At 50.7% G+C, this 69399-nt stretch overlaps 3 protein-coding genes across 3 annotated transcripts; 1 reads left to right on the top strand and 2 right to left on the bottom strand.

Moving 5' to 3' along the window:
* Positions 1 to 11757: 11757 nt before the first annotated feature.
* Positions 11758 to 15649, bottom strand: LOC148042328 (uncharacterized). Its single transcript, XM_087702982.1, has one exon. The coding sequence runs from the start codon at positions 15491 to 15493 to the stop codon at positions 14081 to 14083; it is 1413 nt and encodes a 470-aa protein (XP_087559108.1). The 5' UTR covers positions 15494 to 15649; the 3' UTR covers positions 11758 to 14080.
* A 14686-nt stretch (positions 15650 to 30335) lies between these two features.
* On the top strand, positions 30336 to 51194 carry LOC148042327 (prelamin-A/C-like). The gene is made up of 11 exons (XM_087702983.1): positions 30336 to 30683; positions 32539 to 32664; positions 36035 to 36205; positions 36459 to 36584; positions 37071 to 37291; positions 37696 to 37906; positions 39177 to 39284; positions 39585 to 39704; positions 40499 to 40591; positions 44945 to 45193; positions 46544 to 51194. The coding sequence occupies exons 2-11, from the start codon at positions 32584 to 32586 to the stop codon at positions 46568 to 46570; spliced, it is 1407 nt and encodes a 468-aa protein (XP_087559109.1). The 5' UTR covers positions 30336 to 30683; positions 32539 to 32583; the 3' UTR covers positions 46571 to 51194.
* A 9631-nt stretch (positions 51195 to 60825) lies between these two features.
* On the bottom strand, positions 60826 to 64158 carry LOC148042326 (uncharacterized). The gene is made up of 2 exons (XM_087702978.1): positions 63878 to 64158; positions 60826 to 63741 (listed from the first exon to the last, which is right to left on the bottom strand). Exon 2 carries the CDS (start codon positions 63606 to 63608, stop codon positions 61971 to 61973), a length of 1638 nt encoding a protein of 545 aa, XP_087559104.1. The 5' UTR covers positions 63609 to 63741; positions 63878 to 64158; the 3' UTR covers positions 60826 to 61970.
* Between the last annotated feature and the right edge of the window lie 5241 nt (positions 64159 to 69399).

Raw genomic sequence — 69399 nt, 5'->3', positions numbered from 1 at the left:
CATCATGCTGCCTCTGCACACACAACCACACCTGTTGGGCTGCCGTCCCAGGCTGGAGGAGGCAGAAGGAAGGTGGCCTCCAGAGGACGGGAGAGACCCCAGACCCGATACCGTCAGTAGGGAAGACCTCCCCCACCCCCACCCCACTGCTGACTTTTTTTGCCACACTTGTCAAGTGAATCACTGCAATTTTAAGTGAGTAACGTGGTTGTTAAGTGAGCCTGGCTTCCCCATTGAATTTGCTTGTCGGAAGGTCGCAAAAGGGGATCTCGTGACCCTGGGGCAGTGCGACCGTCGTAAATATGAACCGGTTACCCGGCATCTGGAGTTTGATCGCGTGACCGTGGGATGCTGCAGTGGTCAGAAGCGGACAAATGGAAATGTCACTAAATGGTCGCTAAATGAACTGTTGTAAGTCCAGGACTCATCCGAGGTTCCGATTGGGCGGGGGAAAGGGGGGCTCCATGGAGGGCAAGGAGCGCTGCTGCCCCCCTCCCCCTCGCCCGCCTTGCCCCCCCTTTCAAGCAGCCTGAATGTTGGGAGGGTCTCCCGGGCATTTCCCACAGGTGGCCACTAGAGGGCAGGCGCTGCCCGTGCTGCCTTCGGAGGGGCGCCGCAAAAGCTGCCTCCAAAGACGGAGGGAAAGGGGGGGGGGAGTCCGGGAGGCCCCCAAATCTGGAAGCGGCTGCCGGGGGGATCCTGGGAGTTGAAGTCCACCCATCGGGAAGGCTGCCCGCCAGAGCCTCGTCCCACCGGTGCTTCTCTCCCCTCCAGCCACAGGAGCCTCGCAGCCCCCACCCCCGGGGTCCAGCCAGGGCGGGGAGGGGGAGTCCGGACCCCCCTTCAAACCGTCACTAAGCGAATGGCTGGTGATAAGTCAAGGAGTGCCTGCATTTATTGGACTCCCCTTATTACTTGATGAATGACTTAAAGTGGGGAAGAGACCAGTTGCTCCTTCCTCCTCCTCCTCCTCCTCTTTTTCCCATCACAACAGAGGGAGGGAGGGGTCCAAGGCCACCCAGCTGCCTTTCAGGGTTCCCGCAGGACTAGAACTCACCACCTCCTTAGGGGTTTCTAAGGCTGCCCCTTAACCAGCGCCACGCAGGATCCCTTGAGCTGTGGAGGGGGGCTTTGTGGGTGGTTTTCTCCTGCTTTGGTCTCCCCCTGACCTGACTGCCCCCGTCCTTGTCCCGAGAAGTCCGTCCTTCTTCCCCCCCATTTGCCGGCAGAGGAAACCACGAGGGTCCAGGATTCTGACCCTTCCAAGATGTGAGCAAACGGCTCTCCGGGGGTCAGAATCCCTTCGACCTCATGGTTTAAGCACACACACACCCTTCCCCCAAGTGAGCAAGGAGGCTGGAAACTGCCTTGAATGGGGAATGTAAGAGACTCACAAGAAATGGATGTGGAAATGCTTTTACTCCTCTCAGATGTCTAGACCAGTGGCTCCCAAACTTGGCAACTTTAAGACTTGGGAACCACTGGTCTATACCACAATTTGTTTGGCAGGCGGCAGGATAGAATGGGGAGGGAGGGGGGAGAGAGAAAAGGGCCTGTTTAAATTTTGTAAGCATATCTGACCCAAACTTAAAAACTCCCAAAGAATCATTCATGGCCTTCTGAAGAGGTCTTTGAACAACCAGTTATACTTGCTCTTCTGACTCAATTACGGGAGTCTAGAAAATCTGAACACTGATATGCTCAGTTGTTTTTTTTTAAAGGTCAGTAGTAATGCAGAGTTATTGAGGGATTCTGTATAGTGGACCCCTCCCCAACCAAAGAAATTCTTTTCTAATGAACCCATCTTTGAGAGCAATTGCACCATATTGAAATCACTCAGATATTTCACCAGATGCCCCCCCCCTCCATGGAACATCTCCCACTAATATTTAGCTCTCCTAAGAGGGCTGTTCCAGATGGGGTACCCCAAGCCCCAATCGTCCCACAATGGGAGGTGCCTAGATTACGCCAGCATATGGTGAAAATCCTACAAAAATGGCTTAATTGTTTAAAAGCATTATTTCTACTCATAATCCTATATGGAATGAGTTACAAACTATGTTTAATATAATACAATAGCAGAGTTGGAAGGGACCTTGGAGGTCTTCTAGCCCAACCCCCTGCCTAGGCAGGAAACCCTTTCAGACAAATGGCTGTCCAACCTCTTCTGAAAGACTTCCAGTGTTGGGGCATTCACAACCTCTGGAGGCAACTTCTGTTCCACTGATTAATTGTTCTAATTGTCAGGAAATTTCTCCTCAGTTCTAAGTTGCTTCTCTCCTTGATTAGTTTCCACCCATTGCTTCTTGTTCTGCCCTCAGGTGCCCTGGAGAATAGCTTGACTCCCTCTTCTTTGTGGCAACCCCTGAGATATTGGAGCACTGTTATCATGTCTCCCCTGGTCCTTCTTTTCATTAAACTAGACATATCCAGTTCCTGCAAGGGTTCTTCATAGGTTTTAGTCTCCAGTCCCCTAATCCTCTTTGTTGTTTAATGTTTTTCTGACTGGGGAGGACAAAGGGATGTTTGTGGGGAAAGTTGGATTAGAGACACCAGAGAATGTTAGAGATCTTTTGTTTCCCTTTGAAGATCCTATGTGGGATCCAAGCATCCCACAGATTTGAAGGAGTTATGAGAAGTCAGCAACTGAGTAGTTGCAGTTTTAATGGTTGTTATTCCAAAGAAGTAAACTATAGGGAAGACCAACAATAATCTCCATAGATCTGGAAATGATGTTCTCTCTCTCTCTCTCCCTCCCTCCCTCCCTCTCTCTTTCTCTCTCTTTTTGTCTCTCTGTCTCTCTGTCATTTCTAAGACCTGGAGGGGGGAGGGCTGGAAAAGTTGTTGGTATATGTAAGTGGAGAGAGAGAGAGGGAGAGAGAGAAATGTATTTTATGCCTGTCCAGGTTGAAAGGTGAGAACTTTGATTTTTTATTTTGTGTGAAAAGACTTACATTGAGAGTTGATCTATAGAAAACTCATAGAAAGTTATGTATCTCTCTAAATTCCAAAAATGTGGAGAGAGAGAAAAAGTGTGTTTTTTAACATAACCACTCTCCTGGAAAAGGGGGGGGGAGTGAATTCACAATGTAAGGTTTGAGACCCATAGAAGTTTGAGAACACATCCAAGTCCCAATGAGCCAAACCTGAGACTTAAAGGGAGGCTTGAATAACAATCAGCATTTAATCTTTGATCAAAGCTTAAAGACATGATGGTCAGTTGTTCCCAACATAACCCCAAGGATACGCAGGGAAGAACTCCCCTTCGGAGAAGGTGTGGCTCCTTTTTATACAGACATCATAGAATAACATCCTGGCTTTCGTAGAGTATAAATCTTTATTACTGTCAAAGACCAGCAATACACATTACTTTTTACCATATATTAAAAAGTAGTGATATTAAAATATAATTTAAAAGTATTGACGTTAAAAGTGGATAATAACACGCATGTTCTCAAATTGTTCAGGTCACTCCCTGGTTTACGTGGGTGAGAAGCCGATAAGTATGGGAGTAAATACAATGGTCCAGAAATTGTCAGAGATATGTCCAGATAATTGGTACAAGATGACAACTATACTTCTGTAGCCAATTTTTTTTTCTTGTGGACATTGCAGCAGCACAGAACTTTGCCACTGCAGACGTGGTAACCAGGTTAGTGTCCTGGAGGAGGAAGGCTAGATAAAAATGGTCTGCCCTCCCTGGCAATCTCTCTAATAAGGGGAGAATATGTGCAGACCTACAAGCTCTGTATAACTCCCAGTGTAATAGAACATGTGAATTATCTTCCACTTCTCCTTTACCACATATACAAACCTGTTCTGCTATAGGTGTTCTCTTATACCTGCCCTGGAGGAGTAATGAAGGGAGAATGTTAAATCTGGCTCTGAAGAAAGCTATTCTTTGTTTTGGGAAAATCAGGTCATTTAGATATCTTCCCGCACTCCCTGTTTGATTCTGTCCCTACTGTGGAGAGGCAACGTATTTAGTTCTTCTTGGAACTCCATGTCCCTCATTCTATTGATTACGACTCGCTTTCCTTGATGAAAGATGAGGGACATTGAGAGTAATGGTGAGAGCCCATGAGAGCCCAGCTTGTGATCAATTGCCTGTTTCCAGGGGGAAGGGAAATTGTCCGTCAACACTAGTGGGGACAGTCCCACTGGAAAGAAATGCATAATGAATGACCATCATCTTCCAGGCTCTTACCTGAATTTGAGGCATGCCTGTCTCAGTTCTTTACTGGGCATTTGGAGTTCCTTTGGGTGCAGCTAAGAGGGCTCACAGGAATTTAGTTTGTGTGGTTTCTAACAAGTCTCTCTTTGCAAGGATTCCTGTTTGTGCCCCATATAGAATTTGAGCCAATGTTTTGGCCTCGAAAAGTTTTAAGGCAGCAGGTACTAACTGACCTCCACCTGTATAAAAGAAGTGTTTAATTGCGTTTGAGGACCTGTTGGCTGCTTGCAATGTGTGATCCAGGTGTGCCTTCCATGTCCCTTGCGAGTGGAAAACCAGCCCAAGGTATCTAAATGTTCTAACCTGTTCTAAACTATGTCTGTCAGGCGTGCCTCCATCAATGACCAAGAAAGAAAACCCCCAGCTCCATTGTTCCTGGAATTAAAATAGTTTTACTGGTTATGAAAAGATGGATGCATCTCCAAAAGGCACCATCATGTTGCTATGCAGGACGGTTGGCCTTGACCAGGTCCAAACACCGGCCACCAGCATGCGCAGAAGACTGTGAGAAGAAAACGCCCTTTTCATATCACCCCCTGTACCATTTATGCCCATCCCAAATACCGTGCCCCCACCCTCCCCGTTTCTATGGCAGCCGATAGCCAGTAAGCAAAACAGAGGCTGACAATGTCCTTCTATTTCCCAGGAGTATTGGCGTGGTCTTTTAGCAAAAACTAAAACTTTTGATTTATCATAGTTAAGGACCAGCTTGTTTTGCCTGCAATAGCCGAGTGTTGCCCGGATTTTGCATTGTTCTAGGTTAGGAGGATGGAAATCAGGGTTCTGTAAGAGATCGATCAGGGGATTGATATAGAAGTTGAGGAGGGAGGGGGACAGGATGCAACCCTGCCGGACCCCTTTTTGTACCCTTACTGGGACGGTTAAACTCCCTTGGGGATTGCACCTCACTTTCAAGGGGGAATTGGCATACAATTTTTGTATGAGGAAGAGGAGGCGTTGATCGATAGTGGTGCATTTTAATTTCCCCCAGAGGGCGATCCTGGATATTGAATCAAAGGCCTGCTTACAATCCAGGAAGGCCACAAAAAGAGAGGATTTTTTTATACGTGTATTTTTGTACTAAATGGTGGAGTACCAAGATATGATCCACCGTAGATCTTCCTTCTGTGAAACCGGCTTGTTCGATTATCCCCCCTGATATTAGCAAATCCTGGAGTTTATAGTTTAGGTGTTTGGCATAGAGTTTACTAATAACGCTCAGAAGACTAATGGGTCTATAATTGCCTGGGTCATTTCTATTACCTTTTTAATAAATTGGTATGATAATTGCTATTCCCCGATCTCTTGGCATATGGCCAGTTTTATCTATGAATGTAAACAGAGAGGCTAAAAGTGGAGCCCACCAACTCCAACTGGCCTTCCTTTTGATTATTTCTGGCAGGACATTATCAGCCACGGGTCCCTTATTAGCAGTGGTGGGTTTCAAATTTTTTTCGAACCTACTCTGTGGGTGTGGCCTCCTTTGTGGGAGTGGCTTGCCCGCCATGTGTTTTCTTTCTTTCTTTCTCTCTTTCCTTCCTTTTGTCTCTCTGTCCCTTTTTCCATTTTTTCTTTCATCTCTCACTTTTTCTTTCTTTTTTCTTTTTTTATTTCTTCCTTTCTTTCTCTTTCTGTGTGTGTGTGTGTGTGTGTGTGTGTGTGTTGGGTTTCAAAAATTTTTGGAACCTCTTCTGTAGGTATGGCCTGCTTTCTGGGGGAACCGCCTTCTGCCAATTACATCCCTACGATCAATAAGATCACATAGATTAGGCCTCCTCCGTATTCCATCGGCCAGCCAGTGTCGGCTGGCAACTACAAGGAGGAGGGCCTTCTCAGTAGTAGCCCCGACCCTTTGGAACGAGCTCCCCGTGGAGATTCGCACCCTCTCCACCGTCCAGGCCTTCCGCATAGCCCTTAAGAACTGGCTCGCCCGTCAGGCCTGGGGACAAGGATAGTTACCCCTCCCGAATGATGAATGTATGTTGTTTACTATTTTATTATATGTCTCTTTCTTTTTTTTTTCTTTTTTTTAAATATATTTTATTCAATTTTCACATTCCATTTGCAATCATTTATATACAGGGTATTCACTATAAGAAAAGAGAGAAAAAAAAGAAAAAGGGAATAAAACGAACAGATAAAAAGGAAACACAACTCATCATTCACAACCCCACCTAACCCTTCCATCCTCCATACACCCCATCTACCCCCTCCAACTTTCCTTTCTCCCTCTAACACTCCCCTCCTACTTCCCTTTCCCCTCAAACCTTCCTTCTCCCCTTACTCCCCAGACACCCTCCTTACATTCCCCTTACTCCTTACATTCCCCCTACTCCTTCCTTACTCCTCCCTCTTCCTTCCCTCTACCTCCCTCCTTGGTGTATGCCTTTATTCGAGTGTTGTTTGATCTGATAAAGGTAAAATGAACCAAGGAAAAAAAAAGAAATAAAAAAAAAAAAAAAAAAACCAAAAACAAAAAAAAACCACCGTATATAAATACATTCTTGTTCTTTTTAAGGCTATGTTAACACCCCCCCACCCCACCCCCCACAAATCCCCATCCCTAATCCTCCCGACTTCCCAGGGCCCACACCTGGCGCTACCTTCTGTCTAAAATATCTTGTGTACATATGGATTAAAAAATAAAAGTAATATATCAAAAGAAAAAAAAACAGAGAAAAAACAGAGAAAGAGAAAAAAAAAAGGGGAAAAAAGAAAAAAGAAAAGGAAAAAAAAAAAAAGGAAACCACTCTTTGTGTTGATCTCAGCCCCCCATCTTTATCTATGTTTAAATAGTATAAATCCTTCTATCTATATTTTATTCTCGTCTCTTACTTCTTTGCTATTTACCCCAACCTTCTGTAGGTTCTCCCGTTCCTCTTCCTTAACCTCATGATCCCTTCCGATAAAATTTAAGCAGCGTGGTTCATACCATATATTCAAATATAACTTTACAGACAAGTAATCAAACTTTCCCTTCTAGTAAAATTTACACAGCATGAATCATCTTTCTTTAAAGCAGCGTAAATCAAATATTACTTTACACAGAAATCAATTTCTATCTTAAGATAATTCCAACCAACTTCCTCTTCAAATAGGATTTAAATAACGTAATTCATTCCACATGCATTTTACCCTTTTCCCTTACTTGTCTGATATTTTTCCCTTCAAGTAAAAGTTAAATAGCATGGGTCATTCCACATATTCGAATAATACTTTCAGCAAAAGTCAGTTAACCTTCTATTTTAAAATAGTCCCTTCTAACAAGGTTTAAACAACATAAATCATTCAGCATTCTTTTTACACATTATCTTAAAATAATCCCAACCGACTTTCTGTTCTAATAAGCTTTAAACAACATAAGTTTTACCCTCATCCCTTGCTTGTCTGATGTTTACCACAAATAACGTAGTTCCTTCCACATGCATTTTACCCTCATCCCTTACTTGTCTGATATTTACCACTATCAAATTTATACTAGCATTTGTTTAAAATGTAATTCAGAGCAATTTATAAAATAATACTTTCAGCAAGAATCAGTTATCCTTCTATTTTAAAGTAGTCCCTTCTAACAAAATTTAAACACCCTAAATCATTCCGCATTCTTTTTACACTTATCTTAAGATGATCCCAACCGGCTTTCTGTTCTGATAAGCTTTAAACAACGTCAATTTTACCCTCATCCCTTGCTTATCTGATGTTTACCACTATCAAATTTATGCTAACGTTAATTTAAAATCTAGCTCAAAGTAGTTTCACCCAGCTTTCCCTTCTGATAAAAATTAGTCCGCTTTTTCTACCGGGGAGAGGTCTCAAGCCCCCATTCAGTCCTCAAGCATTTTGAAATGTCTAAATTCTCGATCTCCGTTTTTCTACTTCTCCGAGGGAGGAGGGGCTACCCCCTCCATCTTGCAACCACATGGCCAACCGCTCGGCTTCTCCTTCCGCTTGTCTCTCCACTCTTCCAAACGCGTCAGGAAGTCCCGCCTTCAGAATCCTACAATAGAAATCTTGAGCCTCCGAAACAGAGTTAAGACGAAATCTTTGATTCTCAAATGTAACTGTGATACCGGCAGGGGCCTCCCATCTGTATCGAATCTGTTGGCTCCTAAGCTCCTTAGTTAAAAAGGTGTAATCCCTTCTTGCTTTCAGCATCTGAGAAGGAATATCTTTAAAAACAATCAGGTCTTGGCCTTCAACTCGGAGCCTGTTATTATGAAATTTTTGCACGATCGCATTTCTAGATTCTTTTGTAGAGAAATGTATAATTATGTCCCTCGGGAGCTGTCGCTGTTCCGCTATCAATGAGTTCTGGCGATAGATTTTCCGAATCTGCCAATCAAAGTTAAGTCCCGGGCTTCCCAGCGCATGGCTGAAGGCTTCAGCAAAGGTTTGTTTCAAATTCTCTTGCTCCTTTTCACGGAATCCCCTGACCCTTATCGCAGATGCCTTCCTATTAAAATTTATCACCATAAGCTGTTTCTCATTGTCTCTAATTTTCTGTTGTAAAATTTCAATATTGGTAGTCAAATTTAAGTTAGCCTTCTCCAGACTTTCCAATTTGTTCTCTATTTCAGCAGAATAATCTGACAGGGCAGACACAGCTGCAAACGTATTCGCCTTCATTTGATTAACTTTAGATTTTAAATCATCATATAATTCCAATACAAATTCCCTGATTTCTGTCTTAAAAGCGTTAAGCATTTTAAGGAGATATTCCTGTGTTAAAAGTTCCCCAGCAGAAGGCACAGGAGACAAAGGCTGTGTTTCTTTAAATTCTTTTGTAGCAAGACGCTTCCTTGACTTGGGTGGCATAATAAATAAGCAAGTAAGCAGAGCTTCGCTCCCCTCTATTTCCAAAAAAGAAAAATTTATTTTGTTAAGGAGCAGTCTGCAGGGAGATAACACCGGCTAAGTACATCAATCATCCACGGAAAGAAATCGCCATTTTGAGGTCTATTTAGACAAAGAAGTCTCTAAGACGAATGGTGCTGGTATTTACGATAGTAATAAAAACATAAATCTCACAGGGGTGGGACCCGCCCGTATCAATTCTAGCTTGAAAAAACTTTGTCTTGTCCTGGGGGGGGGGCTAGCCTGTCTGGGGCTGCCAAAAAAAAAAAAGGCAGCTGAGAAGAAATGGCTGGAGATAAAGGCTCCACTTCGGCCGGATCTAATCTCTTTCCACAGCCATAAAAGAAAAAAGGCTGTGGCTTACGATTAGATCCTAACCTACGGGGCTATCCTCCCTGCCCCTTTCTTAGCCAAAAAGGGGTGCTATCTATGATCTTATTTAGATATACAGACCAGATCTCTGAGGAGCTCGGTGGAGCCCTCCTCGGCAACAGGCCACGCCCCCCTGGAACTATATGTCTCTTTCTTAACGTCTGTATTCCCCCTCCCCGATTTTATGTGAGCCGCCCTGAGTCCCCTCAGGGAAAAGGGCGGCCTACAAATATTAATAAAATCTCTAAAAAAAAAAACACTAAAAAAAAAAACCTCTTCTAACCGGTTCGGTAGATTTGACGAACCGGTTCTACCGAACTGGTGCGAACTGGTAGGAACCCACTTCTGCTTATTAGCCTTTAGGGCTCCGATAAACCGGGATATCTCTTCTGGTGTAACGGGGGGCCAGTAAGGAGTGTGGTCCAAACTAGCTTGGCTCTCCTTGGTTACATAGTCAGGATCTGTATAAAGCTCCCTAAAATACTCTTCCCAGGCATGAATCGGAACCTGATTAGTTGGGGGGTAGGGGGGGTTTCCCCAATCCCCTGGTGATGCACCAAAAAGGGATGTATTTTTTTGTCCCGACTGAAGTAATTAATCTATGTCAAGACTCCCTCCGAGTCGCATTTTTTTATTTTCTTTTAGAAGGGTCTTATATTGTGCTTTCAACTGCTTTAAGTAGTGAGTGTGATCCTCAAAAGGGGCATTTTTACTTTTCCTGTACTCCATATTATACTTTTTAGTTGCACGCAACCAAAACCATTTTTTATTCTTTGAGACCGGCCTTTGGGAGCGAGCTAGTGTTCTGTCAATGAGAACCGCATTCAAATTTAAAATTAAAGTTTCAAACCCCTCTAAGTAAGATCCTCCAAAGTTATTCCGTAGCAGAGATGTAGGTAGCTCTATGGTTTCTGGAACTAACATCCGTTTGGTAACTTCCTTAGCATTTTCCTCATTCCATTTAATTTTTACCTGGGTATTTTGACTCTCTAACCTGGGCAGGTAAGCTGTGCCTGCCCTCAGAGATCTCTAGTGCAATGTGAGAGTAAGGAGCATTGTATTATGATTGCTTTCCAGTCGTGAGTCTACCTCCATCTTCTGTAAGAACTTCCGATCATATGATATTATCCAGGAATCAACCGTGGATTTTCTTCCTCCTTCCCGAGAAGTATATTCTGCTGGAAAGACGCCCCATGGGGACCCATTAAGGATACAAAGATCCAAACATACAGTCATCTGTCCTACACACAAACGTGCCCGATTTGCTTTAGGGTCTTTAAATTGTCTGGAATGCAGGGATTCTCCTGTTACATTCTCATCATAGTGGATCTTACATTGATTAAATAATGTTTGATCATTTGGTCCCATTCTAGCGTTTAAGTCCCCCCCCCTATAATTATTGCTGCTTTGGGGGTATTTGTCTGAGCAGCCAAGAATAAAACCTTCTATGCTGTCCCAAATCTTATTGATCACACTATTCTTATTAAGTGGAGGAATATAGATATTAAACAGCAAAATATCCACCTGTTTAAATAGCAATAGCAGTTAGACTTATATACCGCTTCATAGGGCTTTCAGCCCTCTCTAAGCAGATTACAGAGTCAGCATATCGCCCCCAACTATCAGATAGATAAATAGATAGATAGATAGATAGATAGATAGATAGATAGATAGATAGATAGCAATAGCAGTTAGACTTCTATACCGCTAAGGAAGCTGCCCTATGATGCTGAGATGGAACAGCTACCCGAATTCCCATGTCTCTTTCCATACCCACTTCCCCGGCCTCTTATACACCCGGGCACAGGGCATGGGCCAGGTTTATCGGAGGCAAGGAGGGGAACGATGGGTGGCGGGTAGAGAGCAAAGTTATTCTACCAGATGCACCTCTAAGGATTCCTTTAAAACAAAATTCGTTATCTGCAGGACTACATCACCCAGGGCATCCGTTTCAGCCTGCAGACGGGATGCTTGTAAAGATGCGGGGACCAACAACCTCCTTGGATCAGCAGTGGAAGGACCCTTTCAAGGGCTTCAGACCACCCATACAGCCCTAAAAGTGGAAGGCCTGGCATCTTGGATTGATCACTTCCAGAGTGAAGAAATACCCACGATCTGCCTGTCCGGATCCCTGGACTGCGCAGCCTGTGACTTTCTCAGTAGCAGAACTGGGAGTGAAGTTATTGTTCTGGAACCAAAAGCCTCCGGAACCATAGTTGTGTGAGAGGAGAACTGCCATCTCCCGTAGGTGTTTTCTCAATTAGAACATTTCCCCAAAAGGTGTTTGTAGGTGCAACCCCCCCTCCCCCATGGACGAATGGAAAGAGAAGTGGCATTGACTGACAGGAGGGTTGCCTGATTTCACTGGTTAAGGACCTAATAATGACCCTGGCAGGCAAAGTCATTGTTCTCTTAATCACCTGTTGTGCATTACAATGCCTTCTGCTTTGCCTCCCCACCTGTAAGTAAACCAGGAGGTCTCCCAGTACAGGGATATTGCTGTTGGGTGAACCTTGGAAAATGAGATCATTTTCAGATTCAAAGGGGGGGGGATGATGGGCTGGGGGCTAAAGCAAGGTCATAGCACACACTTGAAAGTAAAGCAGGAAGACTGTAATTGGGGTGTGGGGCTCTGTCTGTCTCACAAGAACAAAGAATGCTTTTCAACAGGAAATATGCATGTGTAAAGCTTGCAGCAATTATGGGTAGCTAGAAAGATGATAAAAGTAAGGAGAATTAGACAACTTGCAGAGCTCAGCTAAAAGTTAGGAATAGAGATGGCCGGCAGCCAATGAAAGGCCTGTTAGAGAACTCCTGGGGCCTTCGTTAGCCAAGGCTTAGGAATGGCACAGCTAGAGACCAATAGAACAAATGGTGGAATTATTGCTAAAGTGTTTTTTAGAGGATATTTCTTATTATTTCACCTTGTCCCGCCTTCTCCTTTAGTGAAAATGTATAAAGCTTTCTTAATCCTTTGTTCTTGGCCTTTTGACCAGGAACGTTTTTCCTTGGAGTCCTCCAATAAAAAGCAATCAGAAAACCTGCCCCTCCTGTCTGGGCCCATCATTGGCTTCCACACCAGGCTCAGACCCCAATTGCGGAGAAGACAAGTCTGTTTTTAAACAGCAACTATGTGGATACACTTTCTTCCTGGATATCTGAATTTGGAATTCATGCCCCAAAGGAGACCGTCTCCAGTTAAAGAGGAGCTAAGGAGGAGAATCTCCTGCTAGTGAATTTCGTCATAGAAATCAATGTCTCATTGTTGGGGGGAAAAAGAAACAGGAAATCATTCAGCGCTGATATTCTCCAAGTTGGATTCTTTCTGGGTCTTCAGCTGCTGGAGCCCTCAACATTTGGAAGATGGGCAAAAGAGCGTCATGTCCTTGGGGATTCGGCATCATGAAGCCACGCAGGATTTTCATATCTTACTCTCCAAACTCAGGCACTAAGTTTGGTGTGGAGCCGAAAAGAACTTGATTGCCTGAATTGGGGAGAGTTTGAGAGAAGCAAAGGGGAGCCCAACTGCCAATGACTCTGGGTGGCTTACAAAAGAGGACAATAAAACGGGGAAGAAGATGGGCAAAACACTGTATGAAAATCCAAAGCTCCCAATGGCTCAACGAAGAGCCAACCCAGGGGTGGAGGGCTATGTCGCAGGGCACAGTGGCACAGGCAGCAGCCGCAACAGGAGTCCCCTCCACAGAGGGAGAGGGTGTAGGAGGAAAAACACACACACACACAGACATGGTTTCCAAGGGCTCAAAAAGGTTGAAAACTGCAACTAGGAAGGGGGCAGTATTGGAGGGGATTTCCCCCCACTGCTGCAGTTTTTGGAAAGGAGGAGCAGGTGGATGTGGAGAGGGAGGGGCTGCTAAGGCAGCTAAAGTGGGGAGGGGCTGGCTGACTACCGTGCTTAATGTCTCTGGGGTGTATAGGGCACTGCACACCAAGACAACTACACACAAGAACAGCTTTCCCCCACCTGCCATCACTCTGCTCAACAACAAATTCCCACACCTCCTACTAAGACTGCATTACTATCTTCTTCTTACTCTTCTCGGTAACTGTCTCTCCCCACTTATGACTATGTTGCTTGTATCTTGACAATTTAGATGGTTCTGTTTCTTTCTTAGTATGATTTGATTGCTTATTAGTAACTTACGACTACCACCGAGTGTTGTATGTTGATGGATGCCTTTTATTTTACTTCAGGTACACTGTGAGAGGTGATGCACCAAAGACAAATTCCTTGTGTGTCCAATCACACTTGGCCAATAAAGAATTCCCTTCTGCTCTGTCCTATTAACGGAGGACATTTCTTGGGTGAGAAGTGAACGCAAAGAAAATCCAGTTGCCTCCTGAAAAAGCACCTTCGGGATGAGATCTGCTGCTTGAGCAGAGGGTTGGGCTAGAAGACCTCTAAGGTCCCTTGCAGCTGGCGTATTCTTATTGTGTCAGCTGAGAAGGGAACTTCCTCCATCGGTCTAAGCCTCACTGGGCTCCAGCATAAGATTTCCTCAGGCAAAACGAGGAGAGCATTAAAAGGGCGGAAAACTCCGTGGCTCCTTCAGCTTTCGCTCACCTGGCTGCACCCCCAGACCTCCCAACCCACCTTGCCTACAGGAGGCCCCCAGGGGGAGGGAACGGCTGCAGTCCCAGGAGGGACCCTCGGCCTCCCCCTTCCTGAATGCGGGGACCGGGCAGAGGTTTTTCTCCTGAATGGATCCTTTGATGTTTATAAAGGCTCCTCCTCCGACTGAAGCTCTTTCCACACTCCAGACATTTATGAGGTTTTTCTCCTGTGTGGATCTTTTGATGTCTATAAAGGTCGCCCCTCAGGCTGAAGCTCTTTCCACACTCCAGGCATTTATGAGGTTTTTCTCCTGAATGGATCCTTTGATGTGCATAAAGGTGGCTCCTTTGAGTGAAGCTCTTTCCACACTCCAGACATTTATGAGGTTTTTCTCCTGTGTGGATCTTTTGATGTCTATAAAGGTCGCCCCTCAGGCTGAAGCTCTTTCCACACTCCAGGCATTTATGAGGTTTTTCTCCTGTGTGGATCCTCTGATGTGCATAAAGACTGCTCCTCTGACTGAAGCTCTTTCCACACTCCAGGCATTTATGAGGTTTTTCTCCTGCGTGGATCTTTTGATGTTTATAAAGGTTGCCCCTCAGGCTGAAGCTCTTTCCACACTCCAGGCATTTATGAGGTTTTTCTCCTGTGTGGATCCTCTGATGTGTATAAAGGCTGCTCCTCTGACTGAAGCTCTTTCCACACTCCAGGCATTTATGAGGTTTTTCTCCTGCGTGGATCTTTTGATGTTTATAAAGGTTGCCCCTCAGGCTGAAGCTCTTTCCACACTCCAGGCATTTATGAGGTTTTTCTCCTGTGTGGATCTTTTGATGTGTATAAAGGTCGCCCCTCAGGCTGAAGCTCTTTCCACACTCCAGGCATTTATGAGGTTTTTCTCTTGCGTGGATCTTTTGATGTTTATAAAGGTGGCTACTCTGACTGAAGCTCTTTCCACACTCCAGGCATTTATGAGGTTTTTCTCCTGTGTGGATCCTTTGATGTGCATAAAGGTTGCCCCTCTGACTGAAGCTCTTTCCACACTCCAGACATTTATGAGGTTTTTCTCCTGTGTGGATCTTTTGATGTCTATAAAGGTCGCCCCTCAGGCTGAAGCTCTTTCCACACTCCAGGCATTTATGAGGTTTTTCTCCTGTGTGGATCCTCTGATGTGTATAAAGGCTGCTCCTCTGACTGAAGCTCTTTCCACACTCCAGACATTTATGAGGTTTTTCTCCTGAATGGACCTTTAGATGCTTTCTAAGATACTTATTTCTCTTGAAGAATTTTTCACATTCCGGGCACTGATATCTCTCTTCTTCCTCCTGGATCCTTTGGGGATTCCGGGGTATTCCGAAGGACCCTCCGCCCTCCAGGCCCGTCTCGGCCTCTCCCCCCGTTTCCTCCTCCCCGCATCGCCCTCCAGGCAGCCGCCTTTCCCGGGCTCCCCCTGGGCTCATCCCTCCTGCAGCTCCGGAGCCCCCCGGCCTTTCCCCGCCGTCTCACAAGGCTGCTCCGCGGGGCCTGCTCTCCTCCTCCTCTCGGGCGGCGCTTCCTTCCTTCCCTCCCCCGCCGGGCTCCTCCGTCCTCCTGCAGGGGAGAAAGAGAGGCGGGTCACGGCGGCGTCCCACTCACCGCAGGAAAGGCCCAGGCCGAGGCCTCCCCTCCCGAGGACCCGAAGGAGACCCTCCCAGGCTGCCACTCCGTCCCAGCAGCCTCTACTTACTTCCGGTGTCTCCGCCTCCGAAGGGAACCGCTCCTTCCGCCAGCTCTCTTGTTCCGAAAGTGAAGGCGCTCCGTTTCCCCGCCCCTCCTTCCTGCGAAGCCCCGCCTCCTCCTCTCCAGGCACCGCCTCCTTGTCGTTCCCCTGAAGGAGAGAAAGGGACCCGCCAGAACAGTTCGGTTCTCGGCCTTCCTGATGCCGTTCGACACGGTTCCTTCTGCGGCGGTGACCCCCAAGCGCCACATTGGGCTCCTTCCTTCCCTTCGCCGCCACGTTCCTTCCTTTTATTTCATTTTCCGCGCCTGGTTCTCCGCCTCAGCAACGGTCCCTCTCGGCCTCCGTAGTTCCGCCCACCGAGCGCCGTCGCTGGGAGGGAGGTGCTTTCCCAGCGTCCTCTGCGCTTGCGCGTCCGTCCCCACTCCGGCCCCTCCTTCCGCCCCGCCCCCCGCCCACAGCCAGCCCCACGGAGAGGCGGAGGGAGGGCGGGGCTTCGGTGGTAGGAGCCGCGGTGGCCCCTCCCCTCCCGCCGCCCCTTCCCTTCGGGCGGCTCCTTCGGGCGCGGGAGGCTCCTGGCGGGGCCGGCGGAGCTTCGCCCGGGGAGCTGAAGGGGAGGCTCCGAAGGGAAGGCCCGCGTCCTCCCTTCCCCGGCTTCTCCTGCCAGGGAGACGCAGCACGCAGGCTCCGAAGACTTCCAGGCTCCCCCCCCTGGGGTCTCGGGAAAAGGCCCCGCCACCCCCAGGAGGAGAACCGCCGGGCCAGGAGCCTAGCAGCCGAAGGGATCCCGGGAAGGGACGGAGCTCAGCCCGAGGGGATCCCGGGAGGCCGTTGGGAGACGAGGGAGCCCAGGAGGGATGGGGGGATCCACTGGAAAGCCAGGGATCCCAAGGGGGGGGGGAAGAAGCGGATCCCAGGAGGGGATCCCCCCACCCTTTCCTGCAGGGGGGGGGAAAGGACCCCTCCTCCTCCTCCTCCTCCCTTTGGGGCTGAGCAGGGGGGAGACCAGCCGCGGGGGGAGCTCTGGGCCCCCTGGAGAAGGAGCTGGAGAGGCTCCTGCAGTTGCTCTGCTTCGGTGGCTCCTCTGGACTGGATCCCCTTTCCCAGCGTCCTGGAAACGGAAGCCTGGCATTTTGCTCCGACTTGCAAGGCTGGTGTGGGCAACGGGCATGTTTTCCTCCTGGCTTTTAGGAGCGGAGAGATGAGTCATAGGATAATGGGGAGGGGAGCTCCATTTCTCCTCGTCGTTTCTGCTGCCTTTCCAGTTTTGGTCACCACAATACCTAAAAGAGGCTGAAACCTTATAGAAAGTGTGCAGAGAAGGGCAGCCGAGAGGATTAAGGGGCTGGAGGCTAAAACATATGAGGAGCGGTTGCATGGCTACTTTGATGGAGAAAAGGACTAGGGGTGACATGAGAGCTGCCTTCCAGTATTTGAGGGGCTGCCCCAGAGAGGAGGAAGGGGGTCAAGCTATTCTCCAAAGCCTCCGAAGGCCAGACAAGGAACAACGGGTGGAAAGTTAATTAAGGACGAATTTCCTGACAGAACAATTAGCCAATTAGCCTTGGGATCTGGAATGCAAAGGTAGACTGCTTTAGAGGAGGAAGGCTCTGTTTTGATGCCCTAATGTTGCTCGTTTAGAGGCGCCAGTTTTGGAAAGGGGTCTATGAAACCGTTTTTCCCATGTTGCCTTTAAAACCTGCAGCTGCACCTTCTGAGAACTTTCCATCAGGCGTTTTGGGCCTTTCAGCATTCCTGTTTCTGTACAGCTGGCAGCCTTGGCAGCTCCTCCCCCCTCTCCTCCTCCCCCCCCCCTTTCAGTGGGCCCGCTTCAGCTTCTACCCCATTGGCGGATTTATTTTTCTTTTTTCCTCCTCCCCTTTTTCTTCTCCTTCTCCTTCTCCTTCTCCTTCCTTCTTCCTCCTCCTCCTCCTCCTCCCCCTCCTCCTCCCCCTCCCCTTCAGTGGGCTTCTACCCCATTGGCGGATTTCTTTTTCTTTTTTCCTCCTTCTCTTCTTCTTCTTCTTCTTCTTCTTCTTCTTCTTCTTCTTCTTCTTCTTCTTCTTCTTCTTCTTCTTCTTCTTCTTCTTCTTCTCCTCCTCCTCCTTCCTTCTTCCTTCCTCCTCCTCCTCCCCCTCCCCTTCAGGGGGCTTCTACCCCATTGGCGGATTTCTTTTTCTTTTTTCCTCCTTCTCCTCTTCTTCTTCTTCTTCTTCTTCGTCTTCTTCTCCTCCTTCCTTCTTCCTTCCTCCTCCTCCTCCCCCTCCCCTTCAGGGGGCTTCTACCCCATTGGCGGATTTCTTTTTCTTTTTTCCTCTCCTCCTCCTCCTCCTCCTCAGTGGGCCCACTTCAGCTTCTACCCCATTGGCGGATTTATTTTTCTTTTTCCTCCCCTTCTTCTTCTTCTTCTCCTCCTCCTCCTCCTCCTCCTCCTCCTCCTCGAAAGACCAGCTGTTTCTCCTGGGTTTTGCCAGTGAGCTGAAGCCCAGTGAGGAAAGTTGGTGTGTGTTGTGAGTGATCTGTGCACACAACAATTCTGGGCTTCTGTCTTGGAGCCAAACAGGCTTCAGCTGCGAAGGGAGTCAGTTGCAAAGCTTCCCCCAAGTGGCCGGCAGCAGCTGCTCCTTCCTCCCTGAGGAATGCCTGGCCCAGGGATGCCTGGTTCTTTCCCAACACCGGGGACTCAGGTCCTTCCAGGAAGGACACCTGCAGGTTCTCCCGCCTGCCTGCACCGCAGACCAGGGTTGCAGGCAAGGCAGAGTGTGCGTGGATCTTTTTGTGGGCAGAGACCTTCCTAAGGCCACCCCAAGCCTTGAAATGTGGGGAGAGGATCGAATGCTTTAGGACAGTGTTTCTCAACCTTGGCCACTTGAAGATGTCTGGACTCCAACTCCCAGAATTCCCCAGGTATAAACAATTCAGTGTCTAGGACAGTGTTTCTCAACCTTGGCAACTTGAAGATGTCTGGACTCCAACTCCCAGAATTCCCCAGCCAGCATTCGCGTATAAACAATTCAGTGTCTAGGACAGTGTTTCTCAATCTTGGCAACTTGAAGATGTCTGGACTTCAACTCCCAGAATTCCCCAGCCAGCAAATGTCCAGATATCTTCAAGTTGCCAAGGTTGAGAAACACTGGTTTAGGAGGAAGAGGCCTCAGTGGAAGGTGGAATTGGGGAAAGGAACATGACTTTCGTGGTTGATGAATTAGCCACAGTACCAGCTTCCCTTCCTACCTGGTTGTGACTTGCTAAAGCCGTGTTGTGAAAGGACCTGTTTGGTCCATCTGCCCCGTACTCTCAATCCCAGAGAGAAAAGGAGTGAAAAGGCCCATTTGGGGAACGAGAGAGCCGAGGTGGCGGAGTGGTTAAATGCAGCACTGCAGTTCAGCAGTTTGGCTGTTCAAATCCCACCAGGCTCAAGGTTGACTCAGCCTTCCATCCTTCCCAGGTGGGTAAAATGAGGACCCAGATTGTTGTTGGGGGCGATATGCTGACTCTAAACCGCTTAGAGAGGGCTGAAAGCCCTATGAAGCGGTATATAAGCCTAACTATTGCTATTGCTATTGCTTGCTCCCCGAGATGATAGGGAAATTATTTTTTTTAAATTAACTTTATATGCTGCCCATCTCCCTCTCAAGCATCTCTGGGTGGCTTCCAATGTCATAAATACAATGTGATTCTGAAAACCCCAAAACTGCTTCTCACTTATTTTGGCCATGTCATGCGGGGGGGAATTCACTGGACAAAGAAATGATTATGATGGTTAGCGGTGAAAGGAAACCCGGCTGCCAAGGAACACAGGGGGCTGGACACCCTCTCGGCCAGAGCAGAGAAGGAGCAGAAGGAGCCGCAGTGCCAGATCAGAAGAGGGGGGGGGAGTCCTGGCCCAGAGAATCGCCCAGAGACGGCATTGTCATCTTCAAAACAATGTTAAAAAACCTTAGAACACTCGACATCAAAAATTACAACGAAGTATTTTAGCCAAAAGGAGCCCTCTGCTCCATCTCCTCCCAGCCCTCTGAAGTGGCCATGCCCCAGTGGGCTGGAGGGGCAAAAGGCTTGGCCCACTGGTTGTGGCTTCTGAGCACTGAGGTTTGAACCCCACTCCCCAGGTCTGTGCAGGGCTGGGTCTGCCACTGCAACCCCCACCTGCCTTCCAGCAAGACCCCCCCCCCCTTAGCTTTCTGCCTTCTCTCAGCTGCTTCGGCCCTGCAGCCCTTCCCATCAGCTGGAGCAGCCAGTGCCTCTCTCTCCCTGCTCATGCCACCACCCTTTCGCGCCCAAGAGAAGTTGTGGGGCTTTGTTCGTTTTCCCGGACTCTCTTGGGGGGTGGGTGCAGGCAGATCCCCTGGGTGGATGCCAGGCCTTTCCTCAGCCCAGAGGAATGCCAGCTGTCAGCTGCCTGCCAGGCGCCTTTCCCAGGTGAGCAGCGTCAGGATCTCCTCCTAGTGGTGGGGGGCATCTGCAACCACCCACAGGTGTGGAGGTTTTTCTTCCTAGGAGCCACCAGTGGGGGAAAAAAGAGTGGGGGGGGGCTGCATCACATGCTACTTTCCATGTAAATATGTTTTATTTTCATTTCATTTCGTACAGTCACATATATACTGTGCATAACCGGGGGCATATAACATTGAACAATAAACACAGCCCTCCCTCTTGTCAACAATACCCCCCAAAATACAAACCCAATATGCCACTTCGACCCACCATACACCCTTTCCTTCGCCCCCCTCCAACTTTCGTTCTTCCCTCCAACATTCCCCTCTACCCTACTTCCCCTCCCCCTCTACCACTCCTCTCTCCCAGTACACTCCCTCCCTTCCTTCTCACCCTCCCTCCGATCCTCTCTCCCACCCTCTCTACCCTTCTTTCTTCTTTCCTTCTGCTTCTCCCTTTGGTGTATTTCTACTATCTATCAATATATTCAGCTTGTCATATTTTTAAAAATATGACAAGCTGCATCACATGCTCCTGGGCGTGGCAGACTGGGCGGGCGTGGCCAGCTTGACGCCACTCCCCAAACTTGCTGGCATGTTTCCTCTTCGCCGTAGGTAGAGCAGGCCAGCTCCATGTGGACTAGCCCCTTGCATTTTCCCACATGGCCCCTGGGGTCTTGTGTTTGATACCCCTGTTCCTTTCCAACCCAGGAGACCTTATGCCATTCCGAGAAATCTCTGCCCGAGCTTTCCTTGGCAAATCTCCCACAACGGAGGACCCGTAAGCCTTGGAGGGAAGCTGTCCCACTGACCACTTCTCCTGCGGTTGTCTTCTTCTGTGCCGCCCCCAGGGCAGACCAAGCTGAGGAAAGGGCAATAAACGATTTCCTTTAAAAAAATTCCCCTTTGGAAGTTTGAGTGTTTTTGCCTAAATATGGCCTGAAAGGGGACCTAATTCTCACGGAGGTCTTCCAACTAGACAAGGAGAACCGAAATGGGTGAGACGTGACCCGTCAAAAGCGCGGACGACAAAAGCGCGATCGACAAAATCGCGCCTTTGACGTCATCACTGCGCGACGAAAAACATCGAAAAATTCAAATAAAAATTAATAAAAATTAAATTAAAGCAAGCCGATTCACATAAAGGTAAGGGTTAGGGTTAGGGTTAGGGTTAGGGTAAGGGTAAGGGTTCGGTTTAGCTTTAGAGCGTTAGCGTTAGCGTTAGGGTTAGGATAAGGGTTAGCGTTACGTTTTTCGTTACTTTAACGGTTAGGTTTAGGGTTAGGTTTAGGGTTAGGTTAAGAGTTAGGGTTAGGGTTAGGTTTAGGGTTAGGTTTGGGGGGGTTAGGGGAAGGTTTTAGCTTTATTTTTACATTTTTTCGATCTTTTTCGTCGCGCTGTGATGACGTCACAGCGCGCTTTTGTCGAGCGCGATTTTGTCCTACGCGCTTTTGTGGTGGAACCGGGTGAGAAGCCCTCTCCTCCTTCCCTTCTTCACCGGAGGGGATGCCCAGAGCCTGGGCTTTGAGCGCATCGGGAGACTCTGATGGGGAGGGAAAGGACCTTTTCGTTTCTGTTCCTCCTTCATGCAATATTGAATATCTTGTTTCCTGCATCTGGTCAGGTGGAAACTTAGTCACATAAAGATCCATTTATGCATAGAGAGTTTAGCTGCTGCTCCTGCTCCTGCTGGGAATGTGTGGGGCCTGTATTGGCAGTCCTCTACTTATGACCATCTGTTTAGCAATTGTTCAGAGTTATGGCAGTCTTGAAAAAAGGTAATTGCAGCCAGTTCTGGCACTCACAACTTTGCAGCAACCGGCGGTCCTGGGATTGTGATCCAGGCACTTGGCAATTGGCTGGCCCTTATGACGGTTGCCGTATCCTGCAGTCCTCTGATCGCCACTTGTGACCCTCCCGGGCAGCTTCTGACAATCCCTGGGGAGGTTGGTAGGAAAGGTCATAAGTCACAGTCAAGTGGTGTCTTAATGGCTCTGGGTAATTTGCTCAGCGCCCTTTGCAAAAAAGGTCATACAACTGTGTGTAATCACGCACTGTCCCCCTTAACAACTGCACTGCTTAACAATGCATTTCCAGCCCCTGTTGTGGTAACATAGGATGAATGGTTGCAATTAACCGGTGGAACAGCTTCCCACCAGAAATTGTGGCTGCTCCCCCATCACTGGAGAGACTAGACAAGCCACTTGGTATAGGTTCCCCTGCTTGAGGAGGGGGCTGGACTAGAAGACCTCCAGAGTCCCTTCCAGCTCATTCTAGGGGTGAAAGGCTACCAGTTCAGTTCACTGGAACTGGTAGCAACAAATGCTTCCGGTTCCCCCAACCAGTAGTAAAAAAATGCTTTTAAAAAGTTAAAAAACAAAAAGGCTCCCATGATTGTCACAGCTGATGAACCTTTTTAAAAAGTATTTTTACTACCTTTTCTCCCAACTGGTAGCAAAAAAACTGCTTTAAAAAGTAAAAAAAAAAAGGGTTCTGACTGTCAGCTGTTTGACAATTAGCTGTGCTGGGGAATGTCACTCTTCCCCCCTCCCTTTTTTTTGCTTTTTAAAAGCATTTTTACTGCTTATTAGTCCCAACTGTGACTCTGTGAGGTTCCTGCTTGTTGCAGGGGGCATTTTGTGCGAGGTCCAGCTGCTTCTGTGAGAGTCAATTGCGTAGGAGTCAGTTGTGTAGCTTTTGTGTTAATTTTGCGTACATTGTGATAGTTGGTTTTTTTGAGCTCTTGTGTCTGTGTGAGGTTCCTGCTTGTTGCAGGGGGCATTTTGTGTGAAGTCCAGCTGCTTTTGCATTGTGTGAGAGAGTCACGTGTGTGGCTTTTGTGTTGTTTGCGTGTGAAGTGTGAAAGTTGGTTTTTGAGCTCGCCCGTCCTATGACCAAGCCACACCCAGAGACCTGGTAGGGAAAACGTTTAGATTCCACCACTGGCTCATTCTACAGTCCAACCAAGAGAAGGACGAAGGATGACATGGTAGCAGTCCTCCCATAACTGAGGGGCTGCCGTTGAGAAGAAGGGATGGAGGAGCACCTGAGGGCAGGGCAGGAAGTAACGGCTGGAAGGAAGAGAGGAAAGCAAAGGAGAAATTTCCTGACAGTCAGCACAATCAACCAGAGGAGCAGCTTCCCTCCAGAGGTTTCGGGGTATCCATCACTGGAGCTTTTTATGAACAGACTGGACAGCCATTTGACCGGAATGGTCAAGGGTTCCTGCCTTAAGGGAGGGGTTGGGCTAGACTAGAGCAGTGGTCCCCAACCTTTTTATCGCCGCGGACCAGTCAGCCTTTGATAATTTTACCGTGGCCCGCTGAGCGCGCGCAGGGGTGGGGGGGTGTTGTTCGCGACGACACATTGATTGTTTATATATCAGATTGTTTTGATTAAACAACTTTTATTTTATTGTATTAAACATGCCATACTAGGGCCTAGTATCAATGTTTGATACTGATCTGGCTGGGTAACTTTAGCCCATTCACTCTATCTAAGCCCCCCCACCTCACAAGGTTGTCGTGGGGGAAATAGGGGGTGGCAGTATTAGGTATCTTCACTACCATATATAAAAGGAGATACTATCTTAAATAACAAAGTGGGCCCCCACCTCCAAAATATACTAAAAGAAAAAAGATTCCATGTGCTCAACTAATTTTTTTTTAAATCATCACTATATTATGGACTACAGACATATATATATATATATATATATATATATATATATATATATATATATATATATATATATATATATATATATATATATATATATATATATATATATATATATATATATATATATATATATATATATATATATATATATATATATATATATATATATATATATATATATATATATATATATATATATACTTAAAGTCACAACCCCTGGTATGCCCAAGTGTTGTGACTTTAAGGTTGTGACTTTAAGTATATACCTCCCACCCTGGCTGGCTGATAAAAGGAGTCGTTCTCTGTAGCTCAAATGGTTAACTCCCTGCCTGGGGAGGCAATAGAGCACAGGTTCGAATCCCAATAAGGATATGGCTAGCTGATGAGAGCTAAATAGCTTGAAATAGATCTATACTAGTCTTCCTTTATTTATTTATCAGCACAAATAATAACATATATATATATATATATATGTTATATTTATGCTGATAAATAAATAAAGGGAGACTAGTATAGATCTATTTCAAGCTATTTAGCTCTCATCAGCTAGCCATACCCAAGTTTTTGGGAATCGAACCTGTGCTCTATTGCCTCCCAGACTCTTGTGACGAGCCTAATGACAGAGAGTGGAAGTGTGACCTTCCTCCCACACTTGGGCATACCAGGGGTTGTGACTTTAAGTATATATATGTATGTATGTATGTATGTATGTATGTATGTATGTATGTATGCATGCATGCATACATGCATATATGCATACATGCATACCGTACGTATGTACGTACGTATATATATAATGTCCAAATAACAGGAAAAGCGCTTCAAGGACCAAAGTATATTCCTTTTTTGCAGCCTTAAGAGAACTCTCGTTTTTTTGCCCGTTGGCGAAATTTTGGAAGAGAGGCAAGAGACTTCAGGCACCGAGCCCCCACCCCTGGCTGCGGCAACTGGAGTGGGCGGGAGGCAGGGAAGGGGTGGGCAAGACCGCCGCTTTTCCACCGTGCGCTGCAATAGCGGCAGCGGCGGCCTGAATCTGGCGACTGCCCCTCACCACCTCAGGCGGCGCTCATACCCTCCCCTTTCCTGCGCTACCGTTAGACTCCTCTCAGCCCCCCACCCACGCCCGCGGAGGGCGCACGCACGCCAAAATCGCGCACCCCCCATCTCCCCTCAAAAGACCCCCCCCCCGCCCTCGGCTGCCCGACGTTCTCTCTCTCTCTCTCTCTACCTCTCCCGCTGTTCCTTCTCACAAGCCAAGGCCGGGCGGGGAAGCGCCGTCTCCGTCCCGGGCGCGCCGCCCCTCCCTGGGCAACTCGGAGACGACTGAGCCGCTTTTTCTCCGGCTGCGCGGCCCGGTGCCAGGTACTCCACGGCCCGGCACCGGTCCGCAGACCGGGGGTTGGGGACCACTGGGCTAGAGGACCTCTGAGGTCCCTTCCAAAAGGGTTAATACTGTTATCCTGTAAATTGGGGACGACCTGTAACCTGAAAGGGGAACCAAACCAATCGTGGCAAAATTGCCTTTGAGGAAGACGATCAAGGTGGAAGCGGAAAAGGCAACAGGAGGAGGAGGGGGCCGCCTCAGATTGGCAGCAGCTGGTGGCCCAACAAGGTTAATGGAGACCAGATGTTACTATTAATATTCAATAAATGCATAATTGTTCCTCTTCCATTTCACAGGCTTTAGAAAAGCATCGCCCCTTTGTGTTAAAAGCAACACTGGACTTGGCTCACCGAGGCCCAGATTCCACATACTTGTTTATGGGCTAGAACAGTGTTTGTGTGTGTGTGTGTGTGTGTGTGTGTGTGTAAGTGTAAAGACCAGCTTGCATTTTGCAACTCTGAACTTCGAGGGGGGCCGTTGGGTTGTGCAGGCACCCCGTGTGCCACATCGATGATTTCTTCCAGCAACCCTCTTGGAGAGAGTCCCTGTTTCTGTGGGAGGATCCGGGTGGGGCCCTCAGCGCCCACAAAACTCTGCTCTGTTGGCATTCAGGGGAAAACTCTCCCTGGAAACGGAAGCCTGGCATTTTGCTCCGACTTGCAAGGCTGGTAGGGGGGGGCAACGGGCATGTTTTCCCCACGTTTCCTCCTGGCTTTTAGGAGCGGAGCAGATGAGTCATAGGATAATGGGGAGGGGAGCTCCCTTTCTCCTCCAGAGGACTCGTCGTTTCTGCTCCCTTTCTGCCGATCCCAATTCTGCAGCCCTCTGGGAGCTCCTTTCTTTCGTAATCTTGGTGTGGGGAGAAGGGGGCTGATGGTCTGCGATCGGCCCCGCCTTGCTGGTTCTGGGCCAGCTTTGCAAACTCAGCTGCAGAGGAAGTTCCCAAACCCAAAATAGAAAGTCCTTTTTTCCCACCTTCTTTGAAAAGCCTCGTGACATAAAAATGAATGACTCTGAGATTCCACTTCCTTGGGTGGCCGGGCGGGGGGTGGGGTGGGGAATCCCGATTGTGGCCGAGGGGTTGCTGTGATGTTGTTTTTGAGAAACAGCCCGAAGGTCTCCTTGGCAACCTCTTTGTTGGCATCTCGAAGGTCCCCATCTCCCGTTTCCGGCAAAGAAGCTCTGTGTGTGTGGAGGAATGGTCATGAGGACTAGAAGTGCCACTTTGCTTTTGCGACCCAGAGCCCAAGATTCTCAGAGTGGGCAGAATGACTGCATATTGAAAAATAGATACGCTAAAAGTCTCGTCTTATTCTGCTGCGTTAAAAAGAGCCTGAAGTCAATGCTTTTCTTCCTTCTCCCCCTTTTCTCCCCCCGGTTTCTCCTCCTCCTCTGCTCTCTCACTATTTTCATTTGTATTTGCATTTTACGGAAGGGTGAAAAGGAGAAATGGATCCCTCCAAAGATGCCCGGTGTCCTTTTTGCCCTTCGCTGCCCGTGCCAGCATCTTTTCCTGGCAATCGCTGCTTGTGAGAAGTGGGAGAAAACTCAGCGCACAAGGAATGGGTGTGCGTGTGCGTGTGTGTTTGCGTGTTGCTTTCAGATTCGTCCTTCTAGCAATTTGTTGTTAGTGTAATTTGTAACGCTGAGTTTCATATTCAGCTGCATCTTACAGGGCCAGTACAAAATCAGAAACACCCGGGCACTCAGACCCCTTTCGACGACTTGGCATGTGCCCGCCTACTTAAGCCGCACCCTTAACATTTCCTCCTCTTGGATGGAAGAGTCTGGCACCCCATCCCTCCTCCCCTGGGAGCTGCGGCTCAGCTGCTTTTGGCCACCGATCCGTCTCCAGATCCACAAATCCCTGCATTGAATTGTCCCACCAGCTCCCCCTCCCTCCCCAAGTGACCGGCTGCCACCCCTATTCCTTCCTGGGCAGTCTGTGTTGCCGAAAATTCCCTCGGCCCATCATCCCTCTGGCTGCCAAACAAATTATGGTATAGACCAGTGGTTCCCAAACTTGGCAACTTTAAGACTTGTGGACTTCAACTCCCAGAATTCTCCAGCCAGCAGAGCTGGGAGTTGAAGTCCACAAGTCTTAAAGTTGCCAAGTTTGGGAACCAGTGGTTGAAGTGAATCTGGCTTCCCACTGACTTTGCTTGTGAGAAGGTCGCTAAAAAAGGGGGGATCACGTGACCCACCGGGCACTGCGACCGTCACAAATGTGAGTCAGCTGCCAAGCATCTAAACTTCCATCACGCCACCCGGGGGGCTGCGGCAGGGGTCATAGGTGGGGAGAACTAGGCCCCCCTTTTTTCAGTGCTGTTGCAACTCGGAAGATCCCCCAAATGTCTGGCTTCTTCCTTCCCTCCGCTCAGCCTTGAAGCGGCTGCTGTGGTGGCTTCTCCTGCGCCTTCCCTGCTCCGAGGAGGAAAGGGAGGCAGCCGAGGAGTGGAAACTTGGACCGGAGCGCAGATCAACATGCCGCTTTTTCTTCCCCTTGTCTGCATTCCTTCCCTCTCCTTCCTAAATCGAAGCCAAGTGAACGTTTCTTAAACAACGAGGCCCCGTTTCCCCTGCTTTGGCTCCTCTGCCGGCACCCGGCCTTTGGGCTCGGACACGGAGAGCGTGGGAGGGGCTACTTAGGAGCCCCTCCCTCTTCCCTGCTGGCTTCACTGGGTGCCACCCACGGAGCCCCCCTCCCAGCCATTGCTCCCAACGCCTGGCAACCGGATGGCCTCCGCCCAGCGGAGAAAGCAGCCTTTGGTGCTGCCACAGTGTGGATGTTGCCCTCCGTAAAATGTGGCCAGTGTCCTTTTTGCAAGCAGAGCCACGCAACCAACTCCCCTCCGGCTTCACGGTTTCTCTGTGGGTGACCCTGCCACGCGCCCGGCCCCCTCCTCCTCCTCCTCCTCCGGGATCCGGGCCTGAGCTTAGCATTCTGGAGCAGGGACTCTCCAACCGTGGCGCCTTTCACACTTGCGGACTTCAACTCCCAGAGTTCCTCCACCAGCAAAGCAGTTCTGGGAGTTGAAGTCCACAAGTCCGAAAGGCGCCAGGGTTGGAAACGCCTGTTCTGGAGGGCTTCGTGTATCGCTACGTTTCTATCCGGCTTGACTTTTCACATCTCCAGGCAGTGGATGCGATGCGACGCTGAGTACGTTTCGTGCCACTATAAATACACAGAGGGTCCGCCTGGGTCTCCACCGTGTGGCTGAAAAGTGCCAGACAGGATAAGACTCCGGTGTTCCTTGGCAAAGCGTAAGATGTGCCGACTTTAGCTTCAGTGAAACGTCTGCAAGGAAACCAGAAGCTCCGAGCGGGACCCCTCCCCACTCGAACCCTGAGCTGCAAATACGGCACGAATTCCCAGTTGATTATCCTCACCAGCTGCGGCGGTGGGATATCGGGGTAGGAAGCATCGCTCTGCCACTCAACCTTCCTGCTGCCGCGGGTGCCCTTTGCCTCTTTCTTCAGGGGGGCATTTGTCTTCTGCCCCCCCCCCAGCCTGAAATCCTGAAAGGCCCCCAGCGCTCAGCACCCAGTTTGGAAGGAAGCAGGGGAGAATAGAAGGGCCTCTCCTCAGTCAGCCCAGCGTTTCGTGATGGGGAACCTCTCTCGTTTCCCTTCAGCATCTTCCTTAGCGCTGCACAGGCCTTGGATCCTCTTCTCTGAGCAAAACTGGGTGGGGGGGGAGGAAGGACCTGAGCAAAGGCCCCGGGGGCCCAGTCGGCAGCTTCTCTCCCTTCCTGGCGAGGGAGCCCATCCCACGGGGGAAAGGCAGAACCAGGAGGGGAATTCAGGCCTGGGTCACAGAACCGGCAGCGACCCAGGCATGATGCGCCTCTGAACTGCTTCCCTCACCACTGCTGGGCCCCCGCCGTTTTGGATTTTACTGACTGCACATGTGCGGTTCCCTGTAAATTGTTCTGCGCGTGCATGAAGGGTTTACATTGAACAGTGCACGGGCATGCAGCACACCTCTGGCACGTACACACACACACACACGTTCCATGCGGGTTGCAAACCGGTAGTAAAACCAGCAGCAAACACACACACACACACACACACACACACACACACACACAGTGAAAGGGAGGTCCTCTGGATGGGATATTGATTGCTTTAAGCATTTGGTCCAAACTAATTTAAAGTTCATGCTTGTTGAAGCCCACAAGATCTTAGGCAATGATCAGCACAGCTGTCAGCCTCTGCTTTGCTGTTGCTTCGGCTGCCATGAAACGGGGAGGGAGGGCATGGTATTTGGGAGGGGTTACTCATTGTGCTGGAGGAAGGTTCTGGAGTTCACCGGCTGATCGGACTACGCATGCGTAGGAGATTCCCACCAAGGCTAACGGCACCGACATTCCATCTTCGTGATGCCTTTTGAAGTTATCTCACACCTGACACTTGGAAGACTTATGATTGGACTGGGACTATGATGCCAAGGGGTGGGTTTAGTTTAGTTTAGTTTAGTTTATTATTTATAGGCCGCCCTTTTCCCTGAAGGGACTCAGGGCGGCTTACAATTTATAGGGAAGGGGATACAAAACAATAAAACAATAAACATGAAAACAGTGCAAGTAAAAATAAAACACAACATTCATCATTCGGGTGGGGACAGATTACGATCTTTATCCCCAGGCCTGACGGGATAGCCAGGTCTTGAGGGCTGCGCGGAAGGTCTGGAGGGCGGTGAGGGTACGAATCTCCACGGGGAGATCGTTCCAAAGGGTCGGAGCTACTACTGAAAAGGCTCTCCTCCGCGTAGTTGCCAGTCGACACTGACTGGCAGATGGAACTCGGAGGAGGCCTAATCTGTGCGATCGTGGGGAATGGGCTATTCTATATATCAATCGCTGTCACGCCTAAATAATCAGACTTCGCTTCGCTATGCCTTTAATCATTCTTAATTAGTAAAAGTACACTTGATTTCCACACATGGAGTCTCGTGGTCTTTCTTTCCTAATTAATTAATGGAGAGGTGCTGACAACAGCCAAATGGGGGCGCCAGATTCCCAGAAAATGCAATTCTGCTCTCACGTGAGCCTGTTGGGGTTTACTTAGGGGAAAGCTTGCTGAAACGTGTGAATGGGGTCGTTCTCTTTATCTCTGGGCCTGGGTTTAAATTGGGTGAATGTTCTGGTGCTCCCAAGTCTTCCTCCCATGGGGATCATCTTGTGGGCTGGTGCCGAAGTCCATCTTGCCTTCCGGTGGGGCTGCTGGGAAGGCTCTTCCCTCCTGACCCCATCGCCGCTTCTTTCCCTTTCAGGAACGCCAAGAAGGAAGGAGACCTGCTCGCTGCCCAGGCCCGCCTGAAGGATGTGGAGGCCCTGCTCAACTCCAAGGAGGCTGCGCTCAGCACCGCCTTGGGGGAGAAGCGCAACCTGGAGGCTGAAGTCCGTGACCTCAGAGGCCAGCTGGCCAAGGTAGACCAGGCACACCTGCGAAGAACCCCGGGGGTCCCTCTGCTCTGCCCTCGAGATGGGAGGGGGGCTCTTTCTCCTTCTGGGCCTCCCTCCCGCGTCCACCTTTGGACTCCCGATCCCAAAACGTGCCAGGAGGAGAGAGTTTGTAGGCTCAGGTAGACGATGCCTGTAAATGTCTCTTGTGCAGAAGGGGAAGGGTGCTTCTGCTAGGACAGTGGTTCCCAAACTTGGCCACTTTAAGACTTGTGGACTGCAACTCCCAGAATTCTCCAGCCAGCAGAGCTTAAAGTCTTAAAGTTGCCAAGTTTGGGAACCACTGTGCTAGGAGACCGGTCACCAGCCTTCCAGGTCCTTCCTAGGCTGGTCGGCCTTATTAGACTTCCGGGACTGAAGGCAGGCTGGTGGTCTTTGGGTTTCTCCCCCCTCCCGGACAATGGGTGGCTGGGCTCCTGCGATGCTTTTAATTTGGCCATGCTTCCTCATTGGGTGGCTTCTGTAATTGTGGCTTTAAGGTGTGCTGTGCCGGAAGGAGGCCAAAACAGCAGCAAGATACAGAAGAATATTTCTCCAGCTTGGCAGCTGACGGGGGAATTCTGGGAGTTGAAGTCCACCCATCATTCAGCTGCCAAGGTTGAGGATTTCCTTGGTCTGTGAGGACCAGCAGAGCTGTTGACTGTGCTCAGTTGTGGCCCTTCGAAGGTAGACTGCTCCTGGCCACGGAGGTGCCATCGACTGTCCCGAAATTAGCTCTGCTTTCCCCACTTTATGTCCGTCCTGCACCCTCTCTGGGCTGTGCTCCAGGACAGTCTGGATTTTATGATCAGCTTCATTTTACCTTCACTCCCCCCACCCTCCCACTTGCTCCCCCAAACTGGCTGGGGGGCGGGGGGGGGGCTGCTGGAGAAGTTCACTGTGTAAATGCTTTCCCAGTTGACATTCATGTCTGCAGGCACCAGGTGAGGCCAGCAGGGGGCGATGGAGCCCACCATTTGCCAAGGCAGAGAGGAGGAATGGACAGCTGGGAAGCAAATTGACGCTTCCATTCACCGGCCTGTCAGAGGATCTGGCTGTGGGGACTCTTGCTCCCATCATCCCCAGCCAGGGATCTTCCTCCCTGCCCAAAACATCTGTTTGTTTGTTTCTATAGTTTATTTATTTATATCCTGCCTTCCTTATTTTTATAAAGAACTCAAATTGGCCACGATGCTAAATTACTCCTCCTTCCTGTTTTTCCCAGCACAACAACCCTGTAAGGTGGGCTGGGCTGAGAGAGAAGGAGCGGCCCCAAAGTCACACGGTCGGCTTTCACGCCCAAGGCGGGACTAGAACTCCGAGTTTCCCTGTGATTGGACCAAAGTCACCCGGGGCTTCTGTGCCTAAGGCGGGACTAGAACTCCCAGTCCCCCTGTGATTGGACCAAAGTCACCCAGGGGCTTCTGTGCCTAAGGCGGGACTAGAACTCCCAGTCCCCCGGTGATTGGACCAAAGTCACCCAGGAGCTTCTGTGCCTAAGGCGGGACTAGAACTCCCAGTCCCCCTGTGATTGGACCAAAGTCACCCAGGAGCTTCTGTGCCTAAGGCGGGACTAGAACTCCCAGTCTCCTGCTAGTCTGGTACCTTCTGGCTCTCCTTCTGCTTCAGACTCTCTGGCGTTTTTCCCTCCCTGCAGACTCCTGAGAGGCTTGAGGAGGCCTTGAGGGGGAGAAGCTGAATTGGGATGGATGGCTTGAACTCCCAGCTCTTGACTAGGGGAGGGGGACCTGGAGACGAGGGTGGGGGCTCCTGTGGAGCAGCTGAGGCCACACAGGGTCTCCCTTCCGGGCGTGACGGGGGTCCCTCCTTTGTCCCCCCGCAGGTGGAGGGATCCTTGGCCGACATCAAGAAGCAGCTTCAGGATGAAATGCTGCGGAGGGTGGATGCGGAGAACAGGCTGCAGACCCTGAAGGAGGAGCTGGACTTCCAGAAAAACATCTACAGCGAGGTGAGTCCCACAACCCTGAAGGGCCCCTTAGAGGTCATCTAGCCCAGTGTTTCCCAACCTTGGCAACTTGAAGATGTCCGGACTTCAACTCCCAGAATTCCCCAGCCAGCATTCACGTATAAACAATTTAGTGTCTAGGACAGTGTTTCTCAACCTTGGCAACTTGAAGATGTCCGGACTTCAACTCCCAGAATTCCCCAGCCAGCATTCGCGTATAAACAATTCAGTGTCTAGGACAGTGTTTCTCAACCTTGGCAACTTGAAGATGTCCGGACTTCAACTCCCAGAATTCCCCAGCCAGCATTCGCGTATAAACAATTCAGTGTCTAGGACAGTGTTTCTTAACCTTGGCAACTTGAAGATGTCCGGACTTCAACTCCCAGAATTCCCCAGCCAGCATTCGCGTATAAACAATTCAGTGTCTAGGACAGTGTTTCTCAACCTTGGCAACTTGAAGATGTCCGGACTTCAACTCCCAGAATTCCCCAGCCAACATTCGCGTATAAACAATTCAGTGTCTAGGACAGTGTTTCTCAACCTTGGCAACTTGAAGATGTCCGGACTTCAACTCCCAGAATTCCCCAGCCAGCATTCGCGTATAAACAATTCAGTGTCTAGGACAGTGTTTCTCAACCTTGGCAACTTGAAGATGTCCGGACTTCAACTCCCAGAATTCCCCAGCCAGCATTCGCGTATAAACAATTCAGTGTCTAGGACAGTGTTTCTCAACCTTGGCAACTTGAAGATGTCCGGACTTCAACTCCCAGAATTCCCCAGCCAACATTCGCGTATAAACAATTCAGTGTCTAGGACAGTGTTTCTCAACCTTGGCAACTTGAAGATGTCCGGACTTCAACTCCCAGAATTCCCCAGCCAGCATTCGCGTATAAACAATTCAGTGTCTAGGACAGTGTTTCACAACCTTGGCAACTTGAAGATGTCCGGACTTCAACTCCCAGAATTCCCCAGCCAGCATTCGCGTATAAACAATTCAGTGTCTAGGACAGTGTTTCTCAACCTTGGCAACTTGAAGATGTCCGGACTTCAACTCCCAGAATTCCCCAGCCAACATTCGCGTATAAACAATTCAGTGTCTAGGACAGTGTTTCACAACCTTGGCAACTTGAAGATGTTCAACTCCCAGAATTCCCCAGCCAGCATTCGCGTATAAACAATTCAGTGTCTAGGACAGTGTTTCACAACCTTGGCAACTTGAAGATGTCCGGACTTCAACTCCCAGAATTCCCCAGCCAGCATTCGCGTATAAACAATTCAGTGTCTAGGACAGTGTTTCTCAACCTTGGCAACTTGAAGATGTCCGGACTTCAACTCCCAGAATTCCCCAGCCAACATTCGCGTATAAACAATTCAGTGTCTAGGACAGTGTTTCACAACCTTGGCAACTTGAAGATGTTCAACTCCCAGAATTCCCCAGCCAGCATTCGCGTATAAACAATTCAGTGTCTAGGACAGTGTTTCTCAACCTTGGCAACTTGAAGATGTCCGGACTTCAACTCCCAGAATTCCCCAGCCAGCATTCGCGTATAAACAATTCAGTGTCTAGGACAGTGTTTCTCAACCTTGGCAACTTGAAGATGTCCGGACTTCAACTCCCAGAATTCCCCAGCCAGCATTCGCGTATAAACAATTCAGTGTCTAGGACAGTGTTTCTCAACCTTGGCAACTTGAAGATGTCCGGACTTCAACTCCCAGAATTCCCCAGCCAGCATTCGCGTATAAACAATTCAGTGTCTAGGACAGTGTTTCTCAACCTTGGCAACTTGAAGATGTCCGGACTTCAACTCCCAGAATTCCCCAGCCAGCATTCGCGTATAAACAATTCAGTGTCTAGGACAGTGTTTCTCAACCTTGGCAACTTGAAGATGTCCAGACTTCAACTCCCAGAATTCCCCATCCAGCATTCACGTATAAACAATTCAGTGTCTAGGACAGTGTTTCTCAACCTTGGCAACTTGAAGATGTCCGGACTTCAACTCCCAGAATTCCCCAGCCAGCATTCACGTATAAACAATTCAGTGTCTAGGACAGTGTTTCTCAACCTTGGCAACTTGAAGATGTCCGGACTTCAACGCCCAGAATTCCCCAGCCAGCATTCGCGTATAAACAATTCAGTGTCTAGGACAGTGTTTCTCAACCTTGGCAACTTGAAGATGTCCGGACTTCAACTCCCAGAATTCCCCAGCCAGCATTCGCGTATAAACAATTCAGTGTCTAGGACAGTGTTTCACAACCTTGGCAACTTGAAGATGTCCGGACTTCAACTCCCAGAATTCCCCAGCCAGCATTCGCGTATAAACAATTCAGTGTCTAGGACAGTGTTTCTCAACCTTGGCAACTTGAAGATGTCCGGACTTCAACGCCCAGAATTCCCCAGCCAGCATTCGCTGGCTGGGGAATTCTGGGAGTTGAAGTCCAGACATCTTCAAGTTGCTAAGGTTGGGAAACACTGATCTAGCCCAGCCCTCCCCTGTCGAGGGCAGGAATCCTACTCCACCGCGGCTTGAAAGAGGACCCTGCTGTTCCACAGCTCTCATAGCCACGAATTCCCCCTTACTTTGAGTCGGGGGTCTCCCTCCGTAAAAGACCCACCCATTCTAAAATAATAAGTTTTATTATTAAGTTTCCTTATGAAATAAAAACAGAAGTTAGAGAAGGAAGAGACGGAGAGAAAAAAGTGGAGACTTCAAACTCTTTCCATGCAGGAAGTCCTGGAGTTACGGCAGTTCGTTTAGTGACGGCTCAAAGTTACAACGGCCCTGAAAAACGTGGTGTGGGTCTGTCCTTCCCCTGCATGACGGTGGCCTCTGTCCTCAGGGCCCTTCTTTCCTCAGCCCCTTTTGCAACCTGCTGACAGGCAAAGTCAAAGCCAGATTCACTTAACAACCTAGGTTGTTAACTGAAGCGATTCACTTAGCGACCGTGGCAAGAAAAGTCATAAAATGGGGCAAAGTTCACTTAACAAACGTTTCACTTAGCAACAGAAATGTTGGGCTCAACAGTGGCCGTAAGTTGAGGACTACCTGTACAGTGGCAAAGAATCCCCCCCCCGCTTTACACTCCCCAATATTTCAAGCCATTTCAGTAATAATAGCTAATCACTAATCGTCCGGACCTAAGCGACAGAGAGTCCCTCTCCATGGGAGACTTGAACTCACCACGTTGCCTTGGGCCAGGCAGTCAGCCCGGCTCCTGCAGCCTCTCCTCCCCACACCTTGGAACGGCCCCACAGAGGAGCTGGGGATCCTGGGGGCAGCAGGGTGGGGCTGGGGGGGGAAGGGGTTGCGGTTGGGGGGGGATTGTGCCTCCCTGCCGGTCCTGGGATGCCCTGCTCACCCTCTGCCCCCGGCAGGAGCTCCGTGAGAGCAAACGCCGCCACGAGACGCGCCTGGTGGAGATCGACAACGGGCGCCAGCGGGAGTTCGAGAACAAGCTGGCCGATGCGCTGCAGGACCTCCGTGGGCAGCACGAGGCCCAGGTCCGGCTCTACAAGGAGGAGCTGGAGAAGACCTATGCAGCCAAGGTAGGTCACCCGGGGGTGGCTGGGGGGAGGACTCCCGCTCCCATCCTCCCTTTCAGGTGCTCTGGAGTCCAGGGAAGGCCCCCTGCTCCCCCTCACTGCAGCCTTGAGAGGATGGGGGGTGGGGGCACTGAGGCAGGACGGGGCCAAGCTCTTAGCCTTGGAAGGGGGGGGTCCCCACTCCTGCCCTGCAGAGCAGTCTGAGCAGCCTTGAGGACTAGCCCCTTTGCCATAAGCCTCTTTCTGGCCTTTGCAGCTGGAAAACGCCAAGCAGTCGGCCGAGAGGAACAGCAGCCTGGCTGGGACGGCTCACGAGGAGCTTCAGCAGACGCGGATTCGCATCGACAGCCTCTCCGCGCAGCTCAGCCAGCTGCAGAAGCAGGTAGGGGCCCCGCGGGGGGAGGGGCAAGGGGGGCTGCTCCCACAGCCGCTCGGCCTCCAGCCGCTTTGGCTCCGACCGCAGGAAGGGCCGTCCCTTTGTGGCCCCTGGTTCTGGGCCCCCTCACTGCAGCCTTGAGGTCCTGGACTTACAACCGTTTGTTCAGTGTTTAAGAAAAAGAATAAAAATATATATAATAAAAAAAATCAGCCGATGTGCAGAAACGCCGTATGTGGAGGACTGGCTCTGGGGAGCAACGTCCCGTTGGCCACCTTACGGGCCCCCCTCCCCTCTTCCCTCCCTGGGGGAGGACATCCAGTGCCCCCCCTTGCAATCTTTGGGGTCAAGCCCTGCCGCAGGAGGAGACCCTGCTTGCCCTCCACCCTTTTGGGTTGGGATGGAAAGGGATTGGGGATCTGGGGCAGGGGTCTGCTCCCCCCCTCCCTCCTGTCCAGGCCCCCACCCCTCTCTTGCCTTCCTCCCCCCCAGCTGGCGGCCAAGGAGGCGAAGCTGCGGGACCTGGAGGATTCCCTGGCCCGGGAGCGGGATACCAGCCGCCGTATCCTGGCGGAGAAGGAGCGGGAGATGGCCGAGATGAGGGCCCGAATGCAGCAGCAGCTGGACGAGTACCAGGAGCTGCTGGACATCAAGCTGGCCCTGGACATGGAGATCAACGCCTACCGCAAACTCCTGGAGGGCGAGGAGGAGAGGTGGGCACCTGGGCACCCTTTGCAAGCTAGGCAGACCATCTTGGCCTGGGGGGGGGGCTTGGCCAAGCTGGGCAGCCCCCCCCCCCAGCACAGGCAGCCTGGGACCTTCAGGGGCGACCCGGAGAGTCTGCTGGGAAAAGGTCGCCCCCCCCTCACTGAGGAGACGGAAAGCCTTGGGGTCCAGATGTGGGGTTTGCCCGGCTGCCCCTCCTTCGGGGGGAGCGTTTGGGGGCCCTTCTGGGACGGGTGGGGCAGAGACCCTTCGGGCAGCAAGATCCGCTCGGCCTGAGCGCTGCTTCCCCTGGCACCGAGGGTGGGCACTGCAGCCCTCCTGCCTGCTGTGGGCATCCCTGGGGAAGCGGCCTCTGGCTCAGCCCCCGGCCTCTCTTTCTCCCCCCCCCCAGGTTGCGCCTCTCCCCCAGCCCCTCCTCCCAGAAGAGCGGCTCCCGCATCCGGGTCTCTTCCTCTGGACAAAGCGCCACCAAGAAAAGGAAGCTGGAGGACGGCGAGAGCCGCACCAGCTTCTCCCAGCATGCCCGCACCAGCGGCCGCGTGGCTGTGGAGGAGGTGGACCTGGAGGGCAAGTTTGTCCGGCTGAGGAACAAGTCCAGCGAGGTGGGTGCTGGTGGCCGGAGGTCCAGAAGTCCTGGGCAAGGAGGGCCGGGGAAGCCGTCTGCTCCTGGCGGCAGGGGTTAGGGGGGGCGTAAAGTCACCCAGTTGACCTTTGAGCTGCAAGAGGCCCCCCAAGATCCTGTCGTGCATCCCCCCCTCTTTTTCAGGGGGCCCCCTAAGAGTCGGATGGGATGGAAAAGGGAGGCGACGCAACAGCTGAGAACAGCAAATTCTCATCTAGTTTGAAGATGGTGCTTTTTTATTTAAATGTGTTGCCCACCCAAGATAAATGGAAGAATTTAGGGTTTAATAGCAGAGAATCCCTGCAGCTGAGAGCTGAACTCTGAGCTGAGCTGTTTCCTTGCAGACGTCTCGTGACTCAACTAGGTAACATCATCAGTGCTGGATGGAAGTGGGCTTTGGTCTCTGTTCATGAACAGCAGCGTCCCCTGCCAGGGATTCTGGGGAGGGGGCGTCTGTCTCCTTGGTGGTTCCTTGATTGAAGTATTGTTTTCTGCTTCTTTGTCTGGGGTTAATCCCTGCTTATCTGGGCGTTGCCTGCCAGAGGGGATGTGTTTGGTCTGATGAGGTCACCTAGTTGGGTCGCGAAACATCTGCAAGAAAACCACCAAGCTCAGAGGGCACCCAGGACCCCACAAAGCAGGTTTTGTTGAGGCTTCATGGCTACTTTTTAGAGCTAAGCCCCCCCCCCGGCCCGCAGCCACCTGGGAGCTGGGAAAGGCGGTGGCTTCCCTCCCTCTGAGCCCATGGAGAGTCTCCTTGTGTTTGCAATGGTCACCTCCTGTGACGGTTGGAGTTTGGCTGGAGCCGAAGGCAGATTCCAGGCTCCCTTCCCTGCTTCAGAGACAGCCGGCCTTGCTTTCTGGCCCCCCCAGCGGAGTCTCTCTCTGGCTCCTGGTCAGGAGGAATGGAGGAGCTTTTTATATATAACTTCATTAAACTTTTGAAGAAGCCAGATGAAAACTAACCAGAACTACTGGAGTAGAGAGAGAAGGAAAAAGGAGAGAAGAAAAAGAGAAAGGCAGGAGTGCAGAAAAAGAAGATAAATATTAAACTTCTGGTTTTCTTTGACAAATGTAAATTGGCCTCTCACTCTCTGGTTGCAGCCTTCTATTTCTTTTCCCACCCTCAGAACTGCCTTCCTTTTGGTTGGCACAGCCCCCTCCTCCCCCCCCCCCAGCCTGCCTGGCATCTCTTGGGCCACCTAACCCCGTGAGATGCCCGCCATGCCTCCCCCTTTATGCCCCCTTAGGACCAGTCGCTGGGAAATTGGCAGATCAAGCGCCAGAATGGAGAAGACGCACCCATTTGCTACAGGTTCCCTCCCAAGTTCACCTTGAAGGCCGGCCAGCTGGTCACGGTGAGCAGCAACGGTGGGCAGCAACGGTGGGCTTGGTGGGCAGGAATGGTTGGGAGCCCCCCCCCCTGTCCCTCTGGTGCCCATGCCAGCCGTGGGGAGGTACTCTGCAAGGGTCGTCAACGCAGTGGTTCCCAAACTTGGCAACTTTAAGACTTGCTCTGCTGGCTGGAGAATTCTGGGAGTTGAAGTCCACAAGTCTTAAAGTTGCCAAGTTTGGGAGCCACTGTCTTACGGGATAGAAATCTATTAAATCACAAATCTATTAAATCTATTAAACTCTTCTCTTCCTTCCCCTGCAAGATCTGGGCTGCGGGTGCAGGCGTGTCCCACAACCCCCCCACGGACATGGTCTGGAAGAACCAAAGCTCCTGGGGGTCCGGCGACAGCTTACGCACAGCACTGCTGACCTCCAGCGGGGAGGTAAGGCGGCTGGGATTCGGGGGTTGGGTGGGCGCACAGCCCCACGGCGTCTTCGTTGTGTGGGTGGGCAAAGGGGGTCAACCTTGGTGCCGGAAAGGGGACAGAGCATTATGGAATTAATTAATTCAATTAACCTAACTCTGGATTGCGGAATTAACGCCCCTGTCCAGAGTAACTCTGGGTGGCTTATAAACACAATAAAAACGGAGCTAGAAAAACAGTGAGAAATATAGGAGGAGTTATAATTAACAAAAAAAAAAAATGGACTATTCTGGCTGCATAACTGTAAAAAGGCTGGGGGTGGGTGGGCTACGCTCCTCTTTGCCCCTCTGGGTTTCCTCTTTCCCTCATCAGGGGGATTCAGGCTCCCCCCCTAATTTTGTTGCCTAAAAATGCCCCTAAATCAATTCTGGAAATCCAGATAGGGAGCCTTGGTGACTCTCTCAATTCCCGTTTAATTTGGAGACAATTCCGAGCATGCAAAAACAATTACAGCGGTGTGTGTGTGTGTGTGTGTGTGTGTGTGTGTGTGTGTGACACATAGGACCCAAGGGGTTAATGAGTTGGGGGGGTGGGGTGCCAATAGAGGCATCCTGGCCCTTTTCTTGGGGGTGCCAGGACGGAAGGCGCTTTCCCCTCCTGGTGTGGCTCAGGGCTTGGCTGAGGGTGGGGGGTCCTGGGTCGAAGGCGGGAGCCCCTCTTCTGCCCCCCCTGTTTTCCTGGCTCTTTCCCTCCCAAATCCTGCTGAGATGGGCTGGACCAGAAACAGCCCCCTCATTCCTCCCTCCCTGCAGGAGGTGGCCATGCGGAAGCTGGTGCGCACGGTTGTTGTCAATGATGATGATGAAGAGGATGACGAGGATGGTGCCCACGGCCACCATCACCACGTGAGTTTTGGGGGGAGGTGGAGGGCCCCCCGAGGGCTGGCTTCCATGGGGAACAAGCACAACTCAGCAGCCATCCGGGGGGGGGGGTGTTTCCCAAATGCAAAGGCTCTGGCTGTGGGGCCAGGACTCCCCCGGGAGAAATTTTTGGGGTTTTGTGTGACCGTGTTGTGCCCAGGATTTCTTCCGTCTGTTTGTCTGCAACGGAGATTAAGAGTCCGTTCAGAGGCCCCCAGTGACAGTGAAGGCAAGCAGACAGCCGAACTCATCCTCAGTTTTAACAATAGTTTTCATTATTCTCAGGTGTAGAAACTGAAATATTTATACCAAGAAAGGAGAATCTTTTGTAGCTCAGAGCTGACACGAGGGATCCTGGGGGGCTCCCCGAGTTTGCCCTTTTTCTTGCAGGCGTTTCAAGGACCCCTGAAATCCTTGCCTGCCTCTCCTTCTTTTAAACAAAAGGGCCAAATAAATGGAGTAAAGCCAGTCCTTATTTATTGTTCATTTCATGAACTAAACTGACAGGCCGTCCGTGTCTCAGACTCTGGGCAAACTTCCCCTCTGTGTGGAGTGGGTGGAAATGAGGACATCTCGGGAATCCCAGGGTGGAACCTTTCCCAGCATTCACGGCTACTGAAAGGAAATACAAGACAAAGGCCTCTTAATCAAAGCCTGAAATGGGAAGAACGGAAGTTTTGCCTTTGTGTCCATTGGAGACTTCAGACCACGTTGCAAATTTAGCCTTCAGCTGGTTAACCTGCTCCCATTTAACAGGCTTGTAAATCTAACCAGTAAAGAGAGAAATGCGTTTAGCCTCAATTCCAGTGTACTATTTGTATTTGTATTGTATTTGTATTTATTAGTTTTGTATGCCGCCCGCTCTCGGAAGACTCCGGGCGGCTTACAATAAAAAGGGAGGGGGAACATATAAGACAATACAACAATTTAAAAGTACAGCAACATTCATAACTTAAAGTGGGGCTGGATACTTCAACAGCCCCAGGCCTGCCAGAATAGCCAGGTCTTAATAGCTTTACGGAAGGCCGGAAGGGTAGTAAGGGTCCGGATCTCAACGGGGGGATCGTTCCAGAGGGCCGGAGCAGCCACAGAGAAGGCCCTCCCCCGAGGAGTTGCCAGCTGACATTGGCCGGCAGATGGAATCCGGAGGAGGCCTAGTCTGTGCGATCGAATCGGCCTTTGGGAGGTAATTGGTCCCTCAGGTACCCAGGTCCAATGCCATGTAGGGCTTTATAAGTAACAACCAGCACCTTGAAGCGTGTCCGGAGACCGATGGGCAGCCAGAGCAGCTCGCGGAGGATAGGTGTACCGTGGGTGTACCTGGGTGCACCCACAATCGCTCGAGCGGCTGCATTCTGGACTAGCTGAAGTCTTCGAACACTCTTAAAGGGCAGCCCCATGTAGAGCGTACTCTTTTATTTCTGGAATAATTAAATTATGCCAATTACCTCCTCGAGACCCATTAGATCTCATAGATTAGGCCTCCTCCAAGTGCCATCCGCCAGCCAGTGCCGGCTGGCCACTACGCGGAGGAGAGCCTTTTCAGTAGCAGCTCCGACCCTTTGGAACGATCTCCCCGTGGAGATTCGTACCCTCACCACCCTCCAGACCTTCCGCGCAGCCCTCAAGATCTGGCTATCCCGTCATATTTTTTTTAGTCATTTTATTAAGATTTATAGGCCACCCTTTTCCCTGAGGGGACTCAGGGCGGCTTACAATCACAGGGAAGGGGGTGCAATATCAAAAGACAAACAAAATGTGAACAAAAGAAAAATAATAAAACACAACTTTCATTCAACAGTCAACACTCGGGCGGGTAGATTGGGAACCTATCCCCAGGCCTGATGGGAGAGCCAGGTCTTGAGGGCTGCGCGGAAGGTCTGGATGGTGGTGAGGGTGCGGATCTCGACGGGGAGGTCGTTCCACAGGGTCGGAGCTGCAACAGAAAAGGCTCTCCTCCGTGTAGTCGCCAGTCGACATTGACTGGCGGATGGGATTCGGAGGAGGCCCAGTCTGTGCGATCTAATCGGTCGGAGGGAGGTAATCGGCAGAAGGCGGTCTCTCAAGTACCCAGATCCACTACTATGGAGTGCTTTAAAGGTGGTCATCAGTACCCTGAAGCGCACCCGGAGACCGACAGGTAGCCAGTGCAGCTCGTGGAGGATGGGTGTAACGTGGGCGAACCGCGGTGCGCCCACTATCACTCGCGCGGCTGCATTCTGGACTAACTGCAGTCGCCGGATGCACTTCAAGGGCAACCCCATGTAGAGCCCATTGCAGTATTCCAGCCTAGAGATCACAAGGGCTCGAGTGACTGTTGCGAGAGCCTCCCGGTTTAGGTAGGGCCGCAACTGACGGACCAGGCGAACCTGGGCAAATGCCCCCCTGGTCACAGCTGACAGCTGGTGGTCAAAAGTCAGCTGTGGATCCAGGAGGACTCCTAGGTTGCGGACCCTATCTGAGGGGTATAAAATTTGACCCCCCAGCCTAAGTGTTGGAACATTAGCCAAATTGTTGGGAGGGAAACACAACAGCCACTCGGTCTTGTCCGGGTTGAGTACCAGTTTGTTAGCGCTCATCCAGTTCTTAACGGCCTCAAGACCCTGGTTCATCACATCCACCGCTTCTTTGAGTTGGCACGGGGTGGACAAATACAGTTGTGTATCGTCCGCATATTGGTGGTATTTTATCCCGTGCCTCCGAATGATCTCGCCCAGCGGTTTCATGTATATGCTAAATAGTAGGGGGGATAAGACCAAACCCTGGGGCACCCCGCATGTTAGGGGCCTCAGGGACGATCTCTGCCCCCCCACCAACACCGACTGCGACCTGTCCGAGAGGTAGGAGGAGAACCACTGCAGAACAGTGCCTCCCACCCCCACCTCCCGCAGTCGTCGCAGAAGGATACCATGGTCGATGGTATCGAAAGCCGCTGAGAGGTCAAGGAGAACCAGGATGGACGTATGGCCTCCATCTCTGGCCCTCCAGAGATCATCGGTCAATGCGACCAAAGCAGTTTCTGTGCTGTAACCAGGTCTGAAGCCGGACTGGAAGGGGTCAAGATAACTAGCTTCCTCCATGGCCCGTTGGAGCTGGAAGGCCACCACCTTCTCCACAACCTTCCCAATAAAGGGGAGGTTGGAGACAGGACGAAAGTTGTTTAAAATGGCTGGATCCAAGGATGGTTTCTTCAGGAGGGGTCTCACCACCGCCGTTTTGAGTATGGCGGGGAAGTGCCCCTCCCGAAGGGAGGCGGTCACGACCGCCTGGATCCAGCCATGTGTCACCTCCCTGCTGTTGGCAACCAGCCAGGAGGGACACGGGTCCAGAATGCAGGTGGAGGCACTTACAGCTCGAATGGCCTTGTCCACATCCCCAGAGGCAACATCCTGGAACTCAACCCAGAGATGATTTGCCAAGTAATCCTCCTGTGTCTCGGCTGGATCTACTGCGGTGGAGTCCAAGTCCGACCGAAACCGAGCTACTTTGTCCGCCAAGAACTGAGCATAGTCCTCAGCCCTACCCTGCAAGGGGTCTCCCGTATCCCTCTTATTTAAGAGGGAGCGGGTTATCCTAAACAGGGCGGCTGGGCGTGACTCGGCGGACGCTACCAAGGCGGAGATGTGTGATCTTTTGGCAGCTCTTAATGCCCGGACGTAGTCCTTGGTGCAGGTAGTCAGAAGTGCTCGGTTCGCCTCGGACTTATCGGACCTCCACAGGTGCTCTAGGCGTCTCCTCCGGCGTTTCTTCTCCCGGAGCTCCTCGGTGAACCAAGGAGGTCTCCGGGATCCACTGACCCGAAGGGGCCGTAGTGGCGCAATCCGATCAGGCCTGGGGGTAAAGATTATAATTCGCCCCCACCCGAATGCTGAATGAATGTTGCTTATTTTTTTAATTACATGTTATGTTATATGTCATTGTATGTATCCCCTCCCATATAAGTTGTTAGCCGCCCTGAGTCCCCTCAGGGAAAAGGGCGGCCTATAAATAAACTTATTCTAATTCTATTCTAATTCTAAATGTAACACTGGGCTGGGCTGTGTTTTAAAACGACATCGCGGGCTCCGGAGGAAGCCGGAGGGGGGGATCAAAAGGGCCAAGTAGGAATCTGATAGAAGAGAATAATTTTAGTTCAGGGTTGAACTGTGGGGGTCTTGGGGCTCTCTGGCCTTGGTGCTTTTCTGCGCTGATGAAGTTACCTAGTTTGGTAATGAAACATCCAGGTTCACAGAGCACCAAGGAGCCCCCAGATCCGAATCCAGCATCTCCAGCCCCAGGTGGGGTCTCGGTCCGGGTGGCGCCAAGCTCTGCTTCTTCCCCTCTTCCTCCCGTCTCCAGAGCCACTGCAGTGCCAGCGGAGATCCGGGCGAGTACAACCTGCGTTCTCGCACAGTGTTGTGTGGCACATGTGGGCAGCCGGCAGAGAAGTCATCCGGAGGCACGAATGTGGGCACCAGCACCATGTCCACCGGCTCCTCCTCCTCCAGCTTGACCATCACGCGCAGCTACCGCAGTGGAGGCACCAACCTCGGGGAGAGCCTCCTGCCCCGCACCTACATCCTGGGCAGCTCCACGCCACGCCAGCAGGTCAGTCTGGGGGCGCCCCAGCGGGCATGTGTGATCCTGGGCCGGAGGAGGAGGGGGCTTTGTGGTGGGAGGCCTCCGATTCTGAGTGCCCCCCTTCCTTCCCTTGCGGGGAAGCTCCTGAGACCGATCACTGTGCACTGTCAGTCCTTCCAGGGCGGCAGAGAGATGGCTGTGGGCATCCCAGGGCTCTGTGCCACACGGGGCTCCTCAGCCAGGGCATGTGGGGAAGGCCGGGATGGTCCCCACTGAACAGCAGGCGTGGGGTGGGCTGAAAACCCTGAAAGGCTGCAAATTCACAAGAGAACAGTCAGCTCCAGTTGGCTTTGTGCCCAGGCTTAGCGTATGCGTTGTCTGGCATGGAATTCGGTCTCCGGCTTGAACAGGGGTTGGACTAGAAGACCTCTGAGCTCCCTTCCAGACCGAGTCCCCAAACCATGCGAACGCAAGGAGGCACCCGTGTGCTCCCAAACCCCCCAATGCAATGTGTGCGTGGCCGCCGCGCATATGTAGCCCCGCGCATACATGCCCACATCTCCTGTACATGACATGTGGCCCCTGCATGTGCCCCCCCCTCTGAATGTACCCTGCCCCCCCTCTGCGCATTCACGGCAGAACCCGAAGACCCTCTGGCCTGTTGGAAGCGCATGCACAAGCGTGGCGGAGCTGAGCTGGGGCTTGGCCACAAGAGGGCGCCGCATGCCACAGGTTAGCCTTCAGGGGCCTAAAGCAGGAGGACAGCCGTGTGTGTGTGCATGTGTGTGCGTGGAGTGGGCGGAGCCAGTCTGGCCAGCCAGCCCACCTCCCACAGACCCCCACCCGCCCCTCCGCCAAACAAACGGAAGTGGCCTCCATTGGGGCTGCTCAGTGGCTGCACTGGGGGGGGGGGGCTGTCAAAGTCCCCCCTGAGGTGGGAGACTTTTTATGCAGAAAACTTTGCCGTTTGGAAAATGGTCTCGGCTATTGTCTCCCCGGAGGTTTGGTCACACAGAGGCAGCCTTAGCTCTGGGGAAGGGCCTGTTCTTCCCCTGGGCAGGCAGGTCCACGTGTCCCCCCTCCCCATAAGCCTTTTGGGCTGGCAGCCACGCCTGCCTCTCCCACAACTCCCTTGCTGGCATTTTGAGGGAGGCCCGGTTCTGGATCGGCCCTGAACCTAGAATGAGGGAGAAATGTCCTGATTGCGAGAACAATTCCTCCGTGCTTCGTCCCTGGAGGCTCTTAAGTAACGATCGGGGGGGCCATTTGTGTGGAACGGAAGAGGGTCTCTTGCTTGGGGAGGGGGCTGGGCTAGATGACCTCTGAGGTCCCTTCTGACTCTATGTCAGTCTTCTCTCTCTCTCTCTCTCCCCTTAGGGTCCTTCAAACTGCAGCATCATGTAATCGTCCGACGTTCCCGACATGCACTCAAATCTGCTTTATGGAGCTCAGAAAAAGAGGAAACCATTTTTAAAAGAAGTTATTTTCTATGCAAGAATTTATACTTTATTACATATATCTATATCTATATATATCACTCTATATAAATACGCTAAAGATGCTTCAGGTTTTTTAAGGGGGTGGGGGGGTCTTTTTTCTATCTCAAAGGTTTAAAAGGAAGTTTAAAACCTGCCAAAGAGGTGAATCTATTACTGCCAAAAAGGAAAAAAGTCCTAGAATTGTCATATGTTTCTTCTAGTAAGGGGGAGCCTGCAAAAGGACAGGATCCGTCTGTGTCTGCTTGAATACCAAAGTTTTCTTTGAAAAACGAATCAAAAATCACAAAGTTTTTCGCCTTCTTCTGGGCCACCGTTTGTCAACTTCACCAACTTTAAGAGGGGGGGACGTCAACTCCCAAGAATTCCCCAGCCAGTCCCCCCCCCTCTCCATCTTAAAGTTGGTGGGGTTGTGAAACTCTCTTCCAGGGAAATCTCTTTAAATTTGTTGCACTTAACCTTCTCCCTGTGGGGGGGTGTTGACCACTAACTAACCATGGTTAACTTCTGCCTTGCTTCCCAGCGATTCGTGCCCTTGAGCAAAAGAGTCCAACTCTTTTGAAGACTCTACAAGCCAAGAGTTGACCTTCGTTTACATCTTGAAAATGGGAGGGAGACCTTCAGACGGAACCCGTTTTGGGTTGCAATGATACTTGAGGGATGCCCCCTGTTGAACCCAGGGTCCTCAGCCCTGGCAGGTTTAAGGCGGAGGAACTTCAACTCCCAGAATTCCCCAGCCAGTATGGGGGACTCCGGGGAGTCGAGTGTTAAAATTGCCACGTTTGAGAAACGTGAATTTAACCTCGTGTCCTCAGTCCCCTCCGGCCCAAATCAGGTTGTTTAATACCTGCATTAAAACACTTTAGGAGGTGGACATTCAGGGATTCTCCAATTAAAATCCAAATTGCCCTGACTTTAGAACTTCTAGAATGTCTGCTCTACATAGTCTCCATTGACTCCACTTGGACAGAACCAGCGGAGATGCCGAGGGAGGGTCTTGCTCAGATTTCCTGGAATGAGTTCCAGCTTGTCACCCCTGAGGAAGTGGACGAGGCCATGGGAGCGATGAGTGCCTCCACCTGTTTGCTGGACCCGTGTCCCTCCTGGCTGGTCTCGACCAGCAGGGAGGTAACACGAGGCTGGCTCCAGAGGATCACGAACACGTCTCTGCAGGAGGGATCTTTCCCGCAGCCCCTGAAGGAGGCGGTGGTAAGACCCCTCCTCAAGAAGCCTTCTCTGGACCCAGCTATTCTTAAGAACTATCGTCCGGTCTCCAACCTCCCTTTTCTAGGGAAGGTTGTTGAGAAGGTGGTGGCCCTTCAACTCCGAAGGACCTTGGATGAAGCAGATTACCTAGACCCTTTTCAGTCTGGTTTCAGGCCTGGATACTGCACTGAAACCGCCTTGGTCGCACTGACCGATGATCTCTGGCGGGCATTCCTCTATCCTGGTGCTCCTTGACCTCTCAGCGGCCTTCGATAGCATCGACCATGGTATCCTTCTGCGACGGCTGGAGGAGGTGGGAGTGGGAGGCACCGTTCTACGGTGGTTCTCCTCTTACCTCTCCAACAGGTCACAGTCAGTGTTGTTTGGGGGGCAGAGGTCGACCCCTAGGCCCCTTAATTATGGGGTGCCGCAGGGGTCGGTCTTGTCCCCCCTCCTATTTAATATCTACATGAAGCCACTGGGTGAGATCATTCGTCGGCACGGGATTAAATACCACCAGTACACGGACGACACACAGTTGTATCTTTCCGCCCCATGCCAACTCAGGGTAGCGGTGGAAGTGATGTGCCAGTGCCTGGAAGCTGTTAGGGTCTGGATGGGAGTGAACAAACTCGCACTCAATCCTGACAAGACCGAGTGGCTGTGGATGTTGCCCCCTAAGGAGAGCCCAGGTAGTCCGTCCCTAAGCCTAGGGGGAGAAATCTTGCTCCCCTCAGAGAGGGTCTGCAACTTAGGGGCCCTCCTGGATCCGCAGCTGACGTTAGAACATCACCTGTCGGTTGTGACCAGGGGGGCCTTCGCCCAGGTTCGCCTGGTGCACCAGTTGCGGCCCTATTTGGATCGGGAGGCACTTCAAACGGTCACACACGCCCTCGTCACCTCAAGACTTGACTACTGTAATGCGCTCTACATGGGGCTGCCCCTGAAAAGTGTTTGGAGACTACAATTAGTCCAAAATCCAGCCGCGCGAGCAATACTGGGTGTACCAAGATACACCCACACTACACCTATCCTCCGTGAGCTGCACTGGCTCCCTATCGGTCTCCAAGCACGATTCAATGTGCTGGTTATTACTTTTAAAGCCCTACATGGCCTGGGACCCGGATATCTGCGAGACCGTCTTCTGCCGCACACCTCCCAACGGCCGATAAGATCGCACAGGGTGGGCCTTCTCCAGGTGCCGTCAGCCAGACAATGTCGGCTGGCGGCTCCCCGGGGGAGGGCCTTCTCTGTAGCCGCCCTGACCCTATGGAATGAACTACCCCCAGAGATCCGGACCCTCCCCACTCTCATGGCCTTCCGAAAGGCTATCGAAACCTGGCTATTCCGGCAGGCCTGGGGCTGTTGACCTCTTGACCGAGGTCCAGCCCCGATTAGACTGGGTGCATGATGTGGTTTTTTAATTTGTTTTCCTCCGTTTTTTTTAACTCTTCAGACTTTAAAATTTATTTTCTGTAAGCTGCCCGGAGTCCTTCGGGATTGGACGGCCTATAAATTTATTAAATCAAATCAAATCAATTGTCCTCTGTTCAAAAATCCCAGGTCTTTCAGGAATCCCCCTCCCTCTGGTTCCATTGAGGACGACGTCCTACTTCTTAAATGAAATTTGATTTCACTCCCCCTGCAGAAAAGCTGGTCCGTTGTCCAAATCCATCCACCTGATGGGAAATTAAGCGGACAGCCCCTCTTCTGCTTCAAGGAATAACGTTGAGTAGAGACGTTTCCCTTTGGAAGAAGAGAAGCTGCCTTAGAGGGTTTGCTTCTGCAGCCATGCTGACCTCTCCGCCTGGCCCCCCTTGCCCAGCCCTACGCATGGCACACGGTTTCTGAGCATGTCTAGAGGGCCTTGCCAACGGGTGGGGTGTAGAAGTGGGCTCCCTGCGTCTGTCAGGGGAACGCCTGGGCTTCAGGCTGCCTTCCAGGGCGCAGGAATGGTGAGGATGGGCTTGGGAAAAGTGCCCTCAACTGCCTGCTGTGGGATCGGCTGTTTCTAGTCAAGGGGGGAAATGTGGGTCTTTGAGGCAGAGCGGATGCCTTTTGGCCAGGGGAGGGGGAGGGGCCAGCTGTGCTTTCCAAAAGCCCCCCCCCCCCCACTGCTCCACCAGGAGGACCGGACCATGTCTTCTCCTGGGCTTGGAGCAGAGATCTGCAGCCTCGTGTGGTGCCTTGAAGTCTGGTTGAGTTTGGGAAACGTAGTTCTTGTATGCGGTTTGGGACTGGAAGCCTTACCTTAAACCAGTGGTTCCCAAACTTGGCAACTTTAAGACTTGTGGACTTCAACTCCCAGAATTCTCCAGCCAGCAGAGCTTAAAGTTTGGGAACCACTGCCTTAAACCTTTGCTGTCTGGGGAATTCTGAAAGTTGGCCAGATGGAGAAACCCTGGTTTAAGGTCATGTTCTTCAACCTGATGCTCCTCAGCCTTTGATGGGTAGCTGGCCTCCTGACCCATGGATCTCTTCCTTGGACACCTCCCACCCCAGAGGATCCATGGATGGGATCCCTGCCCCCCGCAGTCCCTTTGGATGGGCCCTTCCCCCCCTTTGAGAATTTGCTGGGGAAACGGTGGACCCTCCTATGGGGAAGGACTTCTGACCAAGGATGATGGTTCCCCCGACTCTGCACGGCTTCCCAGGGAGGAGGAAGAGCTGCAGGGTTCCTCTAGAGGCTCCCCTGGACTTCCTCTGCCCCCCTTCACATACGTCCCATATGCCTGGAGGGAGCCAATCCTGAGCCTCACCCCCACCCCCTAACCTGTCCTGCCCAGTTGGCCCAGAGGAGATGGTTCTTTGCCTCTCTGCTTCCAGCTGGGATTGCAGTCAGAACCAGCTCTGGTCCCTCTGACTTCTGCATCCCACGGGAGTCCCCCCAGCCCCCCTTTTCTCCTGCCCTTGATCTCGTTTGCACTTGGAGAGAGGCGCCTTTTGAAAGCTCTTTCCTCAGGAACCCTGGCAGGAGGGAGACCCCCGGCTGCTGAGGGGCGCCCTGCCTCCTCCGTGGGGAGAGCAAGCCTGCCTTTAAACTGGGGGTGGGGGGTGGGAAAGGAGGAGGGGGCACCAACTAAACCAGCCCACTGCTTGCTCCTGCCTGGTGCAGATGCTTTTACTGATTGAGGAGGGGTCTTTGCTCCAGCTGGACGCTCTTTCTCCATCCTTCTCTCCCCTCCCCCCAGAAGCCCCTCCCTTTTTCATTGTGCTGTTAACTTGGGGTGCTGTCGGGGGAGGGGTCTGCCAAGGGATGCTTTGTGCTCTGATGGCAACTGTGCAGTATTTGTATTTTTTAAAACCAATATAGTCATCTAAAACTACGGCTGTTGTGTTTTTTTCATTGGGAATGGGGGGTGGTCTCTTTGGGGGGTGCTGTTGGTGGGGAGGGTTGCTTGGCTTGAGGTCCCCCATCCCACGTGGGGCTCCCCAGGGAGGCAGGGATGTGGGTCACTCATCACGCTGCCTCTGCACACACAACCACACCTGTTGGGCTGCCGTCAAGGCTGGAGGAGGCGGAAGGAAGGTGGCCTCCAGAGGACGGGAGAGACCCCAGACCTGATACCCTCAGTAGGGAAGAACCCCCCCCCCACCAGCCCCACTGCTGACTTTTCTTGCCACCCTTGTCAAGTGAATCACTGCAATTTTAAGTGAGTAACGTGGTTGTTAAGTGAGCCTGGCTTCCCCATTGAATTTGCTTGTCAGAAGGTCGCAAAAGGGGATCTCGTGACCCCGGGACAGTGCGACCGTCGTAAATATGAACTGGTTACCCGGCATCTGGAGTTTGATCGCGTGACAGTGGGATGCTGCAGTGGTCAGAAGCGGACAAACGGAAATGTCGCTAAATGAACTGTTGTAAGTCCAGGACTCATCCGAGGGTCCCGATGGGAGAGTCGAGTCACTGAGCGTTGTGTAAAAGCAATTCGGTTCTTGGCTCTTTTCAACAACTTTGATGACTTCTGAGTTTCTTTGGTGCAGTAGATCAGCTTTGCTGGCTGAGGAACTCTGGGAGTTGAAGTCCAGAGGTCTTAAAGTTGCCAAGGTTGGAGGCCACTGCAGAAGATGACACAAAAAACCCTCCCGACCTTTTTGCTTCTCAACAACATTTCAAGCTCTTTCTACACTTACAAAATCATCCTAATCATCCAAAATAAAAAACACCAGATTCATATTTTCTTCCAGCTTCGAGCAAAAAGCCCAGCAGCGATTTCCAACTCGAAGCCAAATTAGAGACATTCTTTAAGTCAGTTTTGCCATTTTCCACACCACCCACTGGACACACAACTACACAAACGCCCAAGATTGTTTAAAGATAATTGTTTGGACAAACGGGGTAGGATGCAAAACGCCACGTGCCAATGCAGAAAGCGCAGCATGCACAAAGCCCCCCCCCCGCCCCCCGCCCGTGGGGAGGGAAAGTGGGCGGGGCAAAGGGTGGGGGGGGCTCCATGGAGGGCAAGGAGCGCTGCTGCCCCCCCTCCCCCCCCGCCCGCCTTGCTCCCCATTTCAAGCAGCCTGAATGTTGGGAGGGTCTCCCGGGCATTTCCCACAGGCGGCCACTAGAGGGCAGGCGCTGCCCGGGCTGCCTTCGGAGGGGCGCCGCAAAAGCTGCCTCCAAAGACGGAGGGAAAGGGGGGGGGGAGTCCGGGAGGCCCCCAAATCTGGAAGCGGCTGCCGGGGGGATCCTGGGAGTTGAAGTCCACTCATCGGGAAGGCTGCCCGCCAGAGCCTCATCCCACCGGCGCTTCTCTCCCCTCCGGCCACAGGAGCCTCGCAGCCCCCCCCCCCGGGATCCGGCCAGGGCGGGGAGGGGGAGTCCGGACCCCCCTTCAAACCGTCACTAAGCGAATGGCTGGTGATAAGTCAAGGAGTACCTGCATTTATTGGACTCCCCTTATTACTTGGTGAATGACTTAAAGTGGGGAAGAGACCGGTTGCTCCTTCCTCCTCCGCCTCCTCCTCCTTCTCCTCCTCATCTTTTCCCCATCTTTTCTACTCTCAGATGTCTAGACCAGTGGCTCCCAAACTTGGAAACTTTAAGACTTGTGTACTTCAACTCCCAGAATTCTCCAGCCAGCTCTGGGAGAGAATTCTGGGAGTTGAAGTCCACAAGTCTTAAAGTTGCCAAGTTCGGGAACCACTGGTCTATACCACAATTTGTTTGGCAGCTGGCAGGATAGAATGGGGAGGGAGGGGGGAGAGAAAAGGGCCTGTTTAAAATTTGTAATCATATCTGGCCCAAACTTGAAAACTCCCAAAGAATCATTCATGGCCTTCTGAAGATGTCTCTGAACAACCAGTTTTATACTTGCTCTTATGACTCAATTACGGGAGTCTAGAAAATCTGAACACTGGTATGCTCAGTTGTTTTTAAAAAGGTCAGTAGTAATGCAGAGTTATTGAGGGATCCTGTATAGTGGACCCCTCCCCAACCAAAGACATTCTTTTCTAATGAGCCCATCTTTGAGAGCAATTGCACCATATTGAAATCACTCAGATATTTCACCAGATGCCCCCCCCTCCATGGAACATCTCCCACTAATATTTAGCTCTCCTAAGAGGGCAGCCCCTGTTCCAGATGGGGTAACCCAAGCCCCAATCGTCCCACAATGGGAGGTGCCTAGATTACTCCAGCATATGGTGAAAATCCTACAAAAATGGCTTAATTCTTTAAAAGCATTATTTCTACTCATAATCCTATATGGAATGAGTTACAAACTATGTTTAATATAATACAATAGCAGAGTTGGAAGGGACCTTGGAGGTCTTCTAGTCCAACCCCCTGCCTAGGCAGGAAGCCCTTTCAGACAAATGGCTGTCCAACATCTTCTTAAAGACTTCCAGTGTTGGGGCATTCACAACTTCTGGAGGCAACTTCTGTTCCACTGATTAATTGTTCTAACTGTCAGGAAATTCCTCCTCAGTTCTAAGTTGCTTCTCTCCTTGATTAGTTTCCATCCATTGCTCCTTGTTCTTCCCTCAGGTGCCTTGGAGAATAGCTTGACTCCCTCTTCTTTCTGGCAACCCCTGAGATATTGGAAGACTGTTATTATGTCTCCCCTGGTCCTTCTTTTCATTAAACTAGACATATCCAGTTCCTGCAACCGTTCTTCATAGGTTTTAGTCTCCAGTCCCCTAATCCTCTTTGTTGTTTAATCTTTTTCTGACTGGGGAGGAGAAAGGGATGTTTGTGGGGAAAGTTGGATCAGAGACACCAGAGAATGCTAGAGATCTTTTGTTTCCCTTTGAAGATCCTATGTGGGATCCAAGCATCCCACAGATTTGAAGGAGTTATGAGAAGTCAGCAACTGAGTAGTTGCAGCTTTAATGATTGTTATTCCAAAGAAGTAAACTTTAGGGAAGACCAACAACAATCTCCACAGATCTGGAAATGATGTTCTCTCTCCCTCCCTCCCTCTCTCTCTCTCTCTATCTCTTTGTCTCTTTATCCATCTGTCATTTCTAAGACCTGGAGGGGGGAGGGCTGGAAAAGTTGTTGGCATATGTAAGTGGAGAGAGAGAGAGGGAGAGAGAGAAATGTATTTTATGCCTGTCCAGGTTGAAAGGTGAGAACTTTGATTTTTTATTTTGTGTGAAAAGACTTACATTGAGAGTTGATCTATAGAAAACTGGTAGAAAGTTATGTATTTCTCTAAGTTCCAAAAATGTGGAGAGAGAGAAAAAGTGTTTTTTTAACATAACCACTCTCCTGGAAGGGGGGGGGGAGGGAATTCACAATGTAAGGTTTGAGACCCATAGAAGTTTGAGAACACATTCAAGTCCCAATGAGCCAAAGCTGAGACTTAAAGGGAGGCTTGAATAACAATCAGCATTTAATCTTTGATCAAAGCTTAAAGACATGATGGTCAGTTGTTCCCAACATAACCCCAAGGATACGCAGGGAAGAACTCCCCTTCGGAGAAGGTGTGGCTCCTTTTTATACAGACATCATAGAATAACATCCTGGCTTTCGTAAGAGTATAAATCTTTATTACTCTCAAAGACCAGCAATACACATTACTTTTTACCATATATTAAAAAGTACTGATATTAAAATATAATTTAAAAGTATTGACGTTAAAAGTGGATAATAACACACATGTTCTCAAATTGTTCAGGTCACTCCCTGGTTTACGTGGGTGAGAAGCCGATAAGTATGGGAGTAAATACAATGGTCCAGAAATTGTTAGAGATATGTCGAGATAATTGGTACAAGATGACAACTATACTTCTGTAGCCAATTTTTTTTCTTATGGACATTGCAGCAGCACAGAACTTTGCCACTGCAGACGTGGTAACCGGGTTAGTGTCCTGGAGGAGGAAGGCTAGATAAAAATGGTCTGCCCTCCCTGGCAATTTCTCTAATAAGGGGAGAATATGTGCAGACCTACAAGCTCTGTGTAGCTCCCAGTGTAACAGAACATGTGAATTATCTTCCACTTCTCCTTTACCACATATACAAACCTGTTCTGCTATAGGTGTTCTCTTATACCTGCCCTGGAGGAGTGCTGAGGGAAGAAGGTTGAATCTGACTCTGAAGAAAGCTATTCTTTGTTTTGGGAAGACCAGGTCATTTAGATATCTTTCCGATTCCCACACTCCCTGTTTGATTCTGTCCCTACTGTGGAGAGGCAACCTATTTAGTTCTTCTTGGAACTCCATGTCCCTCATTCTATTAATTACTACTTGCTTTGCTTGATCAAAGCCTGGGGACATTAGGAATACCAGTGAGAGCCCATGAGAGCCCAGCTTGTGATCAATCAATTTCCAGGGGGAGGGGAAATTGTCCGTCAACACTAGTGGGGACAGTCCCTCTGGGAAGAAATGCATTTTAAGCCAAGGAACGACCATCATCTTCCAGGCTCTTACCTGAATTTGAGGCATGCCTGTCTCAATTCCTAACTGGGCATTTGGAGTTCCTTTGGGTGCAGCTAAGAGGGCTCGCAGGAATTTAGTTTGTATGGTTTCTAGCAAGTCTTTGCAAGGATTCCTGTTTGTGCCCCATATAGAATTTGCGACAATGTTTTGGCCTCGAAAAGTTTTAAGGCAGCAGGTACTAACTGACCTCCACCTGTATAAAAGAAGTGTTTAATTGTGTTTGAGGACCTGTTGGCTGCTTGCAATGTGTGACCCAGGTGTGCCTTCCATGTCCCTTGCGAGTGGAAAACCACCCCAAGGTATCTAAATGTTCTAACCTGTTCCAAACTATGTCTGTCAGGCGTGCCTCCATCAATGACCAAGAAAGAAAACCCCCAGCTCCATTGTTCCTGGAATTAAAATAGTTTTACTGGTTATGAAAAGATGGATGCATCTCCAAAAGGCACCATCATGTTTCTATGCAGGACGGTTGGCCTTGACCAGGTCCAAACACCTGCCACCAGCATGCGCAGAAGACTGTGAGAAGAAAACGCCCTTTTCATATCACCCCCTGTACCATTTATGCCCATCCCAAATACCGTGCCCCCACCCTCCCCGTTTCTATGGCAGCCGATAGCCAGTAAGCGAAACAGAGGCTGACAATGTCCTTCTATTTCCCAGGAGTATTGGCGTGGTCTTGTAGCAAAAACTAAAACTTTTGATTTAAGTTAAGGACCAGCTTGTTTTGCCTGCAATAGCCGAGTGTTGCCCTAATTTTGCGCTGTGCTAGGTTAGGAGGATGGAAATCAGGGTCCTGTAAGAGATCGATCAGGGGATTGATATAGAAGTTGAAGAGGGAGGGGGACAGGATGCAACCCTGCCGTACCCCTTTTTGTACCCTTACTGGGGCGGTTAAACTCCCTTGGGGATTGCACCTCACTTTCAAGGGGGAATTGGCATACAATTTTTGTATGAGGAAGAGGAGGCGTTGATCGATAGTGGTGCATTTTAATTTCCCCCAGAAGGCGATCCTGGATATTGAATCAAAGGCCTGCTTACAATCCAGGAAGGCCACAAAAAGAGAGGATTTTTTTATACGTGTATTTTTGTACTAAATGGTGGAGTACCAAGATATGATCCACCGTGGATCTTCCTTCTCTGAAACGGGCTTCTTCGATTATCCCCCCTGATATTAGCAAATCCTGGAGTTTATAGTTTAGGTGTTTGGCATACAGTTTACTAATAACGCTCAGAAGACTAATGGGTCTATAATTGCCTGGGTCATTTCTATTCCCTTTTTTATAAATTGGTATGATAATTGCTATTCCCCGATCTCTTGGCATATGGCCAGTTTTATCTATGAATGTAAACAGAGAGGCTAAAAGTGGAGCCCACCAACTCCAACTGGCCGCCTTTTTGATTATTTCTGGCAGGACATTATCAGCCCCGGGTCCCTTATTAGCAGTGGTGGGTTTCAAAATTCTTTCGAACCTACTCTGTGGGTGTGGCCTCCTTTGTGGGAGTGGCTTGCCAGCCATGTGACCTGGTGGGAGTGGCTTGCCAGCCATGTGTTTTCTTTCTTTCTTTCTCTCTCTCTCTCTTTCCTTCCTTTTGTCTCTCTGTCCCTTTTTCCTTTTTTTCTTTCATCTCTCACTTTTTCTTTCTTTTTCTTTATTTCTTCCTTTCTTTCTCTTTCTGTGTGTGTGTTGGGTTTCAAAAATTTTTGGAACCTCTTCTGTAGGTGTGGCCTGCTTTTTGGTGGAACCTCTTCTAACCGGTTTGGTAGATTTGACGAACCGGTTCTACCGAACTGGTGCGAACTGGTAGGAACCCACCTCTGCTTATTAGCCTTTAGGGCTCCGATCAACCGGGATATCTCTTCTGGTGTAACGGGGGGCCAGTAAGGAGTGTGGTCCAAACTAGCTTGGCTCTCCTTGGTTACATAGTCAGGATCTGTATAAAGCTCCCTAAAATACTCTTCCCAGGCATGAATCGGAACCTGATTAGTTGGGGGGGTAGGGGGGGTTTCCCCAATCCCCTGGTGATGCACCAAAAAGGGATGTATCTTTTTGTCCCGACTGAAGTAATTAATCTATGTCAAGACTCCCTCCGAGTCGCATTTTTTTATTTTCTTTTAGAAGGGTCTTATATTGTGCTTTCAACTGCTTTAAGTAGTGAGTGTGATCCTCAAAAGGGGCATTTTTACTTTCCCTGTACTCCATATTATATATCCTTTTTAGTTGCGCGCAACCAAAACCATTTTTTATTCTTTGAGACCGGCCTTTGGGAGTGAGCTAGTGTTCTGTTGATGAGAACCGAATTCAAATTTAAAATTAAAGTTTCAAACCCCTCTAAGTAAGATCCTCCAAAGTTATTCCTTAACAGAGATGTACGTAGCTCTATGGTTTCTGGAACTAACATCCGTTTGGTAACTTCCTTAGCATTTTCCTCATTCCATTTAATTTTTATCTGGGTATTTTGAGTCTCTAACCGGGGCAGGTAAGCTGTACCTGCCCTCAGAGATCTCTGGTGCAATGTGAGAGTAAGGAGTATTGTATTATGATTGCTTTCCAGTCGTGAGTCTACCTCCATCTTCTGTAAGAACTTCCGATCATATGATATTATCCAGGAATCAACCGTGGATTTTCTTCCTGCTCCCCGAGAAGTATATTCTGCTGGATAGTCGCCCCATGGGGACCCATTAAGGATACAAAGATCCAAACATACAGTCATCTGTCCTACACACAAACCTGCCCGATTTGCTTTAGCGTCTTTAAATTGTCTGGAATGCAGGGATTATCCTGTTACATTCTCATCATAGTGGATCTTACATTGATTAAATAATGCTTGATCATTTGGTCCCATTCTAGCGTTTAAGTCCCCCCCCTATAATTATTGCTGCTTTGGGGGTATTTGTCTGAGCAGCCAAGAATAAAATCTTCTCTGCTGTCCCAAATCTTATTGATCACACTATTCTTATTAAGTGGAGGAATATAGATATTAAACAGCAAAATATCCACCTGTTTAAATAGCAATAGCAGTTAGACTTATATACCGCTTCATAGGGCTTTCAGCCCTCTCTAAGCGGATTACAGAGTCAGCATATCGCCCCCAACAATCAGATAGATAGATAGATAGATAGATAGATAGATAGATAGATAGATAGATAGATAGATAGATAGATAGCAATAGCAGTTAGACTTCTATACCGCTAAGGAAGCTGCCATATGATGCTCAGATGGAACAGCTACCCGAATTCCCATGTCTCTTTCCATACCCACTTCCCCGGCCTCTTATACACCCGGGCACAGGGCATGGGCCAGGTTTATCGGAGGCAAGGAGGGGAACGATGGGTGGCGGGTAGAGAGCAAAGTTATTCTACCAGATGCACCTCTAAGGATTCCTTTAAAACAAAATTCGTTATCTGCAGGACTAGATCACCCAGGGGATCCGTTTCAGCCTGCAGACTGGACGCTTGTAAAGACGCAGGGACCAACAACCTCCTTGGATCAGCAGTGGAAGGGACCCTTTCAAGGGCTTCAGACCACCTATACAGCCCTAAAAGTGGAAGGCCGGGCATCTTGGATTGATCACTTCCAGAGTGAAGAAATACCCACGATCTGCCCGTCCTGATCCCTGGACTGCGCAGCCTGTGACTTTCTCAGTAGCAGAACTGGGACTGAAGTTATTGTTCTGGAACCAAAAGCCTCCGGAACCATAGTTGTGTGAGAGGAGAACTGCCATCTCCCATAGGTGTTTTCTCAATTAGAACATTTCCCCAAAAGGTGTTTGTAGCTACCCACGCTAGGAGTTACCCAATTATTACCACTAGCTGATTGGTGCGTCTGTGTGCATGAAGGCTAAGATATTAAGACAAATAAACTTAACAACCTTTGGGATGAGACCACATGATTTTGTTATGTATCTGTGCTCTTCCCATATAGGTGGGTACCTATGTTATGCCCACTTTACCTGAAAGGAAGACTGGAGACCACAGGAATCTTGAACAACTCAGAAAGTACCTGAACCCCTTTCTTTGCTCCGTGGGCTCTGGTCCCTCAATAATGCTTTGTATCACATACAAGCGGTGGGGGAAATCCTAGCCAAGGAGACTGGGGAGCTTTTTTATTGCTGCAGCAAAAGAACAAGAAGCCATTTGGACAATGACAGTTCAGAATAGAATAGCTCTAGATATGATATTGGCATCCTAAGGAGATGGGTGTGCACTACTTGGACAACAATGCTGTGTGCAGATTCTGGAGAAATCCTGGAATTCCACAGCTGAACTGCACACATCACAAAGAGAGCTGCACCCCACCTCCCTCCCCCATGGACGAATGGAAAGAGAAGTGGCATTGACTGACAGGGGGGTTGCCTGATTTCACTGGTCAAGGACCTAATATTGATCCTGGCAGGCAAAGTCATTGTTCTCTTAATCACCTGTTGTGCATTACAATGCCTTCTGCTTTGCCTCCCCACCTGTAAGTAAACCAGGAGGTCTCCCAGTGCAGGGATATTGCTGTTGGGTGAACCTTGGAAAATGAGATCATTTTCAGATTCAAAGGGGGGGGGATGATGGGCTGGGGGCTAAAGCAAGGTCATAGCACACACTTGAAAGTAAAGCGGGAAGACTAGAATTGGGGTGTGGGGCTCTGTCTGTCTCACAAGAACAAAGAATGCTTATCAACAGGAAATATGCATGTGTAAAGCTTGCAGCAATTATGGGTAGCTAGAAAGTTGATAAAAGTAAGGAGAATTAGACAACTTGCAGAGCTCAGCTAAAAGTTAGGAATAGAGATGGCCGGCAGCAAATGAAACGCCTGTTAGAGAACTCCTGGGGCCTTCGTTAGCCAAGGCTTAGGAATGGCACAGCTAGAGACCAATAGAACAAATGGTAGAATTATTGCTAAAGTGTTTTTTAGAGGATATTTCTTATTATTTCACCTTGTCCCGCCTTCTCCTTGAGTGAAAATGCATAAAGCTTTCTTAATCGTTTGTTCTTGGCCTTTTGACCAGGAACCTTTTTCCTTGGAGTCCTCTGCGATTTCTCCACGGGTCGTTCATGAAGCCAATGAGGAAAGAAGACTCGGAAACGAATTTCCTTCGGGACGAAACCAACCCGGAACAGAGTCCGGAGGCTTCTTTTATTGAGCATACACAAGGAAGGGGTGGATTAACATAGCCAATGCGGACCAATCATGATTGTACAAGTCCATGGTATATGGTAACTCATTTACTCCCATGTAAACCTCTAGAATACTCAGTCAATAAATCTTTTACTAGCAAACTTCTAATCCTTAATTAATGTTTGAGAGTTAAACAGTTGTAACCCCTGATTTAATCAACGCCTATAATTAAAAGTCTGTGATTACTGATCTGCTCAGTGTTAAGGGTGCTGATTTAATCAACGCTTGGAGTCCCCTCCAAAGAGGGAGAGGGTGTAGGAGGAAAAACACACACACAGAGACACAGAGACTGTTTCCAAGGGCTCAAAAAGGTTGAAAACTGCAACTAGGAAGGGGGCACTATTGGAGGGGATTTCCCCCCACTGCTGCAGTTTTTGGAAAGGAGGAGCAGGTGGATGTGGAGAGGGAGGGGCTGGTAAGGCAGCTAAAGTGGGGAGGGGCTGGCTGACTACTGTGCTTACTGTCTCTGGGGTGCATAGGGCACTGCACACCAAGACAACTAGACACAAGAACAGCTTTCCCCCACCTGCCATCACTCTGCTCAACAATGAATTCCAACACCTCCTCCTAAGACTGCATTACTATCTTCTTCTTACTCTTCTCAGTAACTGTCTCTCCCCACTTATGACTATGTTGCTTGTATCTTGACAATTTAGATGGTTCTGTTTCTTTCTTAGTATGATTTGATTGCTTATAAGTAACTTACGACTATCACCAAGTGTTGTATGTTGATGGATGCCTTTTATTTCACTTCAGGTACACTGTGAGAGGTGATGCACCAAAGACAAATTCCTTGTGTGTCCAATCACACTTGGCTAATAAAGAATTCCCTTCTGCTCTGTCCTATTAACGGAGGACATTTCTTGGGTGAGAAGTGAAGGGAAAGGAAATCCAGTTGCCTCCTGAAAAAGCACCTTCGGGATGAGATCTGCTGCTTGAGCAGAGGGTTGGGCTAGAAGACCTCTAAGGTCCCTTCCAGCTGGCTTGTTCTTATTGTGTCAGCTCAGAAGGGAACTTCCTCCATCGGTCTAAGCCTCACTGGGCTCCAGCATCAGATTAGCTCAGGTCTTCAGTGCAAAACGAGGAGAAACTCATTCCACACTCTATGCATTTCTGAGGTTTTTCTCCTGAATGGATCCTTTGATGTCTATAAAGGTTGCTCCTCAGACTGAAGCTCTTTCTACACTCCAGACATTTATGAGGTTTTTCTCCTGTGTGGATCCTTTGATGTCTATAAAGGTTGCTCCTCAGACTGAAGCTCTTTCTACACTCCAGACATTTATGAGGTTTTTCTCCTGTGTGGATCCTTTGATGCGTATAAAGATTGCTCCTCTGACTGAAGCTCTTTCCACACTCCAGACATTTATCAGGTTTTTCTCCTGTGTGGATCCTTTGATGTGCATAAAGGCTGCTCCTCTGACTGAAGCTCTTTCCACACTCCAGACATTTATGAGGTTTTTCTCCTGTGTGGATCCTTTGATGTGCATAAAGGTGGCTCCTCTGACTGAAGCTCTTTCCACACTCCAGGCATTCATAAGGTTTTTCTCCTGTGTGGATCTTTTGGTGTGTATTAAGGTGGCTCCTCTCACTGAAGCTCTTTCCACACTCCAGACATTTATGAGGTTTTTTTCCTGTGTGGATCCTTTGATGTTTATAAAGGTTGCTCCTCTGACTGAAGCTCTTTCCACACTCCAGACATTTATGAGGTTTTTCTCCTGTGTGGATCTTTTGGTGTGTATTAAGGTGGCTCCTCTCACTGAAGCTCTTTCCACACTCCAGACATTTATGAGGTTTTTTTCCTGTGTGGATCCTTTGATGTGCATAAAGGCTGCTCCTCACACTGAAGCTCTTTCCACACTCCAGACATTTATGAGGTTTTTCTCCTGTGTGAATATATTGATGTGCATAAAGGCTGCTCCTCCGACTGAAGCTCTTTCCACACTCCCGACATTCATGAGGTTTTTCTCCTGTGTGGATCCTTTGATGTGCATAAAGGCTGCTACTCTGACTGAAGCTCTTTCCACACTCCAGACATTTATGAGGTTTTTCTCCTCTGTGGATCCTTTGATGTGCATAAAGGTTGCTCCTCTCACTGAAGCTCTTTCCACACTCCAGGCATTTATGAGGATTTTCTCCTGTGTGGATCCTTTGATGTCTAGAAAGGTTGCTACTCCGACTGAAGCTCTTTCCACACTCCAGACATTTATGAGGTTTTTCTCCTGTGTGGATCCTTTGATGTGCATAAAGGCTGCTACTCTGACTGAAGCTCTTTCCACACTCCAGGCATTTATGAGGATTTTCTCCTGTGTGGATCCTTTGATGTCTAGAAAGGTTGCTACTCCGACTGAAGCTCTTTCCACACTCCAGGCATTTATGAGGCTTTTCTCCTGTGTGGATCCTTTGATGTCTAGAAAGGTTGCTCCTCTCACTGAAGCTCTTTCCACACTCCAGGCATTTATGAGGTTTTTCTCCTGTGTGGATCTTTAGATGCTTTCGAAGATACTCATTTCTCTTGAAGAATTTTTCACATTCCGGGCACTGATATCTCTCTTCTTCCTCCTGGATCCTTTGGGGATTCCGTGGTATTCCGAAGGACCCTCCGCCCTCCAGGCCCGTCTCGGCGTCTCCCCCCGTTTCCTCCTCCCCGCATCGCTCTCCAGGCAGCCGCCTTTCCCGGGCTCCCCCTGGGCTCATCCCTCCTGCAGCTCCGGAGCCCCCCGGCCTTTCCCCGCCGTCTCCCGGGGCTGCTCCGCGGGGCCCGCTCTCCTCCTCCTCCTCTCGGGCGGCGCTTCCTTCCTTCCTTCCCCCGCCGGGCTCCTCCGTCCTCCTGCAGGGGAGAAAGAGAGGCGGGTCACGGCGGCGTCCCCCTCACCGCAGGAGAGGCCCAGGCCGAGGCCTCCCCTCCCGAGGACCCGAAGGAGACCCTCGCAGGCTGCCCCTCCGTCCCAGCAGCCTCTACTTACTTCCGGTTTCTCCGCCTCCGAAGGGAACCGCTCCTTCCGTCAGCTCTCTGGTTCCGAAAGTGAAGGCGCTCCGTTTCCCAGCCCCTCCTTCCTGCGAAGCCCCGCTGGAACAGTTCGGTTCTCAGCCGTCCTGATGCCGTTCGACACGGTTCCTCCTGCGGCGGTGACCCCCAAGCGCCAAATTGGGCTGCAGCCTTCCCTTCGCCGTCACATTCCTTTCTTTTACGCCTGGTTCTCCGCCTCAGCAACGGTCCCTCTCGGCCTCCGTAGCTCCGCCCACCGAGCGCCGTCGCTGGGAGGTAGGTGCTTTCCCAGCGTCCTCTGCGCTTGCGCGTCTGTCCCCACTCCGGCCCCTCCTTTCGCCCCGCCCACAGCCAGCCACCCGGACAGGCGGAGGGAGGGCGGGGCTTCGGTGGGAGGAGACGCAGTGGCCCCGCCCCTCCCACCACCCCTTCCCTTCGGGCGGCTCCTTCGGGCGCGGGAGGCTCCTGGCGGGGGCGGCGGAGCTTCGCCCGGGGAGCCGAAGGGGAGGCTCCGAAGGGAAGGCCCGCGTCCTCCCTTCCCCGGCTTCTCCTGCCACGGAGACACAGCACGCAGGCTCCGAAGCCTTCCAGGCTCCCCCCGGGGGTCTCGGGCGACCCCCAAGAGGAGAACTGCCGGGCCAGGAGCCAAGCAGCCGAAGGGATCCCGGGAAGGGACGGAGCTCAGCCCGAGGGGATCCCGGGAGCCATTGGGAGACGAGGGAGCCCAGGAGGGACGGGGAATCCACTGGAAAGCCAGGGATCCCAAGGGGGGGGGGAACAAGCGGATCCCAGGAGGGGATCCCCCCACCCTTTCCTGCAGGGGGGGGAAAGGACTCCTCCTCCTCCCTTTGGGGCTGAGCAGGGGGGAGACAGGCAGCCACTGACCCGAGGGATCCTGGGGCCAGCGTGGGACCCCAGGGATGAATGAGTTGGGGGGTGCCAATGGAGGCATCCTGGCCCTTTTCTTGGGGGTGCCAGGATGGAAGGCGCTTTCCCCTCCTGGCATGGCTCAGGGCTTGGCTGAGGGTGGGGGTCCTGGGTCGAAGGCGGGAGCCCCTCTTCCGCCCCCCCTGTTTTCCTGGCTCTTTCCCTTCCAAATCCCGCTGAGATGGGCTGGACCAGGATCAGCCCCCTCATTCCTCCCTCCCTGCAGGAGGTGGCCATGCGGAAGCTGGTGCGCACGGTTGTTGTCAATGATGACGATGAAGAGGATGATGAGGATGGCCCCCACGACCACCATCACCACGTGAGTTTTGGGGGGAGGCGGAGGGGCCCCCCGAGGGCTGGCTTCCATGGGGAACAAGCACATCCAGGGGTGGTGGTGGTGGGATGTTTCCCAAATGCAAAGGCTCTGGCTGTGGGGCCGGGACTCCCCCGGGAGAAGTTTTGGGGTTTTGTGTGACCGTGTTCTGCCCAGGATTTCTTCCGTCTGTTTGTCTGCAACGGAGATTAAGAGTCCGTTCAGAGGCCCCCAGTGACAGTGAAGGCAAGCAGACAGCCGAACTCAGCCTCAGTTTTAACAATAGTTTTCATTATTCTCAGGTGTAGAAACTGAAATATTTATACCAAGAAAGGAGAATCTTTTGTAGCTCAGAGCTGACACGAGGGATCCTGGGGGGCTCCCCGAGTTTGCCCTTTTTCTTGCAGGTGTTTCAAGGAAGCTCTGGCAGCACCAAGGATCCCTGAAATCCTTGCCTGCCTCTCCTTCTTTTAAACAAAAGGGCCAAATAAATGGAGTAAAGCCAGTCCTTATTTATTGTTCATTTCATGAACTAAACTGTCACAGACTCTGGGCAAACTTCCCCTCTGTGTGGAGTGGGTGTAAATGAGGAGATCTCGGGAATCCCAGGGTGGAATCTTCCCCAGCATTCACGGCTACTGAAAGGAAATACAAGACAAAGGCCTCTTAATCAAAGCCTGAAATGGGAAGAACGGAAGTTTTGCCTTTGTGTCCATTGGAGACTTCAGACCACGTTGCAAATTTAGCCTTCAGCTGGTTAACCTGCTCCCATTTAACAGGCTTGTAAATCTAACGAGTAAAGAGGGTTGGACTAGAAGACCTCAGGGGTTGGACTAGAAGACCTCTGAGCTCCCTTCCAGACCGAGTCCCCAAACCATGCGAACACAAGGAGGCACCTGTGTGCTCCCAACTCCCCCAATGCAATGTGTGCGTGGTCGCCGCGCATATGTAGCCCCGCGCATGCATGCACACATCTCCTGCACATGACATGTGGCCCCCGCATGTGCCCCCCTTCTGCATGTGCCCTCCCCCCCACCTCTGCGCATTCACGGCAGAACCCGAAGAGCCGCTGGCCTGCTGGAAGCGCATGCACAAGCGTGGCGGAGCTGAGCTGGGGCTTGGCCACAAGAGGGCGCCGCATGCCACAGGTTAGCCTTCAGGGGCCTAAAGCAGGAGGACAGCCGTGTGTGTGCATGTGTGTGCACCCAGTGGGCGGAGCCAGTCTGGCCAGCCAGCCCACCGCCCACAGATCCCCACCCGCCCCTCCGCCAAACAAACGGAAGTGGCCTCCATTGGGGCTGCTCAGTGGCTGCACTGGGGGGGGGGGCTGTCAAAGACCCCCCTGAGGTGGGGAGACTTTTTATGCAGAAAACTTTGCCCTTTGGAAAATGGTCTCGGCTATTGTCTCCCCGGAGGTTTGGTCACACAGAGGCAGCCTTAGCTGGGGAAGGGCCTGTTCTTCCCCTGGGCAGGCAGGTCCACGTGTCCCTCCCCATAAGCCTTTTGGGCTGGCAGCCACGCCTGCCTCTCCCACAACTCCCTTGCTGGCATTTTGAGGGAGGCCCGGTTCTGGATCGGCCCTGAACCTAGAATGAGGGAGAAATGTCCTGATTGCGAGAACAATTCCTCCGTGCTTCGTCCCTGGAGGCTCTTAAGTAGCGATCGGAGGGCCATTTGCGTGGAACGGAAGAGGGTCTCTTGCTTGGGGAGGGGGCTGGGCTAGATGACCTCTGAGGTGGGGGAGGTCTTTTTTCAAAGGTTTAAAAGGAAGTTGAAAACCTGCCAAAGAGGTGAATCTATTATTGCCAAAAATGAAAAAAGTCCTAGAATTGTCATATGTTTCTTCTAGTAAGGGGGAGCCTGCAAAAGGACAGGATCCGTCTTTGTCTGCTTGAATACCAAAGTTTTCTTTGAAAAACGAATCAAAAATCACAAAGTTTTTCTCCTCCTTCTGGGCCACCGTTTGTCAACTTCACCAACTTTAAGAGGGGGGGACTTCAACTCCCAAGAATTCCCCAGCCAATCCCCCCCCTCTCCATCTTAAAGTTGGTGGGGTTGTGAAACTCTCTTCCAGGGAAATCTCTTTAAATCTGTTGCACTTAACCTTCTCCCTGTGGGGGGGTGTTGACCACTAACTAACCATGGTTAACTTCTGCCTTGCTTCCCAGCGATTCGTGCGCTTGAGCAAAAGAGTCCAACTCTTTTGAAGAATCTACAAGCCAAGAGTTGACCTTCGTTTACATTTTGAAAATGGGAGGGAGACCTTCAGACGGAACCCGTTTTGGGTTGCAATGATACTTGAGGGATGCCCCCTGTTGAACCCAGGGTCCTCAGCCCTGGCAGGTTTAAGGCGGAGGAACTTCAACTCCCAGAATTCCCCAGCCAGTATGGGGGACTCCGGGGAGTCGAGTTTTAAAATTGCCACGTTTGAGAAACGTGAATTTAACCTCGTGTCCTCAGTCCCCTCCGGCCCAAATCAGGTTGTTTAATACCTGCATTAAAACACTTTAGGAGGTGGACATTCAGGGATTCTCCAATTAAAATCCAAATTGCCCTGACTTTAGAACTTCTAGAATGTCTGCTCTACAGAGTCTCCATTGACTCCGTTTGGACAGAACCAGCGGAGATGCCGAGGGAGGGTCTTGCTCAGATTTCCTGGAATGAGTTCCAGCTTGTCACCCCTGAGGAAGTGGACGAGGCCATGGGAGCGATGAGTGCCTCCACCTGTTTGCTGGACCCGTGTCCCTCCTGGCTGGTCTCGACCAGCAGGGAGGTAACAGGAGGCTGGCTCCAGAGGATCACGAACACATCTCTGCAGGAGGGATCTTTCCCGCAGCCCCTGAAAGAGGCGGTGGTAGGACCCCCTCCTCAAGAAGCCTTCTCTGGACCCAGCTATTCTTAAAAACTATTGTCCGGTCTCCAACCTCCCTTTTCTAGGGAAGGTTGTTGAGAAGGTGGTGGCCCTTCAACTCCGAAGGACCTTGGATGAAGCAGATTACCTAGACCCTTTTCAGTCTGGTTTCAGGCCTGGATACTGCACTGAAACCGCCTTGGTCGCACTGACCGATGATCTCTGGCGGACATTCCTCTATCCTAGTGCTCCTTGACCTCTCAGCGGCCTTCGATACCATCGACCATGGTATCCTTCTGCGACGGCTGGAGGAGGTGGGAGTGGGAGGCACCGTTCTATGGTGGTTCTCCTCTTACCTCTCGGACAGGTCACAGTCGGTGTTGGTTGGGGGGCAGAGGCCGACCCCTAGGCCCCTTAATTATGGGTTGCCGCAGGGGTCGGTCTTGTCCCCCCTCCTATTTAATATCTACATGAAGCCACTGGGTGAGATCATTCGTCGGCACAGGATTAAATACCACCAGTACACGGACGACACACAGTTGTATCTTTCCGCCCCGTGCCAACTCAGCCTAGCGGTGGAAGTGATGTGCCAATGCCTGGAAGCTGTCAGGGTCTGGATGGGAGTGAACAAACTCACACTCAATCCTGACAAGACCGAGTGGCTGTGGATGTTGCCCCCTAAGGACAGCCCAGGTAGTCCGTCCCTAAGCCTAGGGGGAGAAAATTTGCTCCCCTCAGAGAGGGTCTGCAACTTAGGGGTCCTCCTGGATCCGCAGCTGACGTTAGAACATCACCTGTCGGCTGTGACCAGGGGGGCCTTCGCCCAGGTTCGCCTGGTGCACCAGTTGCGGCCCTATTTGGATCAGGAGGCACTTCATACGGTCACTGACGCCCTCGTCACCTCAAGACTTGACTACTGTAATGCGCTCTACGTGGGGCTGCCCCTGAAAAGTGTTCGGAGACTACAATTAGTCCAGAATGCAGCCGCGCGAGCGATACTGGGTGTACCAAGATACATCCACACTACACCTATCCTCCGTGAGCTGCACTGGCTCCCTATCAGTCTCCGAGCACGATTCAAGGTGCTGGTTATTACCTTTAAAGCCCTACATGGCCTGGGACCTGGCTATCTGCGAGACCGTCTTCTGCCACATACCTCCCAACGGCCGATAAGATCGCACAGGGTGGGCCTTCTCCAGGTGCCGTCAGCCAGACAATGTCGGCTGGCGGCTCCCCGGGGGAGGGCCTTCTCTGTAGCCGCCCCGACCCTATGGAATGAACTACCCCCAGAGATCCGGACCCTCCCCACTCTCATGGCCTTCCGAAAGGCTATCAAAACCTGGCTATTCCGGCAGGCCTGGGGCTGTTGACCTCTTGACCGAGGTCCATCCCCGATTAGACTGGGTGC

The sequence above is a fragment of the Thamnophis sirtalis genome, unplaced genomic scaffold (genome assembly GCF_051295495.1).
Source record: "Thamnophis sirtalis isolate CommonGarterSnake01/CBP01778 unplaced genomic scaffold, rThaSir2_p1.2 scaffold_18, whole genome shotgun sequence".
NCBI lineage: Eukaryota > Metazoa > Chordata > Lepidosauria > Squamata > Natricidae > Thamnophis > Thamnophis sirtalis.
Note: the sequence above shows the minus strand (reverse complement) of the source record. Positions and strands in the feature narration are given on the sequence as shown.

Coding starts and splice junctions, on each gene's coding strand:
- LOC148042326 (XM_087702978.1), bottom strand. CDS start 63,608: ATGAGCCCAGGGGGAGCCCGGGAAAGGCGGCTGCCTGGAGAGCGATGC.
- LOC148042327 (XM_087702983.1), top strand. CDS start 32,584: ATGCTGCGGAGGGTGGATGCGGAGAACAGGCTGCAGACCCTGAAGGAG. Junction 32,665..36,034: donor AGAAAAACATCTACAGCGAG/GTGAGTCCCACA, acceptor TGCCCCCGGCAG/GAGCTCCGTGAGAGCAAACG. Junction 37,292..37,695: donor CTGGAGGGCGAGGAGGAGAG/GTGGGCACCTGG, acceptor CCCCCCCCCCAG/GTTGCGCCTCTCCCCCAGCC.
- LOC148042328 (XM_087702982.1), bottom strand. CDS start 15,493: ATGAGCCCAGGGGGAGCCCGGGAAAGGCGGCTGCCTGGAGGGCGATGC.